At 38.9% G+C, this 72,089-nt stretch overlaps 1 protein-coding gene across 1 annotated transcript; it reads right to left on the bottom strand.

Annotated features, from left to right (window-relative positions):
* Window positions 1-35,850: 35,850 nt before the first annotated feature.
* On the bottom strand, window positions 35,851-55,473 carry LOC104228275 (uncharacterized). Its single transcript, XM_070159871.1, has 32 exons — window positions 55,463-55,473; window positions 55,317-55,425; window positions 54,227-54,398; window positions 53,893-54,008; window positions 53,630-53,716; window positions 53,434-53,550; window positions 53,282-53,345; window positions 53,005-53,147; window positions 52,625-52,672; window positions 52,468-52,536; window positions 44,889-44,964; window positions 42,985-43,115; window positions 41,921-41,980; window positions 41,708-41,777; window positions 41,492-41,556; window positions 41,336-41,397; window positions 41,130-41,253; window positions 40,986-41,043; window positions 40,732-40,844; window positions 39,919-39,996; window positions 39,774-39,836; window positions 39,554-39,649; window positions 39,331-39,440; window positions 38,300-38,489; window positions 37,681-37,795; window positions 37,371-37,483; window positions 37,217-37,294; window positions 36,824-36,889; window positions 36,616-36,747; window positions 36,455-36,511; window positions 36,286-36,366; window positions 35,851-36,190 (listed from the first exon to the last, which is right to left on the bottom strand). The coding sequence occupies exons 1-32, from the start codon at window positions 55,471-55,473 to the stop codon at window positions 36,140-36,142; spliced, it is 2,925 nt and encodes a 974-aa protein (XP_070015972.1). The 3' UTR covers window positions 35,851-36,139.
* Between the last annotated feature and the right edge of the window lie 16,616 nt (window positions 55,474-72,089).

The raw sequence follows: 72,089 nt of genomic DNA, 5'->3' as shown, positions 1-72,089 counted from the left end.
ATACATATCTCAGTCTAATCCTAGTCAGTATTCCTGTATTATGTAACTCAGTGTGATCCAGTATTCCAGTATCATGTAACTCAGTGTGATTCAGTATTTCGTTATCATGTGTTGCATTATGATTCTCAGTTCCTGATTAAAAATCCCTGAATGTTGAACACCTGTATTTGGGCTCGAGGCCGCAGTTTATGCTTTATGCATCTTTGGGCTTGAGGCCGCAGTTATGTATACGTATACTTGGGCCCGAGGCCACAGTTGTGCACATATATATATTGGGAGGCCACAGTTTAATACTCAGATAAATAGGTTGTTCATCATTCAGAAGAGGGAGTATCCATATCCTTACTTCCTATGTTCTGTTCAGTTATTAGTTATCATTTCATTTTTTGTTTCAATAGATATCATTTCAGTTATCGATTACCAATTCTCAATTATCAGCTTAGTTATAGTTTCAGCATTTATAATTCTTTCTTTTAGTTACTTTACATGCCAGTACAATTCAAATGTACTGACGGCCCCTTTTGCCCGGGCTTGCATATCACGATGCAGGTAATGATTTACAGGTTGACGATTTAGAGCGCTAGGATTCTCGTACCAGCTATTTGGTGATCCCTAGTTCTTTCGGGGCATTATCATTACCTTACAGTCTTCGGTATTTTCAGACAGTCATTGTTTTTTCAGTACTTCATTAGCGGCTTCATATACTAGAGTAACAGTTAGACAGAGTCACATGCATTTAAGGTTAAGCAATGCTGCTACATATATGTTTCAGGCCTATATTAGTGTTTTCGCATTTGATTTATATCATTTAGACTTTCAGTTTATCAGCATGTGTTAGTTTATCTTCCGCATTCAGTATGTTATGATATCACATGTTGATTTAGCCAGCCAGTTGGTTCACTCGGTCACATGTAGTCAGGCACCGAGTGTCGTGTTACGTCCAGGCCTAGGTTCGGGATTGTCTCATTTCTTTCTACTCTAGATCATTCCATGAAGCTTAGAGAAATAAACCTTCTCTTCCTATCTAATTCCAAACGTATTGGATGCCCAAGCAACGCACAGGAGAAACCTAAGGTCCTAGAGAGGATAATTGCCAATTGGGGTACAATTATGGAGTATAGGTTGGTAAATATGAGACTTGAGAGGATGTTAAAAGTGGGATGCAGTGGATAGTAGTACAGATTAGAGCATAACCTTATCAGAAAGTACAAAAGCAGTTATCATGTCTTATGGTTATCAGTTTACCTCAGTTACGAATTATACAGTCTTTCTATTAGCAAGTTTATGGTTATTTAGTACGCCAGTATTCAATTATATGTTTACCAAATATCCAATTTTCAGTGTATCAAAATTTCTGGTGACTTGTGAGTATACAGTGATGCATATGGGTTATCAAAGAAAATGTAAGTAACAGTGATTATAGAGAAACCTTCACATATTTTAGGTATGGATTAAGACCAAGACTCATCGGATGGCGCAGAAAGTGATTTATCAGATAATGGTATACTTTAAAGGATAAGTTTGTGCATGGTAGTGTATTCGTATGTGTTTTACCTCCTAGAACAACTTCATTTAATTTTTGGAAATGGAGCCACAAGTTGGATGATGATAGTTTAGATGCCAGACCCTAACATTGGTCACTATCGTTTTGGACAGAAAAGAGTCTAAGGGTAAAATATCTAGGAGTCAGAAACATTTGTCATTACCAAAGATGTAATTTTGTACAACTCATGCAAATGACTAGAAGATATGATGTATGCAATGAGAACCAAGAGCAGCCAATAGTGAATTTTAGGGAATGATTTTAAGTTGTTCATATTTATTCAAATCAAAACTAGAAGTACCATGTTCGTAGGCTACTATAAGAAGCAGCTATTGATATAAGATAAAAGATATGGCAGTTTCCCCTTAGGTTATGTGACTAAGTGATTACCGCGAATGTTTATAGTATGATATGATTTTGTATTATATAGAAAGTTTATGGTTAGATATTCTAATTTTGTTTAAGACAGATGAATTTTCCCTAAGTGTGATCCATGTACATGGTCCAAAAAAACAAGAAGTATGCAACCGTAGAACAGGGACGGATGGTGAGGGAAGTTAGAAATAACCTTATGCCTCACTTTAGTTATCCAAAGTAGAACAAGAAAATGTGGTGTGAGCACGTGATTTTTGCCCTACGAGAACTACTCCCAAAAATTCAAAATAAAAATGGTTTTGTGTTGTTTGTGATTTATTTGTGCATGTTTTAAGGAAAATACAAAATATGTGCTGCATGTGCATTTAGGATTTAATTTTATAATTTAGGAATTAATTAAACAATCAAGTTTGTTTTACAAAATGGAAAAATCACAAAAATATGTACTTTGCATTTTTTGCATTTAATGTCCGAATTGTGTGATTTTATCTTTATTGATGTTTAATTTTGTGTGATAGTTATTATTAAGAGTCAATATATTTAGTTAATTGTCGATTTTATGATTTAACTAGGATTTTTAGTTTTATTGTTAAAAAGGAAAATTGAAAAGGAAAAGAGAATAAGAAGAGGAAAATTCAGTTGGGCCAATTTGGCCAAGCCCAAATCCAAAACACATCCAAACCTGGCCAAAAACCAGCCCATACCCGCCCCAAATCCAGTCCACCTGCGACTAATCCAAACGACGTCATTTTAAGTCAGTCAATCTCAAATTCGTTTGATTGGATCGAATGGTCCAGATCAACTCCTCCAATACGCGACCCATTCCCATCCAAGACCGATCCGGTCTCGAGGTAAGTGAAGCGACGTCGTTCCCATTAATGAATGGATCCAAGCCATTGATCTTATCAGATCGAGCGGCCTGGATTCATTCCGCCCCTTCATATATATACACTTCAAACCATACCCCTCCCCCCCAAGCCAACCCCCCCCCCCCTCACCTCTTCGTCTCTGAGCTTCAAAGACCAAACAGATCCTTCGCCTCTTACCACCGTGCTCCGCCCACCGGAAATCACCTCACGGCAGTTCCGGTGGTCCAAACGACCCCATCTTTACACCACTGATTCCCCTCGACCTACCCAATCAGAACCCCTAACCCTTATCCCTCGAATCCCAGCCGTTTGCTTCGAATATTAGATCGAAAGTAAGGCCGGAACCCTAGTTCGTCCAATGACCCCCAATTTCACACCACAGCTCCGCCCTGACCTCTTCTCTCCAAATCCACCCTCCTCTTCCTTTGAATCTAGTCCCAGCTGCTCGAATATTGATTTTTGAGCCAAGAACCCTAGCGTCGCCACAAGATCCCCTGGTGGCGGCGCCTAACCTAAACCCTCCCAAACTCACACCCACTGAACCACCTAGCTACCCCTGTCCCAAATTTCACCAGGTTCTGCCCAAATCTTGTCAAAGCCTTTCGAATTTCAAATCGAAGGCAAACCCTAGAGGAACCAGCTTCAGGCTGTGTGCGAAGCTAAGGCTTTGAGGTCTTAACCGACTTTAGTCGAGTGTTCTCAGTCGAGAACACTCAATTAAAGTCCGTTTTTACCCCCAAAAGGCTCAAGTTGGAGTTACGAGCAGAGCGAGTGAGAGATAGGTCTGAGTTCGGAGGTATTTTTTCTGTTTTTCTATTTGTTTTTCATGTTTTGTTGGTTGTTTGTTTAAGATGAGTTCAAATTCGTCTTTTATCAATTACTATTTTCTTTCTCCCTCGGACCTTTTATTTGGTCCAATTTTATCATTGCTTCTGTTTGTTGTCGGTTGTTATATGCTATAATTTGTGTAATCGATTGAATAAGTGTCGTCGATTAGTCTGTTATGCTTGAATGTTAGATTAGCATGATAATAGTTTAATTTTTGGTTCATTCCCGTAGGTTTACCCTCATGTTTATTCTTTGTTCTAATTTTGTGTTGAAGTGAGCCTGTTGGTATCATTTGTTTCAAATTGTTCCAATTTCCCTTTCTCATTGTTATTCACTATGTTTTTCATACGAGTTCAGTTTGTTTCATTCAGTGTTCATTTGTTCTTGTTTAGGTTAGAATTGTGTTAGCTTAATCCCTGTATCAACGCGATGTTTGATTCAGTTTCAGTTTCAGCTTCAATGATTCTGTTAGGGTCTGTGTGGTGTTAATATGATTTTGATTCAAGTTCAATCTGTTGGTTCCAATTAGAATTCAGCTTTAGTCATTTAGTTGTTAGGAATTTAATAGGCTGGATTGGTTATAGCTGAGGTGTTTAGAGTTTAAATTCAGTTCATTTAGATAATTGAATCAGTGTAGCAAATGGCTTAGTTGAATATTCTGACAGTAGGGTACTAAAGTACCATTAAACTAATGAAATAGTTTAAAACAGTAGTGGGGGGGTTGATGGCTGTGTAAGGGATCATGGGAACCATTTCACAAGGTTTAAGGGATTTGAATAGAAAAATAGGTTGCACATACCCGCGTGGGATTAATAAATAAAAAGAAGTTTAGTGGGGAACAAAACATATTCTAGTGGAATTGAAAAAGAGATCATGGGCAGAATTAGTTTAAAAAATTCTGCCTAAGTGCTCTTGAGAGCTGGCAAGATCAGTGTTGGGTATAAATGGGGGTCTTGGTTGTTCTTTTGGGCAGAGATTCTAGAAATCTTAAGGGTCTTTGAATCTGAAAAAAGGTCAGAGTTATAGTAAGGTTAGATTGGATTTTTGACACTAAGAATTCAGAATTAAAAAGCAAAAAAACAGGCTGGATTTTGACATCAGAAATGCAGAGTTTAAGAGCGAAATACAAACTGAGTTTTTACCCTAAAGAGTTCAATAGGTTGAGAGCTAAATACTGAAAAAGTGAGGTCTTCTTTACTACTGAAAATCAGAATCAATTTGTTACTGTTTAATTGAGGTTCTGAGTGTCTTTATTTGAGAATCTGAAGAACAGAAATCAGAAAATCTGCTCTCATGTCTCATTTTTGAATACATTATGTTCTTGTTTGTGAATTGCTTGGTATTTTCTGGTTTCACTCCTGGGTTTTGGACTGCTTGTGCTGGGTGTTATTTCTGCCGGTTGTTGCTCTGCTCTTTGCTGTGGTGTTGTTGTATTGTATACTACTGCTGTTGTTAACCTGCCTTTCTTCTTCTGCTGCTGCTATTCTCGATTCCAGGCACACTACTTTGAATCATCTTGGTGTATGCTCATTGAAGCTGAAATGAAATGGCCAGAGGATTTATTGTTCAAACTATAGAATGTTTGTATTCTATTTGATATTAGTTATGTGTTTCCTGTTATATGAATGGTAGATATATGTATAATTAGGACTACTTTTAAATCACTGATTGGCAATTAGGTGATGTATGATGTCGGACTACTGAACTGAATCCTTCAAATGGCAGTTCAGTTCAGTGCGTGTGTTTAATTGGAACAAACTGTTAGATTGCTAAACTATTAGGTGTGTGTCTGTATGAATTTCATAGTTAAATAATTTCAGTTTTGTTAGTTCATATTATCAGAATAAGGTAGTTCAAAATCACATTCAACTGGAGTTGGGTTATGTATTAGATCTTGACCACAGCATATAATAATTTGCAAATTAGCACTCACTGTTTAGTTCACATAAATCAAAATAAGTCACTAGATATTGAACCAGCTTGGACTACACTTAGGACTATTTTAGACAGTCTTGAATAGTTTTCCTCATACCTGTAGCCATTTGAATTGGTAAATAGTTATTATTGAGAATCATTTTGATTTAGTTGATTGGTAAAGTATAACTTTGAACTCACGAGAATAGAAATAAATTGAAGTTTGTGATTTTGAGTCCTGTTAGTAACAAAGATCCGCAAGTATTAGGCAAACATAATTAGCCAGTAATTTCGTAGAGTCAGTAGGTCTGCCATATTTGAAGTTTAATTCGATGTAGTAAAGCTAAGGTCATTAATTCAATAGGCATGAGTTGAGTTCGAACAAGGCGTGTTAGAGTTCCTTTAAATGTAATAGATTTCTCCAAGTGTCGATCAAGTTTTAACAAACTTTCGCAAGCATTAGTAATTAAGGTTGGTTTTAATTTCAAATAGTTGTAAACAATTAATTATGGCGGTTCAATTCATCTAGAAAGGTGGGTCTAAATTGGTAGAGAGTAATTAGTTTCGTTTTGATATTATTGTTTGTCAATTCTGTATTCTATTTATAATTTCAATTTTTTTGTAATGTTCACTTATAGAATAAGATACGAAACAATCTCTCTTTGTACAAGCTCGATTGCATTTTTCCATTTGCATTTGTCTTAAACTAATAACTAATAAGTTACGTCTTTTTTTTAAGCATGTAATTAATTTAGAAATTTTCTTTTATTTTAGAGACGAACTTAATAGAAAAATGTGGTCACTTTAGGGTTGTCCATTTAAAATAAATGAGATGATCCTCGCCAAATAAAACGCACAAATTGCGGGGCCTTTAATAGATGGTTATCTTAAATGTTTAGATTTCGAGATAGGCCGTATAGCGAATTTCACGGCTTTTTCTCAAAAATAATAACGCGTTAGCATCTTTAGCCGTGTATTTAATAATGTTATCTCCCTAAACTCGGCTACACATTTATGTGACCCAAATCCAAATCTCAACGAAGTCGAAATGTGTCAATAACCACGGGTGCATTGATGTGACGTGGTTCAAGACCCGTTTTCACGACGTTGCAAGTCTTTTTAAAAATAATAATAATAAAAGCGGCTAAAAGTTAAAATTTGCACATAAGTTCATAATTGTATAAAATCAGATAATTAAGCCAGATATGATAGTTGAGCGACCGTGCCAGAACCACGGAACTCGGGAATGCCGAACACCTTCTCCCGGGTTAACAGAATTCCTTATCCGGATTTCTGGTTCGCGGACTGTAATACAGAGTCAATATTCTCCTCGATTCAGGATTCAACCGGTGACTTGGGACACCATAAATCTCCCAAGTGGCAACTCTGAATTAAATAATAAATCCCGTCTCGATTGTCCTTTAATTGGAAAAACTCCCCTAATCCCTCTGCGCCCCTACCAGGCGCGGGTAAAAAGGAGGTGTGACAGCTCTGGCAACTCTGCTGGGGATATAACCCAGAATCTCTGGTTCAGGGTTTAGAATTCGAGCTTAGATAAATTGTTATATTTGGCTTTATCTGATTTTGTTACATGTTTGGGCCTAATGTGCTAAATCATGCTTTTACTGTTTTGATATTATCTGAACTGTATATAAACTGTGCTGAAACCCTTCTCTTCTTGCCTCCGGGGATGTGCTTACTGGTTGAGACTCCCTATTCTGTTAGTGTCATACCCTGAAATAAGAAAGAGGCCGGACAAGTTACTAAGCCGGATGGCCTTTTGGTTCCCGGTACGTAGCCCCCTCCTCGACTCGAGTTATCCGCTCGGGTACACAGTCTAAAACAAACACCCAGGTTATAAACCTAGAATAACTCAATTTCATGTCGGATCCCTAGTAGGAACGTTTGTTTGCATCACGTGCATTTGACTTTGGAGGCTCAACACAGGGGTTGGGTCTGTCTAGGACAGGTGTACCAAAATGACAAAAGACCATCCTGATGCATCTTACTTGTTACTTGTGCATTTGTTTGCTTCGGACTTGCATGCCAACCGGGTTTTGAATATTTTGAGGAAAGAGAGATAGTGGTACGAGGGTTAAAGAGAGTTAATCGCCTGTTTGAAAAAAACCAATGTCCAAATAGTGTCGAAACTCTGTCGAATTTTTGAGAAAATGAAAAAAAGAAAAGAAAAAAAAAGAGAAAAAAAATAGTTTTATTTGCCAATGGAAAGAGTCTTGTTTTCAAAAGAATTTTGTTTTATCGGCTCGAACTACGCCAGTTTGATTCCCACAGGGTGTGAGATACATAGGCAACCCCCCTCGGGTCCAACTTCACTTTTTGCGAAAATAGCCAAAAGAACTAAAATTTTATTTGAAAATAATTAGGGAGACGCCATTTTTGCTAGAAATAGCCGAATGTCCCTAAAAGAGCGCCGGAAGGCTGTTTTTGCAAGAACAGCCGCTTGAGGTCATTTTTTAGGTTTTCGCCGGTTAACCTACGCAGCCTTAAAATCTTTGACACCGAGGTGCTTAAAGGCCGTATTGGCAAAATCGGGTTTTATTTTTAAAAAAAAAAAGAAAGAGAAAAGTGTCCATGTTATCTTTGAGTCAATTGAATCATGATTTTTGCCTAACCACCCTAATAAATATGCAAAATGAGCACAAGTCAGAATTTACACGTAACAATTGTGAACAAGATCCCTTTGGAGTTGCACATGTGGTGGGATGAATTGGGCGAATCAGGGCGTGACACAGTCAATCTATACCTGGGAGGCCTCACTAGGTTGCTGAAGATCAATCCTAGGGGGGATGTCATAAAGGCCTTGGTCGCATTCTGGGACCCGGCTCACAACGTATTTCACTTCTTGGATTTTGAACTTACCCCAACATTGGAAGAAATAGCCGGATACATCGGGGGTCCCAAGGTTCCTCTGAGACACCAGTACCTGATCGTTCCAAGGGCCGTAACCGTACATAGGTTCCTAGACTCTTTGAAAATAAGCAGGGGGTCCACAATCCAGACTTGGCAACTGGTTTTTGTACTCTACAGTTTATATACAACAGATATGGCCACATAGGGGGGTTCAACAAGTCGGAAAACAAAATCTGTAGCAAAGGAAACCGCCTTAAGTGGGAAGAACATAGGTGTTTTGCATTCATGGTAGCCTTTCTGGGGCTCCTGGTGTTTCCTATAAAAGACGGGAACATTGACATACGAGTATCTGGGGTTGTCAGCACTTTACTCACTCAGGACAACAGCACCCTCGCACCCATGATAGTAGCTGAAATCTTCCGCGCTCTCATAGCCTGCAAAGCCGGGGGAAACTTTTTTTAGGGGTGCAATGTGTTGCTGCAGATGTGGATGATTGAACACCTATGTCGTCGTCCTCAATTTATGAGTTATGGGTCGACAGAGAAAACATGCATAGAGGAATTTTCTACGAGGATTGACGGAATCAGCTTACCAGAAGGGGTCACAGAATGGATATCACGCCTCCGTTCTGTCACTGCGGGCCAAATAGAATGGACATTTGGATGGTTGCATATGGATGAAATCATATATATGCCAGCCACTGGACCCCATTTCCTTTTGATGGGACTCCGGAGTATTCAGCCCTATGCCCCATATTGAGTCTTGAGACAGTTGGGGAGATGCCAAATAGTTCCGAAAGATGAAGATCTTAGTGGCCAAGTAGTCGAGATCGGGCCCAACGGACAGTTTCCTGAAGCAGCAGTCCGACAAATTTGGAGCGAGTATCAATACTTAACAGCAAATACATGTGTGCGTGATCGGTCCAAAGGTGAAGTTTCGCCTGGATACCTTGCTTGGTTTAGGAAAGAAATCGGGTTTGGGAGACCGGCCAAAAGACCCCATCTCCAGGAGTTCGTCAAGGCATCGCAAGAACAGTGGGATTGGTTGGCTAAAGAAGAGAGTTACAGGGCAGAAATAGGCAAGCTGAAGCAATAGATTAAAAACCTGGGATTTGAAAGTAGTCTGCAAGTTGACGCTGATCAGGGAGAAAGGAACAAATTGGCCCAAGAAAATGAGGCGCTGAAAGCCCAAATCCGATAAATGAGGATAGACGCTGACAACCAACAAAGGAGTTGATCGGATAAGCGGTTAATAAAAGGGTTAAAAAAGGAAATCGGTGAGTGCTGGGATGATTTGAAGAAATCTGAGGATACCATAGCACAACTCCAGGCACAATGGGCTAAGAGAACGAAAGAGCGCACACAGTACTTACAGCAAGCGAGGAAAGATTATGAAAAGACCATTGTCAGTCTAAAAATGAAGGTGACCACCCTAGAGAGCAAGGCGGCTAAACAAGCCAAGGCTTTTGAAACCGAGAGTAAACATTGCTATAATCTGATGGCTTCGATGGAAGATGAAATACAACAGTTACGGAAACAATATCTGCATGATTCTCGGGTTTTGAAGGCTAGAGGGGATCAGATAGAACGCCTACTCCTAGAGAAAGACCGAACCAGGAACAAGATTCTGACTATTGCTCACGCTATTACCAGGAAATGTCAGGAGTGTGAAAACATGACCCGCACTACCTTCTTCTCGGCGGTGATGGTATTTGTAAAGCAAATCATGTATGAATTGGAACAGCTGGAAAGGAACCTTACACCTAAACCCGCGGCGAGGCCGAATAACGCCCCGCGGGCACCCAAATTTAAAACTTTAATATGTTCATAGTTTGAATCTGCATTTTTCTTTTTCCTGGAGTCTGTTGTCTGTTAGAGTCTGTCTTTCTTTCGCGTCAGAGTCTGTCAGTAGTTATTGAGTTCGTACTTGGTTTGGTTTCGAGTGTGTTATTTTCCTTTCCAAAAAAGCGTCTGGTTTGTAATAGAATGTCTATTAATGAAAAATCAAAATTTTCCAAAAAATTATCTCCTTGCTTTTCGCACTTATAAGGCAGAACTACGCGCGGTCTGATTCATGCGGGGACATGATACGTAGGCAATCCACATAAGATTCGACCACCACTAAAAAGAAAAAGAGAAAAGGCAAAGTGAATAAAAGAAAGGAAAAGAAAGAAATAAAAAGAGAGATAAAGAAAGTTTCAGAAACACTTAAACGAGGCACAAACAAAGTAAGCCGGAATGACGCATGCGGTCGAAGCAAAGACATGTTAGAAATGGTTAAACTGCCTAGGAACATTGCATCCCCCAACGTGAAATTGCGATATGTGTTAAACTCTAACGCTAACAAGTTTGTTGTCCTTCCAGAGATTTCAAACCAGATTAGTTTGTTAGAACGTTCTGGCAGATTACCATTACCAAACAAGATCCAAAGGGCCCATACTAAAAAGCATGACTAGTTCAGACCAAAATATCGAGGATTAAAGGACGGAGAATCAAATGCTGAAGGAGGAAATGGATAAGATGACACAAGAGATGAAAGAAATGCAGCTGGCCTTAGCTAGGGTACAAAAAGTGTCTGACCCTCCCGTTGCTCCCACTCTCCCACCAGGACACATGCCGGAATACCCTCCACCCGGACCTTCGACAAGCTTCCCCAGTCACCAATACTATCAGGGAAGAAATGCCTATGATCCCCAAGCTTCATAACCCAATCAGAACCCTCATCCACCAAACGTTCCTGTTTTCGTGGCACCCCCACCAGCCACGCTGCAAAGATCATCCAGCGAGCCGTTGTTTCAGGCTCATGATAACCAATATTACCTCCCTGAACCAACCTTCAAAGCACCCGAGCCTCATACTTATAATACTCACTTCGAGATCCCGGTAGAGACTGAAAAGCCGGCTAAGAGCCTAGAGTAAGACGAAGTGCTTCGAAAGTTTAAAAGCCTGGAGTAGTCCTTCAGGAATATCCATGGGTTAGGCAACCAAGTTAGTGTGGCCTACAAAGATATGTGCCCATTCCCCGACATTCAATTGCCGACAGGGTTCAAGATGCCAAAGTTTGATCTATACGAGGGGCACGGTGATCCAATAGCACATCTGTGGGGTTTTTGCAGTAAGATAAGAGGGGTCGGGGGAAAAGACGAGTTGTTGATAGCTCATTTTGGTCAAAGTCTAAGCGGGTCTGCACTGGAAAGGTACACAAGACAGGATCCTAGCATGTGATACACCTGGGACGATCTGGCACAAGCCTTTGCAGGCCACTTCCAGTACAACCTTAAGATCGTCCCTGACCGTCTCACATTGCTGAAACTTGAGAAGAAGCCCGGGGAAAGCTGCCGAGAATTTGGGTTCCGCTGGAGAGAGCAGGCGGCAAGAGTTGATCCTCCGATGAGAGAGGGGGAGATGGTGGACTACTTTCTGCAGACTCTGGAGCCAACTTACTTCGGTTACCTGGTGACGTCAGTTGGCAAATCTTTCAACAAAGTAGTAAAAATGGGCGGTATGATTGAAGAGAGACTTAAGTCCAACAAAATCCTGAGCTATTCGGCGATTAAAGCAACCACTCAAGCCATCCAGAGCGGCACTGGAGGTGCGCTCGGAAAGAAGAAAAGGGAAGATGTCGTAACAGTCGAGGCAGGTACTTGGTCCAGATCCAGAGGTCCCCCCCCCATCACTACCAACCTATACCCCATCACTCAAATTACCCATACATTCCATACGGCTCTCCACAGCCCTACTACCCACTACAAGAGCCTCATTTCTCTTTCCATCACGCCCAAACTTACACCCAGCCGCCGGCTCGCCCGCAATGGTGTGCGTTGGTTCCCCAGAATACATATCCACCTCCACAAAATACATATCCACCTCCACAAAACACATATCCACCTCCACAAAACACATATCCACCACCAAGGGCCTATAGGAATCCTTCGGGACCAGGTTTCCGTGGGAATCAGACTTTCAGGAATGAAAGGGTGCAGAGGCAGAGAACATTCACTCCGCTGGGAGAAACTTATACTACTCTGTTCCACAAATTGAGGCAGTTAGGCCTATTGAATCCTGTGGAACCCAAATTGCCAAATCCCCTTCCCAAAAATCTGGACCACTCGGTAAGCTGTGAATATTGTTCGGGGGCTCCCGGGCATGATACTAAGAAGTGTTGGAAGTTGAAAACTGCCGTACAAGATCTTATTGACACAAATAAGATCGAGGTCTAGGAGCCAGAGGCACCTAACATCAATCAAAACCCGTTGCCGGCATACCATGAAGCCCACATGATCGAACTAGTGCACGAAGGAGGGGAGCTCAAGAAGCCCTCACAAACGGTAATGATTATCCGTGCCAGTCCGAAAGAAAAGTCGATCAGTGGAAAAGTGGTAGTACAGTCAAAAAGGGTAGAAGGCTAGCCAGTGGTGGTGATGGGGAAGAGTTCGTCTGATGTTGCCAAGAATCTAGAGCCGGTCAATATAACGGTGCATGGTATGTCAAGCAAGCCCGTAGCCGTGAAGGGGGAATGCGTAGTTGTTATCAGTCCAGTAATGTAGTTGCCGATAATCAGCGAGAAAGTTGTTCCATGGAGCTACAGTCAAGTAATGGTAATGCATAAGGGGAAGGAAGTTGTGGAGAAAATATGTGAGGCACAGGGGTTAACTCGTTCGGGAAGGTGTTTTGCTCCCACAGAGTTAAGAAGGGTCAATCCAGTAGTGACAAAGAATCCAGTTACCAAGGAAGAGGCGGAAGAATTTTTAAAGAAAATGAAGGCGCAAGATTACTCCATCGTGGAGCAGTTGAGGAAGACCCCGGCACAGATCTCATTGTTATCGTTGTTGATCCATTCAGACGAGCACCACTGGATATTGATGAAAATTCTGAACGAAGCCCATGTTCCGGATAAGATCTCTGTGAACCATCTGGAGAAAATAGCAAACAAGATTTTCGAGGTCAACAGGGTCACTTTTTCAGATGACGAGCTACCCGTGGAGGGTACAGAACATAATAGAGCCCTTTATTTGACCGTGAAGTGCGAAGACTCGGTAGTCACACGAGTACTAATTGATAATGGGTCCAGTGCCAATATCTGTCTTTTGACCACGTTGAACAAAATGAAGGTCGATGGTGACAGGATTCACAAGAACAACATCTATGTTCGAGGGTTTGATGGTGGTGGTACAGACACAGTGGGTGACATCATACTTGAATTAACAATTGGTCCAGTCGAGTTCACCATGGAGTTTCAAGTGTTAGACGTGGCAGTGTCATATAATCTTCTGTTGGGGCAACCCTGGATCCACGCCGCCAAAGCAGTACCTTATACATTACATCAGACGGTCAAATTCAAGTGGGATAGGCAAGACATCGTAGTACATGGGGAAGACAATGCAAGCACCGTAAGTGATGCCATTGTACCCTTTATAGAGACTAATGATGATAAGGGACTGTGGGTTTACCAAGTTTTCGATACGGTTTTAGTGGACAAAGTTCCCGAAGGTGAAAGCATCCCACTTCCCAAAGTAGCAGCTGCAACTGTCATGGTAGCCTCGGAGATGTTGAAGAACGGGTTTGTGCCAGGCAAAGGTTTAGGGGCTGATCTTCAGGGTATTGTTCAGCCAGTTTCTTTGCCCAAAAATCTGGATACCTTTGGGTTGGGGTTCAGGCCTACAGCGGCGGATGTGAGACGGGCCCACAAGTTGAAGAAAAGAGTCTGGGTCCTTCCCAAGCCAATCCCGTGCCTATCCAAATCATTTGTCAGAGCAGGTATTAGAAAGTTGTCGATCCCGAAAGTTCTCAGACCACTGATTGGGCCAGATGGAGATTTGAATGAGGGCTTTGAAAGGCTGTCCGCCGATGTCAACATGATAGAAGCTGGAGAAGGGTCCAGTAGGTTAGATGTACAGTTTGTGGGGCCTAGGTCAAATATCAACAATTGGATGGCCACTCCCCTTCCTACCTGGAGGGAGTCTTGGTAGTGGGCTCTGATTTTTCTTTCTTGTTTTTTTTTGGATTATTCTAGGGTTGTAATCCAGTTTTGTTTTGTATTCGGCAAAGTGTGAAACTCTGTTATCCCGTATTTTAAAAAAAAAAAGTAAAAGCTTTTCTCTTCTTATTTTGTTTTAATTTTGTTTTCTTCTTTTCTCTTTCTGAACAGTTCTCTTTATATTGGTTCTAATGACATGGCATGCACAACGGATCTTCAACCTAGTCTAAAAAATCAATGTGATTCCGAACTAATTGTACAAGAGGTCGATTATGATGATGAATCGGAATACGATGAGGATGAAGCCTTCGAAGAGATAAACAGAGAGTTAAGCCAGTTTGAAGAGAAATCCAAGCCCAACTTAAATGACACAGAAGCCATCAATTTAGGGGATGCAGATGATATCAGGGAAACTAAAATAAGCATCCACATTGCACCGAATATCAGGGAAGAACTAATCAAAGCACTTATTGAGTTCAAAGACGTTTTTGCATGGTCGTATGATGACATGCCGGGGTTAAGCACGGATTTAGTGGTTCACAAATTGCCCATTAACCCGGCATGCCCTCTCGTCAAGTAGAAATTGAGGAAGTTCAAAACAGATATGAGTGTGAAGATTAAAGAAGAAGTAACCAAGCAACTGCAAGCAAAGGTTATTCGGGTCACTCGATATCCTGATTGGTTGGCTAATGTGGTGCCAGTGCCAAAGAAAGATGGGAAGATCAGGGTGTGTGTCGATTACCGTAATCTGAACAGGGCAAGCCCAAAGGATAACTTTCCATTACCCAACATCCATATCTTGATCGATAATTGTGTCGGATGTGACATCGGTTCTTTTGTGGATTAATATGTTGGGTATCATCAGATTCTGATGGATGAAGAAGATGCGGAAAAGACGGCTTTCATTACGTCGTGGGGGACTTATTGCTACCGCATAATGCCATTTGGTTTGAAGAATGTTGGGGCGACGTACATGAGAGCAATGACTACTGTGTTTCATGACATGATACACAAAGATATTGAGGTATACGTGGACGATGTGATCATAAAATCCAAGCATCAGGAAGACCACATAGCAGACCTAAGGAAGTTTTTCCAAAGACTTCGAAGGTACGATATTAAGCTCAACCCGGCCAAATGTGCATTTGGTGTTCCATCTGGAAAGTTGTTGGGATTCATCGTTAGTCGGCGAGGCATTGAGTTAGACCCGTCAAAGATCAAATCCATCCAAGATTTGCCACCGCCGAAGAACAAGACTGAAGTAATGAGTCTGTTGGGAAGGTTGAATTATATCAGTAGGTTTATTGCTCAACTCACAGCAACTTGTGAACCCATTTTTCGGCTACTGAAGAAAGATGATGCGGTAGAATGGACGGCGGAATGTCAGGAAGCATTTGACCAAATCAAAGGATATTTATCAAATCCACCTGTGTTGGTTCCACCTGAGCGGGGAAGACCATTAATTCTTTATCTAATGGTCCTGGAGAATTCGTTTGGATGCGTACTGGGGCAACACGACATTACAGGAAGGAAGGAGCAAGCCATATATTATCTCAGCAAGAAGTTTACAGACTATGAGGTTAAGTACACTCAACTCGAGAAGACATGTTGCGCCCTAACTTGGGTGGCCCAGAAATTGAAGCATTATCTGTCATCATATACTACTTATCTCATTTCACGCTTGGATCCACTGAAGTATATTTTCCAGAAGCCTATGCCCATAGGGAGATTGGTGAAATGGCAGATATTACTCATAGAATTCAACATCGTCTACGTGACGAGGACGGCCATGAAGGCCCAAGCATTGGCTGATCACTTGGCTGAGAATCCTGTTGATGAAGAATACGAGCCATTGAGGACGTATTTTCCTGATGAAGAAGTGATGCATATAGATGAGTTGGAAATGACCAAGGAACCAAGATGGAAGCTTTTTTTCGATGGAGCCGCAAATGCGAAGGGAGTTGGAATAGGAGCGGTACTTATTTCTGAAATAGGACATCATTATCCTGTTACGGCTCAGCTGCGTTTCTATTGTACCAACAACATGGCTGAGTATGAGGCATGAATTTTGGGTCTACGGCTAGCTGCAGACATGGATGTCCAGGACGTCTTGGTCTTGGGAGACTCGGACCTCCTGGTGCATCAGATTCAGGGTGAATGGGAAACAAAGGATTTGAAGCTCATACCATATCGACAATGTTTGCACGATCTGAGCAAGCGATTTCGATCAGTGGAGTTCAGATATATCCCAAGAGTTCATAATGAGATTGCCGATGCTTTGGCCACCTTAGCATCAATGTTGCACCACCCAGACAAAATTCATGTTGACCAAGCATATTCAGGTTCGTGATCAGCATGTTTATTACAACATGTTAGAGGAAGAACTAGATGGCGAACCATGGTTCTATGATGTCAAGGAATACCTCAGGATGGGGATATACCCGGAGCAGGCCACCGGAGATCAAAAGAGAGTCATTCGGCGACTGGAAAATGGATTTTTCCTCAGTGGAGGAGTGTTGTACAAAAGAACACCAGATTTGGGATTGCTGAGATGTATAGATGCTAGTCAAGCCACGACAGTTATGACAGAGGTACATGCTGGAGTTTGTGGGCCACATATGAGCGGATATGTATTGGCGAAGAAGATTCTTCGAGCAGGGTACTATTGGCTCACTATGGAGCGTGATTGTATCAGTTTCGTGCGGAAATGCCATCAGTGTCAGATACACGGAGATCTGATTCATTCTCCGCCGACAGAATTGCATACAATGTCAGCACCTTGGCCATTTGTTGCCTGAGGCATGGATATCATAGGACCAATTGAGCCAGCAGCATCCAACGGGCATAGGTTCATCCTGGTAGCCATTGATTATTTCACCAAATGGGTTGAGGCCAAAACTTTCAAGTCTGTGACCAAGAAAGCAGTGGTCGATTTTGTTCACTCAAATGTCATCTGTCGATTTGGAATCCCAAAGGTGATCATCACGGATAATGGTGCTAATCTTAACAGCAATTTGATGAAAGAGGTATGTCAACAGTTTAAGATTACAAACCGTAATTCCACCCCATATCGTCCCAAGGCGAATGGAGCAGTTGAGGCAGCCAACAAAAACATAAAGAAGATACTTCGGAAGATGGTAAAAGGTTCGAGACAATGGCATGAGAAGTTACCATTGGCATTGTTGGGTTATCGCACTACTGTTCGTACTTCAGTAGGTGCAACTCCTTATTTGTTGGTATACGGAACTAAAGCAGTGATACCGGCAGAAGTTGAAATTCTATCCCTTCGGATTGTCGCTGAGGCTGAGATTGATGATGACGAGTGGGTCAAAACCCGTTTGGAGCAGTTGAACTTGATTGATGAAAAGAAATTGGCAACTGTGTGTCATGGCCAGTTATATCAAAAGAGAATGGAAAGAACATACAACAAAAAGGTGTGTCCCCGAAAGTTTGAAGTGGGCCAGCAAGTGCTGAAACGCATCCTCCCATATCAGGCTAAGGCAAAGGGCAAGTTCGCCCCGAATTGGCAAGGGCCATTCATTGTAACCAGAGTGTTGTCCAATGGCGCTTTATGTTTAACAGATATCGAAGGAAAATGCATAGACATGGCTATCAATTCTGATGCAGTAAAAAGATATTATGTATGATTTCTTTAATTGTAATTGTTGTTTGTTTGCATTTGGCATGGTATCGGATAATGAAATGACGGAGGTAATTTGTTCTTCCATCCAAACACTTCAACCTTTGCTTCCCCTTTTGAGCCTTATTTATTCTTTCATACCCCTCTTTTGGAATCAGTAATGAAAATGAAAGAAAAAGAGAAGAGAAAAATAATGATAATAAAGACAAAAGAAAAGTCACAAGAAAAACAAAGGAATTGGGAACTACGTTTGACCTGATTCCTCAAAAAGGATACGTAGGCGCCTCACGGCTCGGTCATAGTGTAACAAAAATAAAAATCCCCAAGCAAGAAACTGGGGCAGAAGGTGCGTTCGTAATTTTGGGAAGGAAGTTTGATTCCAAGAGTTGTAATATTTTACCCATCAAAATTATTTTGAACCTTTTGATACCCCTTTTATTTTAGCCGAACACAAAAACCCATATTGATGTCCAAAAAAGACCTCCCGATCAGTATCCGAGAAGTTCCAAGTCATGCAAATGGAAGGCGGTAATAACACTCTGATCCCCAGTAGAGAAGAGGATCATAAGCGGGAAATGAATTGATAGCCGAAAGAATCCCCAGCAGAGAGAGTCATATTGATAACACTCCAATCCCCAGCTAAAAAATAAAATAAAATGAGAGAGTCTTATCGGTGAAAACCTCCACAGGCACCATAAGGGGACGGAAGTTGAGAGAAATAAAACGATAGAGTCTTATCGGTGAAAACCTTCACAGGCACCATAAGGCGACGGGAGTTGAGGGAAATGAGAGAGTCTTATAAGTGAAAACCCCTTGAAGGGCACTATGAGGCGACAAGGGGTCAAAAGAGGCAAACAAGATTGACGGAAAGGATCCGTCGAGGTATCAAGCAGTGCAAAGATGTTGAGTCGACAAAAGAATTGGGTGCTTACATATCCCCAACAAAGTAAGGCCATCAGAAAGATTGATTGATATAAATAGACTGGGTTGGTTAATCCAAAATGCACGACGTGATCATTGGGATCGGTTGTACCATTCAGAAAACTATTCTTCTCTTATTTTCTTGAATTCATCATTTTTATTTTTAAAGACTTTATCTCCCCAGCAGTTTGTTTTTGAAAAGGATTTTCAGAGCTTATTACCAGTTGCCAAGATGGTGCAAAAACGCAATGTGGATAGGACGGGCCAAAGATAATGCAATGGAACGAGAAAGACGTTCGTTGTAAGACCAAATAATGGATTGATCTAGGATTTCGGGGAGAGTATGGAGAAAAGTGGGAAGCAACAATTGGTGAATAAAGAATCGTTAAGAAACAAGAGCATCCCTGGCAGATTATCGACCAAGTTCCAAGAGGGTCGGACAACACGGCGCAGGGAAAGAAGAGGGGGAAGACCATCCCCAACAGGAATATGATCGCCAGCAGGAAATCATCCCCAACAAATAATCTCATCCTCAGCAAGCTTTGGTAATGTAATGGAACACAAAGCTGGGAAAGAAGAAAGAGAAAACCATCCCCAGCAGGAGTGGCACGACCATTCGCCACGTTTTAAACTAACAAAAAATATTTCTTTGATTTGAAGCAGGGACAGGAAATGTTATAGATGATGAAAAGACATCATGATACAAGAAAGATTGTCAAACTTGGGCAGAAAATTTTCTTTCATTTTGAAAATTTTCTGGAAGTCCGGTACCTACTTGGGGAAGAAGCAAGATAACACAAGTTTGGGGAAAAATGGTATCCCCAGCAGTTTTCGGAAGAAGGCCAAACAAGTTTTAAAGGAAGCAATTTCAGAAGGAGGATAACACAAGTCTTAAGGGAAGTAGTTCCAGTGGAAGGAAAGCACCAGCTTTAAGGGAAGTAGTCTTTGAAGGAGGAAAATAACATATTTTTGAATAAAACACCAGTGTTATCCCCAGCAGTTTTCAGAGGAATGAAACACCAGTTTTGAGGGAAGCAGTTCTGAAAGAAAATAATTTCAAGTTAGAAGGAAAATGGTTCAGGAGGCAGGAAGGAGCAATAGCAATAAAACGCATTTCTTAGAAGGATGAAGTCAGGAGCCCGCCTGGAGAATGGAGGTGTTATGTTTTTAAGAAATTGTTGAGGTAAGGAACCCGCCTGGAGAATGGAGGTGTTATATTTTTGAGTTGTAGTCGAAGTCAGGAACCCGCCTGGAGGATGGAGGTGTTATATTTTTGAGTTGTAGTCGAAGTCAGGAGCCCGCCTGGAGAATAGAGGTGTTATATTTCGAAGTCAGGAGCCCTCCTGGAGAATGGAGGTGTTATGTTTTAAGAAATAGTCGAAGTCAGGAGCCCGCCTGAAAAATAGAGGTGTTATATTTTTGAGTTGTAGTCGAAGTCAGGAGCCCGCCTGAAAAATGGAGGTGTTATATTTTTAAGAAGTTGTTAAAGTCAGGATCCCGCCTGGAGAATGGAGGTGTTATGTTTTTAAGAAATAGTCGAAGTCAGGAGCCCGCCTGAAAAATGGAGGTGTTATATTTTTGAGTTGTAGTCGAAGTCAGGAGCCCGCCTGAAAAATAGAGGTGTTATATTTTTAAGAAGTTGTTGAAGTCAGGTGCCCGCCTGGAGAATGGAGGTGTTATGTTTTTAAGAAATTATTGAGGTCAGGAGCCCGCCCGGAGAATGAAAGTGTTATATTCTGGAGAAATAGTTGTTGTTGAAGTCAGGAGCCCTCCTGGATTATGGAGGCTGCATTATCTTTAAATTGTTGTTGAAGTCAGGAGCCCGCCTGGAGAATGGAGGTCGTATTATCTTTTAAAGTCAAGTTGAAGTCAGGAACCCGCCTGTAGAACAGAGGAATAAATTTCAAGTTTGAAGTCAGGAGCCCGCCTGTAGCACAGAGGACTACACTCAATTTCGAGTCAAGAGTCAGTAAAGCGGAGGGTTACAACAAAATATCCCCAGCATAAATTCCGCTACAGAAATCAGAAGGAAGGCTACAAGAGCAAGTTTGAAGATAGATAAGATGTTGTAATCCCTAGTTTAGTCTAGCTTCTTGTCTTCTTTTAGCACAGTGTAATAAGGAGGTCGGAAAGCAGTAGTAACAGCATGCAGCAGCAGTAACAGCAAAATTACAGCTCCAGGGTATTCCCAGCTACCAAAACTTCCCGAACAACATTGACCTGATTCCCTTTTAGCCAGGGATATGTAGGAAACCTTTGAAGTAGAGGTTCGGTCAAATCTTTCGAAAAAATGCTTCACACGGAGTAGCCTAAGGGCAAAAATCACTCGTATCCGCTCACTTTATCTTTGCACGAAAACTCTCCGTGTTTCCAGACAAAGAGGGGCAGCTGTGAGCACGTGATTTTTGCCCTACAAGAACTACTCCCAAAAATTCAAAATAAAAATAGTTTTGTGTTGTTTGTGATTTATTTGTGCATGTTTTAAGGAAAATACAAAATATTTGTTGCATGTGCATTTAGAATATAATTTTACAATTTAGGAATTAATTAAACAATCAAGTTTGTTTTACAAAATGGAAAATTCACAAAAATATGTATTTTGCATTTTTGCATTTAATGTCCGAATTGTGTGATTTTATCTTTATTGATGTTTAATTTCGTGTGATAGTTATTATTAAGAGTCAATATTTTTAGTTAATTGTCGATTTTATAATTTAATTAGGATTTTTAGTTTTATTGTTGAAAAGGAAAATTGAAAAGGAAAAGAGAATAAGAAGAGGAAAATTCAGTTGGGCCAATTTGGCTAAACCCAAATCCAAAACACAGCCAAACCTGGCCAAAAACGAGCCCATACCCGCCCCAAATCCAGTCCACCTGCGACTAATCCAAAGACGTCGTTTTAAGTCAGTCAATCTCAACCATTCGTTTGATTGGATCGAATGGTCCAGATCAACTCCTCCAATACCCGACCCATTCCCATTCAAGACCGATCCGGCCTCGAGGTAAGTGAAGCGACGTCGTTCCCATTAATGAATGGATCCAAGCCGTTTATCTTATCAGATCGAGCGGCCTGGATTCATTCGCCCCTTCATATATATACACTTCAAACCATACCCTTCCCCCCAAGCCAACCCCCTCCCCCCCCTCACCTCTTCGTTTTTGAGCTTCAGAGACCAAACAGATCCTCCGCCTCTTACCACCGTGCTCCGCCCACCGAAAATCGCCTCACGGCGGTTCTGGTGGTCCAAACAACCCCATCTTTACAACACTGATTCCCCTAGACCTACCCAATCAGAACCCCTAACCCTTATCCCTCGAATCCCAGCCGTTTGCTTCGAATATTAGATCGAAAGTAAGGCCGGAACCCTAGATCGTCCAATGACCCCCAATTTCACACCACAGCTCCGCCCTGACCTCTTCTCTCCAAATCCATCTTCCCCTTCCTTCGAATCTAGTCCCAGCCGCTCGAATATTGATTTTTGAGCCAAGAACCCTAGCGCCGCCACAAGATCCCCTGGTGGCGGCGCCTAACCTAAACCCTCCCAAACTCACACCCACTGAACCACCTAGCTACCCCCGTCCCAAATTTCACCTAGGTTCTGCCCAAATCTTGTCAAAGCCTTTCGAATTTCAAATCGAAGGCAAACCCTAGAGGAACCAGCTTCAGGATGTGTGCGAAGCTAAGGGTTAGAGATCCTAACCGACTTTAGTCGAGTGTTCTCAGTCGAGAACACTCGATTAAAGTCCGTTTTTACCCTAAAAGGCTCAAGTCAGAGTTACGAGCAGAGCGAGTGAGAGATAGGTCTGAGTTCGGAGGTATTTTTTCTGTTTTTTTGTTTGTTTTTTATGTTTTGTTGTTTGCTTGTTTAAGATGAGTTCAAATTCGTCTTATATCAATTACTCTTTTCTTTTTCCCTGAGACCTTTTATTTGGTCCAATTTTATCATTGCTTCTGTTTGTTGTCGGTTGTTATATGCTATAATTTGTGTAATCGATTGAATAAGTATCGTCGATTAGTCTGTTATGCTTGAATGTTAGATTAGCATGATAATAGTTTAATTTTTGGTTCATTCCCATAGGTTTACCCTCCTGTTTCTTCTCTATTCTAATTTTGTGTTGAAGTGAGCCTGTTGGTATCATTTCTTTCAAATTGTTCCAATTTCCCTTTCTCATTGTTATTCACCATGTTTTTCATACGAGTTCAGCTTGTTTCGTTCAGTGTTCATTTGTTCTTGTTTAGGTTAGAATTGTGTTAGCTTAATCCCTATATCAACGCGATGTTTGATTTAGTTTCAGTTTCAGCTTCAATGATTCTGTTGGGGTCTGTGTGGTGTTAATATAGTTTTGATTCAATTTCAGTCTGTTGGTTCCAATTAGAATTCAGCTTTAGTCATTTAGTTGTTAGGAATTTGATAGGCTGGATTGGTTATAGCTGAGGTGTTTAGAGTTTAAATTCAGTTCATTTAGATAATTGAATCAGTGTAAATGGCTTAGTTGAATATTCTGACAGTAGGGTACTAAAGTACCATTAAAATAATGAATTAGTTTAAAACAGTAGTGCGGGGGTTGATGGTTGTGCAAGGGATCATGGGCACCATTTCACAAGGTTTAAGGGATTTGAATAGAAAAATAGGTTGCCCATACCCGCGTGGGATTAATAAATAAAAAGAAGTTTAGTGGGGAACAAAACATATTCTAGTGGAATTGAAAAAGAGATCATGGGCAGAATTAGTTTAAAAAATTCTGCCTAAGTGCTCTTGAGAGCTGGCAAGGTCAGTGTTGGGTATAAATGGGGGTCTTGGTTTTTCTTTTGGGCAGAGATTCTGGAAATCTTAAGGGGCTTTGAATCTGAAAAAAGGTCAGAGTTATAGAGTAAGGTTAGACTGGATTTTTGACACTAAGAATTCAGAATTAAAAAGCAAAAAACAGGCTGGATTTTGACATCAGAAATGCAGAGTTTAAGAGTGAAATACAAGCTGAGTTTTTACCCTAAAGAGTTCAATAGGTTGAGAGCTAAATACTGAAAAAGTGAGGTCTTCTTTACTACTGAAATCAGAATCAGTTTGTTACTGTTTAATTGAGGTTCTGAGTGTCTTTATTTGAGAATCTGAAGAACAGAAATCAGAAAATCTACTCTCCTGTCTCATTTCTGAATACATTCTATTCCTGTCTGTGAATTGCTTGGTATTTTCTGTTTCACTCCTGGGTTTTGGACTGCTTGTGCTGGGTGTTATTTCTGCTGGTTGTTGCTCTGCTCTTTGCTGTGGTGTTGTTGTATTTTATACTACTGTCACTGCTGACCTGCCTTTCTTCTTCTTCTGCTGCTATTCTCGATTCCAGGTACACTATTTTGAATCATCTTGGTGTATGCTCATTGAAGCTGAAATGAAATGGCCAGAGGATTTATTGTTCAAACTATAGAATGCTTGTATTCTATTTGATATTAGTTATGTGTTTCCTGTTATATGAATGGTAGATATATGTATAATTAGGACTGCTTTTAAATCACTAATTGGCAATTAGGTGATGTATGATGTCGGACTACTGAACTGAACTGCCATTTGAGGCAGTTCAGTTCAGTACGTGTGTTTAATTGGAACAAATTGTTAGATTGCTAAACTATTAGGTGTGTGTCTGTATGAATTTCATAGTTAAATAATTTCAGTTTTGTTAGTTCATATTATCAGAATAAGGTAGTTCAAAATCACATTCAACTTGAGTTGGGTTATGTATTAGATATTGACCACAGCATATAATAATTTGGAAATTAGCACTCACTGTTTAGTTCACATAAATCAAAATAAGTCACTAGATATTGAACCATCTTGGACTACACTTAGGACTATCTTAGGTAGTCTTGAACAGTTTTCCTCATACCTGTAGCCATTTGAATTGGTAAATAGTTAATATTGAGAATCGTTTCGATTTAGTTGATTGGTAAAGTATAACTTTGAACTCACGAAAACGGGAATATAAATAAATTGATGTTTGTGATTTTGAGTCCTGTTAGTAACAAAGATCCGCAAGTATTAGGCAAACATAATTAGCCAGTAATTTCGTAGAGTCAGTAGGTCTGCCATATTAGAAGTTTGATTCGATGTAGTAAAGCTAAGGTAATTAATTCAATAGGCATGAGTTGAGTTCGAACAAGGCGTGTTAGAGTTCCTTTAAATGTAATAGATTTCTCCAAGTGTCGATCAAGTTTTAACAAACTTTCGCAAGCATTAGTAATTAAGGTTGGTTTTAATTTCAAATAATTGTAAACAATTAATTCTGGCGGTTCAATTTATCTAGTAAGGTGGGTATAAATTGGTAGAGAGTAATTAGTTTCGTTTTGATATTATTGTTTGTCAATTCTGTATTCTATTTATAATTTCAATTTTTTTGTAATGTTCACTTATAGAATAAGATACGAAACAATCTCCCTTTGTACAAGCTCGATTGCAATTTTCCATTTGCATTTGTCTTAAACTAATAACTAATAAGTTACGTCTTTTTTTAAGCATGTAATTAATTTGGAGATTTTCTTTTATTTTAGAGACGAACTTAATAGAAAAATGTAGTCACTTTAGGGTTGTCCTTTTAAAATAAACGAGATGAGCCTCGCCAAATAAAACGCACAAATTGCGGGGCCTTTAATAGATGGTTATCTTAAATGTTTAGATTTTGAGATAGGCCGTGTAGCGAATTTCACGGCTTTTTCTCAAAAATAATAACGCGTTAGCATTTTTAGGTGTGTATTTAATAATGTTATCTCCCTAAACTCGGGTACACATTTATGTGACCCAAATCTAAATCTCAATGAAGTCAAAATGTGTCAATAACCACGGGTGCATTGATGTGACGTGGTTCAAGACCCGTTTTCACGACGTTGCAAGTCTTTTTAAAAATAATAATAATAAAAGCGGCTAAAAGTTAAAATTTGCACATAAGTTCATAATTGTATAAAATCGGATAATTAAGCCAGATATGACAGTAGAGCGATCGTGCTAGAACCACGGAACTCAGGAATGCCTAACACCTTCTCCCGGGTTAACAGAATTTCTTATCTGGATTTCTGGTTCGCGGACTGTAATACAGAGTCAATATTCTCCTTGATTCGGGATTCAACCGGTGACTTCGGACACCATAAATCTCCCAAGTGGCGACTTTGAATTAAATAATAAATCCCGTCTCGATTGTCCTTTAATTGGAAAAACTCCCCTAATCCCTCTACGCCCCTGCCAGGCGCGGGTAAAAAGGAGGTGTGACACGTGGTTCTAGCATGTGTTTAGCAAAAGAATAATAAGTAAGTTTTGAATGATACAATGAATTAGCATTTTCAGCAGAGCTAGTAGAGGTACAATTTGATTCACTTAGCCAGGTTAACTCTAGTGAGTGGATGACAGTTTGAAATACCGAACACGTGTTAGAACTCAAAGAGTTTAAGTTAAATCCAAAGATCAGTGATAGTGGAAAAAACAATCATCTATCAATAAGAGAGCAAACTATAGAAGAATATCCCTTTAGGAATTATTGAAATGTGGTTTCTCCAAGATTGACAGGGTAAGAAAAGTTAAATTATTAAGATTATGTATGATAGTTGTGAATACATTAGCTTTCTATTATGTGAATAATTTAATTTTTTCTAGTAAAGAAAAATTCTCAGAAGTGAGTTGGCAGAGGGGTCGTCAATGACGTAGAGTGCAAAGAATTGCAGAAAATAAGGAAAGTTATTTGGATCCCAACAAAAAAAAAGGATCCGCAAGTATAAGACCTTTGGTCTAAAGGGTGATGTGAAAACCATCAGTAAATCCAAATGGATATTTGAAACTCGAATAGTTAGCATGGGATATGAAAAAGAAAATCAGTTTGGTAATGAGAAAAAATTGTATAATTACCACGGGGATTATGTCTAGCATGTGTAAGAGACACAAAGTGGGTAGAATGATCACCGAGCTTAGTTATTAATGATAAAGTGATCACAGAAAAGCGATAAAATCATGCCTATTTATGTATTATGAGGGTAGTGCCATTGCACGGGACTCTAAAATTTAGAGTGCATGTCAAAGACTTAGTTCACAATAATACTATAAGTGTTTTCAGGAAGTGATTAAGAAGATAAAGTGCGAAAGTATAACTCATGATTGAGGTAGATAAGAGAACTCTGGTGAAAGAAGTTCACCAGCCAAGATAGGAGTTCGACTTCGGACTCCGAAATTGACGGAGTTGTTGTCTAAAACAGGACTTGTTCCCCCTTAGTAGCCGAAGAGAAGGAGAAATGATTTGACGATCCCTACGTGTTGAAGTTGAGAGAGGAGATTCACAAGTATAAGCGGGTGGCTTTTGAATAAGGGGAGATGACGGTACTTTGAGGTGCGGATTGTGTGTTCCAGACATAGATGGACTTAAAGAGGGAAGATCATGTTAGAAGCCCATAATTTCAGGTAATCTTTCCATCCAGGTTCCCCAAATATGCATCATGACCAAGGGGATTTATTGGTTGAACGACATGAAAAAGAACGTCGCAGACTTTGTGGCCAATTGTCCGAATTGTCAGCAAGTGAAAGTCGAGCAGCAGAAAGCCTAGTGTTTTATCACAAAATACACATATTTTGAGTGGAGATGGTAAATATGAAATTTATAACATGATTATCTTGCTCATTTTAAAAGCATGATTTAATCGGATGATTGTAAATCGACTTACCAAGTCAGCGCACTTCTTGCCAGTAAAAACTACAGATTCAGTAGAAGATTATACCAAGTTGTACATTCTGTAAATTGTTTGATTGAATGGGACTCCATTGTCCGTCATTTTGGACTGCGGTGCTCAGTTCACATTGAACTTTTACAAGTCCTTTAAGAAAAGATTGGGCATAAGAGTAAACCTCAACATAGCTTTTCATCCTTAGAAAGATGGCCAGTCAGAGTGCACTATTCAGACACTTGATGATATCCTTGATTTTAAAAGTAATTGGGATGATCACATACCTCTTATTGAGTTTTCTAATAATAAAATATACCATTCTAGTATCAAGATGGCACCGTGCGAGACTCTGAATGGGTGAAGGTGTAGATCGCCAATTGGTTAGTTCAAAGTTGGTGAAGAGGAGTTGTTGGGACCAAATGTGGTCTATCAAGCTATGGAGAAAGTTAAGTTGATTCAAGAGCATTTAAAGACGGCTCAGAGCCGCCAAAAGTTCTATTCAGACGCGCGGCATAGAGACCTAGAGTTTCAAGTTGATGATTGGGTGTTTCTTAAAGTTTCGCCTATGGAAGGCGTTATGAGATTTGGGAAGAAGGAGAAGCTTAGTCACTGCTATATTGGTCCATATAGAATCTTGCGAATGATCGATCAATTAGCTTATGAGTTGGAGTTACCACCAGAATTAGCGGTGGTACAGTCAGTATTTCACGTCATGTTATAACATTCAAGTTTCCAGTACTCAGATACTCTTGTTAATTCAGTACTCAGATACTCATGTCAGTTCAATACTCAGCTACTCATATCAGTCCAATACTTAGATATTCATGCCAGTTTAGTGTTTTGATATTGATGTTAGTTCAATACTCAAATATTCATGCCAGTTCAATAATCATATATCTCGTTCAATAGTTTAGTATTCATGTATCTATGGTAGAACAATATTCAGTCAATGCAGCAGTTTAGTATCTCAACAGTTCAATAATCATGTATTCATTTAGTTTAGTATGTAAGTGTTAATGAAAGTTCATGTTCCCACCAGACCGGTTTAAGGTCCGGAGTTAGCAGAAGTTACAATCAGGACAATCATTCGAGGACGAATGATCCCAAGGGGGAGATAATGTAACACCCTGTACATTTGGAATAGGTGTGGATATGTTAATGGGTATTAATCTGATATTTTAGACATATGAAGTCCTAGCAGGACGAGTATGGGTGAAAATAGTTACTTTAGAATCAAGACGAAGAGTGAGGTGTACAAGATTCGATAAAATCTACTAAGTTTACAAAAGGTTAATCTTGCATCAGGATTTAGTGAAAATGTGTAAGGTATTTAGGAAAACTCAAAATGCGAAAGTTGTAGACCTTGGAAATAGCTTTCCAACGATATATTGTGGCCCAAACGGATCTCTATGCAAAGAGTTATGTGTATTTTACAGAACAGTGCGCGCCTCCAGCCGCACACTTGTGGTAGTGTTACTGCCATTTGCATCAGGTGTGCGGTCAGGCCTTCAGGTGCACGGGGCCGTACTTGGGGAGTCATTTTAAAGACCTACTCCATCCCCTATACCCCCAAAACACAAAAACTAGCTCTAGAAAGGGGAGCTCTCAAAAACCTAACTCCTTAAGGGTCCCTCCACCATCCAAGGTAAGTTCTAATGGTGATTCTAAGTTAATTTCAATTTTCCAACATCTTATTAACATGGGTAAACCCTTCATATTATTAGATATTCGATTGGGACATCATTGTTGAGAGAAGGAACCCTAGAACTCGAATTCAAGGGGATTGAACTTCAAAAAGGTAATATCTTCACCCTATAATTGATTCTAGCATTGGATTAATGATTATAGACTCTAGTTCATGAGATATGAGTTGATGAGTTTGATAGAAAATCATGAACGATTATAGGTTTGGGGTGTTGATTGTTGATTATTGGTTAAGGGTGTTGTTTACCTTATGAGTGACAAAGAGTGATGTTGATTATAACCATTTGAGACTTAGAACTATCTAGGAGCAAGAGAATGGGTTATTGGGTGTAGAGACAAGGACTATGAATCTTTATGCCACCAAGTGTTTGAGAAAATGCCTAAGTAACCAAAATATGAGTATTATTGCTAATATGGAATCTTTTTGACTTGTATTGATATAGATTAAAGTTGAAAAGGTTGGAAAATGTTGTATTACGCTCAAGAACAAGAAGTTAAGGTATGTGAGGCTAACTCTCTATATTAGGGAATGTTAATGATTCTCCTTACACTATGTTTCTTTTACCACATTATTAATTGCCTCAAAAATATAGTTTAGTCTAGTTCCTTGAATAGTTGTAGAACTTTTATTCTCTAGCTTCATAACCCGTTCATGACTTCATTCTGAACGTTGTGAGCTCGGTGCGTATTCAATATAGACTTGGGTTTGATGCCCCCCGAGTCTTAGTATAGATTACTCAGTATGCCATAAACAGTTGAAGTTTTAGTATTCATAATCAGACATCAGTTCAAGAATACATATTTCAGTCTAGTCCTAATCAATATTCAAGTGTTATGTAACTCAGTGTAATCCAGTATTCCAGTATCATGTAACTCAGTGTGATTCAGTATTTCACTATCATGTAGTGCATTATGATTCTTAGTTACTGATTTTAAATCCCTGAATGTTGAACACATGTATTTGGGCTTGAGGCCGCATTTTATGTTTTATGCATCTTTACACCTAAGGCCGCAGTTATGTATACGTATACTAGGGCCCGAGGTCGCAGTTGTGCACATATATATATATATATATTAGTCCTGAGGCTGCAGTTTAATATTCATATAAATAGGTTGTTCATTATTCAGAAGAGGGAGTATCCATATCCTTACTTCCTATGTTTTGTTCAGTTATCAGTTATCATTTCAGTTTTTGTTTCAATAGTTATCATTTCAGTTATTGATTACCAATTCCTAGTTATCAGTTTAGTTTTAGTTTCAGCATTTATAATTCTTTCTTTCAGTTGCTTTACATACCAGTGCAATTCAAATGTACTGATGTCCCTTTTTCCCGGGGTCTGCATCTCACGATGCAAATGATTTACAGGTTGACGATGCAGAGCGCTAGGATTCTTATACCAGCTATTTGGTGATCCCCAGTTCTTTTGGAGCATTATCATTACCTTATAGTCTTCAGTATTTTCATACAGTCAATGTTTTTAGTACTTCATTAGAGGCTTCATAGACTAGAGTAATAATTAGACAGAGTCACATGCATTTAAGGTTAAGCAATGTTGCTACATATATGTTTCAGGCCTATATTAGTATTTCCGCATTTGATTTATATCATTTATATTTTCCATATATCAGTATGTGTTAGTTTATCTTTCGCATTCAGTATGTTATGATATCACATGTTGATTCAGCCAGCCAGTTGGTTCGCTCGGTCACATGTAGTCAGGCACCAAGTGTCGTGTTACGTACAGGCCCAGGTTCGGGGAGTGACAGTTTTATTATCATATGTTGTGTTCGATAAAACATATATTTGAGGAAGAATAGCATCATGTTATGAGTTCTATATGAGAATTGAAAAAGAAATATTTGAGTAGTTGGATCTATCATTTGGTTTTAACTTAAGTCGGAGAGTCTTACTATTGGAATGATCTATCAGATATATATGGATATGGTTCAGAGTTGTGATACACTTACAAACTTGTGATAACTTAGCATGGTTCACTTGAGGTCATCTTGGGCTTGGATTAGTCGACTTTGTGATTCCCTACACTTACTTGCCACGAAAGATTGTCAAATTTTCTATTTCAATTGAGCCTAGTATAGAGGATTCACTTGGTATGCCTCTAGACAAAGCTACCTCGTCAATAAAGGGTCTAGACATGATAATCAAGGTTATGTGTTTATTTAACTATAACTTGGAGTACCACAGTAGAGTAATCGACTATTGAATTAGTCTTTGTGATTAATGAATTTCCAAATATATTTTCAGAAGACTTATCGAGGGAACACTTATTAAGGGGATGGACTTGAATACTAATATATTTTTAGAAACTTAGTATACTCAAGTTCTCTATTATAGAATGGCTTTGTGGAGTCAAGGGATACAATAAATGCAAGGCTTTAGGGATTAAGAGGTAACTAGACCAAATATATCATTTTGAGGTGCTTAAGTTATGTTCATTGAGAAGAACAATGGATTTATGCTTATTATCGATAATAGACAAATGAAGGAGAGTGTCATAAAAAGCAAGATCTTTTGTCATACTCAGATGATTTATACCTCCACTTATAGGGTGTTACCTCATATTCTAAGATAAGACTTATGATCGGAACATCATGAATGGAAAATAGTATTTGATATTTTGAATACATGTTCCTAAACCTGTTATGGTTAATAATTTTGATGGTCTAGATAAACTAGATATTCAAATAGACCCTTAACATCTTTTTATTGTATTCATTAATTATACATGTGAATATTTTCGTAGTGGAGAAGACCATGTGCAGTAATTGAGGAGGGTCCTATAGGCATTGAAAAAATATTGATTAATACAGGGGCTATAGTTGTAAAATTTTAATTCTTATATTATGATATTTTGGGCCTTATGATGTCTAGTAAAATGGTGATAGATCGATGGTATTATGCTTTCTAAGGCTAGAACACATGTGAAATCATATGTCTTGATTTGAGCAGTCAAAGTTTATCGATGTGAGACTCCTGACTTTATTGGAGGGGTTAGGCATCAGCTATTAGAGGCGAAATTGAAAGTGAATAACTATAGAACACTTTGGCTAAAGAGTTGAATGTATATACGATTGTAGGGGTTGACTTGAGGAGATTAGTACTCCAAGAGATGCAATGTTTATAAAATTTAGTAACTCCAAGATCCACAAATATAGTTTGGAATAAAAGAATGAGAGCTAACAATGACAATGGGTGATACGAGATATCAAAAATATTTTTCTTTGTTATTTGAATTGTTCTTATATTAAATACGAATGTTAGAGACTCAAATTACCGTAAAGATGGTTAACTCTGAAAGAAAGTGAAAATATACCGTTGTGGACTCCATAGGTTAGTATATCATATTAGTTGAGAAAGTTATTGTCCTAGTTACGATGATTGTGGTAGGCTCGTCGAGCACGCCTAAATTCAGTCTAAATTACTTTTACATCATTTTATCTTATAAAGTGATATATTAGAGATATTATGCAATATCACGAGATGCTCGTATCGTCACGGTGACAAGATTAACATTGCATGAAATTTTTACATAAGGGTGTTTGGATGTGTTCCATCACTACCATACGCGAGGGTATTATGTAGGAGTGTTTGGATGTGTTCTAACACTGATGTATATAAAATTTGTGGATGTATTCCACTATAGAACTATGGTTATGACGCTTGGATATGCTCTAACATAATATAGGCATAAGAAAATAGGGGTTCAGTCCTAACACCAGGAAAATCGATATTATATGCTGAGTTGTTCATGATCAGTTGCTTTTGATCGAATTCGTGCATGATAGTAGTTTTACTAATTAGATATGCATATCTTATCATTTTAGGCTTTATATGAATGTGGCTGTCTTGTTCTATCTAGTTGGTTGAAACGTTAAGTCACAATTACTAGATCCAAATTTGATTTAGAAGCCTTGGATGATGTTGCACTAAATACCTATGTGGTCTTGCACATTATAGAGTAAAAAAAAAATTATTGTGTCAAGAAACGATATTGGGATTTGGAGTTCATGAAAGGTGGGTAAAAAAGTCTTAGAAGATTTTTTTCATAAAAGGAGTTATGAGATTTTGAATGAGATTGGGTTAGTGGCATATAGACTTGCCTTGCCCTCAGAACTTCAGTTGTACATCTTGTGTTTTATGTGTTTACGACGAGCGTCATATAAAACTCAGTCCAAAGAAAGGGAACTAGATGAAAATTTTGATATGATGGAGGTCTCGCAGCTATTGTTGATAGGCGAGTGTGATAATTGAGCTCGAAGAAAGTTGCTTAAGCGAAAGTGTTATAGCGCTACCATCCAATTGAGAAAGCTACGTTGGAGTCGGGGATAGACATGTAGATCAAGTATCTACAGTTGCTTGAGATGTCATGTACACTTTCTAAATCATTCGAGGACTAATGTGTGTTTAAGTGGGGGAGAATGTAATAACCGAAATTTGTATGCATACGTATTAATTTACGAGTTATAATAAATGGTTAATGAACCTAATTAACTAGTATACATATTAAGTTGGATAATAAAATAACTAAGACAATGATTAATGGTAAAGAAATGGGCTAAACCCGTATATTTTTCTTATTGGCCCATGTATAAAGGCCTAAGGTGTAGGAAAAGGAGTAATTTAGGTCTTATAAATAATTTTAAAATAAATAAATTAGAACAAAAGGAAGCAACGTTCTGGGAGGCATCGATCACAATTGCAGAAAAAAAAAGTTTGGGGAAGAATTCATAACTAGAGTGAGGCCATTGGAGGCCGTTTGGTTGGTATTCTAGGCGTTACAAAATTTAAAAACTTCCCGTTAGCGAGGTAAGTGAGATTTTAGGCTTTGATGCTTGATTTTCTAAAACCCGTTTTGAAAATGTATTTTCTCTGCCTGGTCCATGTGTTGGGACAAGTGTGCGCTTAGTAGAATCGGTGGTCTTAGACTAGCCGCAAATATATTATTTAATGAAAAATACTATATATATATATATATATATAAGTTGTTTGATGGCATGATACAGCTGTGAGTCATGGTGTTGAGTTTGATACGACTGTGAGCCATGATATTTGGGGCATTGTGTATGCCGACGCAATATATTTGGGGCATTATGTATGCCGCCGTGATAGATTTGGGCATTGTATATGCCACCCTGATATGTTTGGGGCATTATTTATGCAGCTGTGATATATTTAGGGCATTGTGTGTGTCGTCGTGACAGAGTTGGGGCAGTATGTATGCCGCCGTGATATATTTGGGGCATTATGTATGCCGCCGTAATACTTTTGGGGCATTATGTATGCCATCGTGGACTCAATGGGGTGTTTGGTTAATTTTTTTACACTACCGTTAATGACAAGTCCTTATTGTAGATTGTGGTGAGATATACAGTGTTATTGAATAATTGTTTTGACCTTGTAGAGTAATTATGTGGTAAAAGAATCTCGGTGCACATTATTTTTGTGCTCGCTGTGTGTTTGTATTTTCTAACAATTGTTCTAGAGGTATTCAGAGTGGCGGGTCGAGGATCTTACTGGGTTATATTTACGTATAACTCACTCCTTACATGCATGTCTATGCAGATACTATTGGTGAAATGGAGCTAGTAGCCGATGAGTTTGCTAGAGTTGATTCAGTTATTGAGGTTAGCCACCACATTGTTCGTGGAGGCAGCCAAAATAGTCTTTATCATTTATTTATATGAGGTCTTTTGTAATTCTCTTAGATGCTCTATGCTCTAGTGTGGGAGTTGGGCTAGAGTCTCAATTTAATATTTTGATATTAATTGTTCGTAATTAATTATCAGATTATTTAGATTACTTATTTAATTAATCAAATGTTGCAAATTGATGGCTAAGGTATAAAAGTATGGTTCACTTGGCGAGTGGTGTTAGCTAGGTTCCAGTCACGTCTAGGGGTAGTTTGGGATGTGACATCATACTAAAGTTCCAGTATATTTGTGCCGGAGTATTTTTCGAATTTTGATTATTTTAAATGAAAAATGGCTAAATTTCTATTACTTTTGAAACGGTAGCTATATTTTAATGACCACTTGTAAATCTGGCTATTTTTTAATTTCTCCCAAGTCTTAATTTGGACTGGAAAATGGAAATTAGAAACTTGGGCTAGGAAATGGTGGGAACACCCTCAACGACCTACTAACCTTCAACTTAATCCTTACCTCCACACCTTCCTATCGAGGGTCATATCTACAGCCGGCAAACACTCTAACAACACACTAAATGTTTGTTAAGAAAATTAGAGAGACAATGTGTTGAACTCATTCCTCTGCAATCATGTCAATTAAAATTATACTAGTAGTACAAAATATAGTCTGATTAGTACCTATTATACTTTCACTTAATTGGAATGCTACATTAGTTCACCGGTTCACCCAATCAATAATTTGTCAGAAGAGAAGTAAAACACAAAAGGCTGCAGCTTTCACAATATCACATACTAATCAATTGCTACAGAACTAGCTGTATACAACCAGAACTTTTTCTACCAAATAAGACTGAAAATAATGGGGAAATTTGAAGCAAGGGAAATGTTATCTGGAATAAAAGAATGAATCACATCATGTAGTTTCACGATTGACACAGATATGAAGCTACAAACTGCTACATTATATTACGCGTTTTAATAAAAGGAAAACAATACATAAAAAAACATATGAAATTTCGCGCTTTACAAACTCACAGCCACTCTCACCAGAGCCAATTTTGGGGAAAAGAATAAAAAATTTGTAGGCCAAACCAGAAACTTTCACAAATGAACATTGTCCTCACCTTTTGTACAACAAAAGAATCCTCATTGCTTCAGCACCATTTGAATTGCATCTTGTTGAGCTTTCGTCAAACTCTGGAAAAAACAGATGTTAAAACCATAATATAGGTTCAATATATAATATTTTACTTATATATTCGATTGAGTCACTTATAAGAGTTGGAATGGACCTGTAAAAGATGACTAAAAATTGCTCCATCACTATGAGCGAACTTCTTGAGAAAATCTACTATATAATTCACCAGATTAATCTGCCGACGCAATTGAATTGATGGTCAGTTTATACTCCATGAAGGAATGATAGCATTCAGATATGATGTATTTGTTCTAAACAAATACCTCATTAAGGGGGTCGGCACCACTAAGAAGGTCATCATCGTCTCCATCATCCCCGTCCTAGTAAAGCATATTAAGGATTAAAATATGATGACCAAATTTTTAAGGAAATTGATGGATGGACAGATGGAGATAGAGAAAGAATAGCAGCATTTGACAAAAACCTCATCGAAAGCCTTGGCCATCGCGTCAAGGTAATCATAGGATGGTCTACCACGGGGTATGACACTACTTGATAAAACCACAGCTTCATCTGTCTCGACATCTCCCTCTTGAACTTCTTCCCAATCACTATCCTGGCGCCAATGATTTTGTGCAAGATTTAGAAAACCTATAGACTTGTCTTAACAGTGTTTTAAGGACTATAATTACCTCGTCGCCACCAACTAAAACTTGCTCTTGAATTTCAATTAAGGTGTCCGCTAATGAAGCAAGAATCTATTAAGTCCATAAACATAAGTTCTGTTAAAAAAAAAGATGATGCTACTACTCAATAATGTTAAATTACATATCAGCCGATAAAACACACTTCGATTAAAAAAAGTGCATTAAAAAAGTCTCGAACAAATGCTGAAACACAGATGAAAACACAAAGACTCTGGTAACGAGGTCAATTTATCATGCACTGGTGAGCAAGAACTGTCAACCCAAGAACGAGTTTGTTGGCATATATTTCATGCCCTGTGCGCTATAAAATACGAAAAAAATACACAGGCTGACATCAATTTTGAAACCAACTATCATATATGGGAACGGTAAAAATACCTTTCCAGGAAGAGGCACCAACGTCCATTGATCTGGAGCTGTCTTAGCTTTTGAGCGTGTCGTTATCCCTGCAGTAGACTTCGAAATACCCACAAAATAGATTTTAGGTCATTGGTGGACTCTGCTTGCGGAAGAATCAACAAGTATAACCAACCTGAATTAGATGGCCTTGAACATTCAGTTTCCCCAACTCAACATGCTTTGTAGATAACAGTAAAGCCAAAGCGGTTGTGGTAACTTTAATTTGGTAAGCCCCCTGAATTTCCCCTGAATATTAGTATGTTCTTTTAGTACAGAGTAAATATACAAGCAGCTGTCAAGATGTAGCTCATGATGCATAATTCCCTAAGCAAACTACAAGACAGATGAAGCAAGTAGAACAAAAGATCAATAATTTGCTCAAAACAATGCAGTTACATGTTCCAACATAATGAGCTGAAGGACCAACAAGCCTGTCTACTTACCTTGCTGCTTTGTCCACTCAAACATGATGTAAGCGAAGGAGTTAGGATGACCTTCCGCTGGAATTGAGATCAGCAACTCAATAAATTGCTCAACGTGAGGAGCACTCATGTGGACCTACATAGACATAGGGAAGCAACAAGTTCAATGAGAAAAGGCAATTAAAACACCAAGATCTACAAATTCATTACTGAAAAACTTACAGATAGTTATGTAAAGGAAAGATCTTTTACATCTTGTTTATCAAATCACTAATTTAAAAGCAAAGCAACAGCAGAGACATCATAATATGTGATTGTTGTCAGTAGATATGCAGGCAAACGATTACTTAAATTTCAGTTTCTAGAAAAAATGAAAAGAAAATAACAATTCTGATCCTAAAGCATCCCAAAATATTGTGAATTAAAGGCTACCCTGGAAAAAGACCCTTTTGTCTGTGTAGAGTCAGCAACTGCGTTTCGTGTCTACTCCTTACTTCCTTTAACATTTACCACCAAAAAGTGGCATGTCTATATATGCAAATTTAGTTCATTGTGCGACACGAAACGAGACTACATAAATCAGCAGTTACCAGCCAAAAATGTAAAGACAGATCCTCAAATAAGGACGAGAAAACCATACCAATCTGGCAAAAATAACCAACAAAGAGCTTCTTAACCCAGAAATTTTACAAGATTGCATGCGCCTCACAAGTGCAGCAACCAGGTCTCTGATATGTTGAGCCATTTGTGAAGGGAGATGCAGAATAAGTTGAAGGATATAGCTCCCAACAAAAAGTGCTCCGGAACTTTCTAGATCAGGATCCAGAAGCCTGCATGCAAGATCATAAACAATCAATCAGTTAAGCCACATCGTAGATATGTCTGATTCTGCAGCCCTCATTTTTCAATTTTTTAACTTGAGAATCAAGCCTAAAGCAACATATTCAGACCACAGGCAATTTCTTCAAGTTAATCATGAATAAACAGAGGAGAAGTTAAAGCTGGACAAGCTTAATATGATCCCTTCTAGCTGATCTTCAAACTTATGTAGCAATCGTAGACTATGTTGCGCGGACTCTCCAAAATGTTGCCACCCGTGTCGGATTCTCCAAAAATACACTACTTTTGGAGTATCCGACACGCACCCGGCGACATTTTCGGAGAGTTCGAGCAACATAGATCGTAGATGCCTCAGGTTCCCAATACCTGAAGAAACTAATACTCAAGAGCAGTATAAATGTGGTTTTCTTACCATCAGGTTGTACCCCTCTCAGAGCCACACCCCCACCCCCCAGAAGAAAGAAAGAGCACATGAGAAGCATAAAGCTCCTATAGATTTAAACGTCTACGGTAAAAGTAGTACAGCAATCTAAACGATTTCAGCTTTCACCTTATAATCTTTTTTTTCATTCTTATCCTTTGGGAATTCCAATTATAACAGCAAAGTCGCACAGTCCTAAGCAGATTAATCAACTTATGTTATGTATGTACCTTGATATAACATCTATGCATCATGTTAAAGAGGAAAATCGAAGAGATTCATTGAGCCAAAAAAATTATGGGTCGATGAGCTCAACCAGCCCCATATTACAAAATGAAGCATGATAACCAGACAACTTGAAATTCAACGGTTCAATAAGGCTCATGAAAAGGGAAGAATAAGAACCCCACCTTGAAGCCACATCAAGCAAACTTCTCATCGCGAATGCTGTATCACCTCCCCAAGCAAGCAATTCTTCTTTCCCTCCAGATATAAGAGCAGCTAAGCACTGTGTTGCATTCTGGACTCAAACCAACACCAATAGGTTACTTCTAACTTCTGAGCATAGTAAGTGATCCTAACAAAAGGTTATGTAGCGATTGTCAAGTAGAAAACAAAGTCCACAAATTTAACCTGCATTTCACTATGATCATCACTTTGAAGGACTATACGAACAACAGGATCAAAAGAGACTTCATACACCGCCTTTACAATGTGAGTTGGGGCATTCTAAAATAAAACACAATTGATATATTAGAAACTTTATAACAGAATATCTTCCGGTCAAAAAGGAAATATAGAAGTTACATAAAGATGGTATTCACAGAGATCCTTATTTTACGTGGAACATCACCTTCAACAACATCGTCACGAGATCTAGTGAACCAGCAACTAAACCCTCTGGCTGCTGATGTGGCTGAAAGATGCCGACAACAATCAGACACTACAACTAATATAAACGTTCTGTAATAATCTAATTCCTAAAAATACATGCATACTTTATTTAGAATGGGCCCAATATAAGGTAAAACTCGAGAAACCAGTGGGTGCATACAACCGGGAGCATTTTTTATTGCCTGCAAGCAAAAGGGAAATTGGAGGTCAATTTACATTATAACAGAAGGTAATATAACTAAAAGTATGTGAGCAAACTACGTCACAGAGCAGAAATCTTTAAATTCAATAAGATAACTGTATGAAAAGTGAGAATTCATCTGAAAGGAAAACATTATATATAACATGATCACACACACACACACATAAAAAGGCTCATTACGGATGTCCAGTTACTTCGAACCACAAACATATGTTGCTCATTAACCTGAGACCAAGGAAAGGAGATAGGTTCAAAAACAGAAATAACTTTTACAAATGCAGTTAATAGTCCAAGTTCTCCTGGTTTTGGTGCGACATTGCATCATAGTTTGATTTGCTTACACCTGCCCATCAAAATCATAAGGAAGCAGAAACAGGAACATACTACTTGTCGACCTTCCGTTTTGATCGAACATCAATCCACTACCAATCCAATTTTTGGCTAAATTTGAGAGGAGACTTTGCTAGAGCAAGCAATACCAAAGATGGTCAAATAACTAAATCATGAACAGTAAAAAGGATTTAACGAGCACACTAAGACGTTGGGTGATTTTAACAGTTCAGCCTGTCATCTAAAATTAACCTAGTTGACAGTGAACTTCCATCTATAGACTGTATCACGCATACAGTACATGCCAATTCAATTTTCTGGTGAAGTACATATAACATTGTTACATTAGATTTTTGTGATCACAGAAAAGCCTTTCAATTACTACCTCCAGAACCTCAAGAGCATCAATGCTGACGAAAGGGTCCGCAACATTCGAAGCCCACATATTGAGGATAATAGGAGAGAGAACTGGCTCAGTAGATACTGCGAACTCAGGGCCTACAAAAGCAAAAATATGTTAGAAACTCCAAACAAAGAGAGCTTCGAAAATTTTAGGAGGATACTCCACTAGAAAGCTTTGAAACTCCAAAGCAGTACTGCATGCTAAGTTGAACTCATACTGTCTTATATTCTTCTAACCTGCTTTTACAGTCTCCTGCAGTGTTTCAAGCACTAGATGCATGGTTTCATCAGAAGCCTGTGGAGCAGACACTCAACCTTAGCTTCAACAACAGTGAAAAAAAATAGACAGTAAGGAGGAAGTTTACTTTCATAGTTACTTACATGCTTAAGAAGATCTGTGAGTGATGAAAATAAATCCAAGAAATGAGGACGGAGAATCTCTTTATTTGTATCAGGTAAAAGTTGAGAAAGTGCTCTACATGCCCCTACTTTTACAGGTGGAGGCCTATATGTAGTTAATCATCATTAATAACCAAGTTCTTTATTTTTCTTTGATAGAAGAATTAAGTACTAAATTAGGTTCTCACATATCCACGCTAAGTGCCTTGATAGCTGTATATAGGAAGTGTTCAATTAGACCCTGGCTGACCTGAACAAACAAGTTAACTGTGAGCCATATAGTTGCATAGCAAAAGAAAAGATAAAGTCTTAACTGCGTTGATGGGAATTACAGAGATAATTACCATGGAGGAGAACTTAGCAATAGAAGAGAACATACGGGCATATAAGAAGGGATATTCATTTACCCCTGCAAAATCCACGAGAGCACTAATTTATTAGAGATATCTCAATATCTACCTTAGTGCCCGTCAATACTATATCCAATACAGTAAACCTCACACATGTATCTCCATACCATGTAACATAAAATCCAATTTGATCTACAAAACCAGATTTACCTGTTGCCATGTCTTCTGAAAGAATTTGTTCTAAAGTATTTCCTAAACTGACTTTAGTCATTTCAGGGACCTGAGAGGAAAATCCAACAAATAAGTAATTACTGCAATAGACACAGCAACATGAATCTTTCAGCCACTGAACTCTTTTATTTTTTAAGTTAACAAGAAGAAAGTCAGGAAATCGCCATTTAAAGTATTACAAGTAACACGAACCTCAGCTTCAAGTAATTGTTCAGACACCGAAGCCAAAGCAAAGAGTGTGGCCTCCCTCATCTGCCAAAAGTAAAGAGTATCAGGGGGCATGGTGCAAGAGTGTTACTCGTAAAATGCTTATATTGGTTTAGCAGGAGGAGGAATATGGAGCATTAAAAAACAATATTTCCATATTGTGTGCAGTATGGAATGCAATTCTTAATGCTGACAATCTTAGGGAATTAAGAAAGATTGTGGTGAGACTGTGCCATTGATGTGTAATAAGAGTGGCGAGGATACTGATCATCTCTCACTACAATGCAGGATTCCTACTCTCTCTACCCTGTTCTCTCATTAGTTGGGTATGCATGAGGACAATGTTGCCAATTGTATGCTGAAGCGTACAGAGAATAGGAGATCATAGGAAAAGAGTTTGGGAGACAGCACGCGTGTCTTTTCTAGATATTACACAATGAGAGTATTAGGAAATGTTGTATTGAGAAGGATAGGGGAAGTAAAGAAAGGTCATTTTTCTTGAATCACATATCTGGTGTAAAGACATTTTTCATTTTGTAACAGTTGAATAGGTCTGATAGAATAAAACCCCACACACCCATATTTTAATATACTCCTTGAGACTATCTTGGTGTACTATGGATGAAATCATTTGACTTTACTAAACAAGATCAACCAATAGATTATAAGACTTACAAACTTTTCGCTCATAAAATGCAAATAATATGACAAATGCTGAAATTAAAAGTAGATCACAATGCAAAACAAAACTACGAGCAGATAGCCGAGCAAGTTAGAGTACTATTCACAGTTCGACAAAAGGTTGCTGATCCAAAATTGCTTGTGAGATTACTTCTTTACATTATTACTCCTCAACTAGACTCTTCAATTACCTAAAGTTATTTACGATGGATCTTTCAAAATTCAGGCTGGAATTTGAGCATACTCATGCTAGATGCATTCACATATATAATACCCATACCAAAGACCATGTATAGCATAGAGCATTGAGAAGAGAGTTGAATAAGCTAATTAGCATCAAAGCTGTCAACACAGTCTTTTCCACTTACTTTCCACCAGCTCGAAGCACCAGATGCTTTTTCTTGCTGAGACTCGCTAAATCGCGTCTTCGCTGAGTCAATGATAGCATGAATTCCATGCGTACCACAAGAACTAATGACTTCTTCCAGCAAAAGGGCACCTGGAATGAGTGTTTCATATCAAGTAAAGTACAGAATAGAGCAATCCGGTTGCATAGATACATCATGCGCAGTGTTTTTGAGAGCGCGAAGCGCAAAAAAGCGACAAGGGCTCGCCTCGCTTCAAAAGCGAAGCGCAAAGCGAAGCGCAAAGCGAAGCGCACGCTTTATTAAAGTGAAGCGCAATTCTTAAAACACATAATGTAAAATTATAAATAATCAAAAACTTCAATTTAAATACTTAAAAGTAGGTACTAGGTAACACCAAATCATCCACAAACCATAGGACAAGTAAAATCAAAGCTACTAAATTACTAGAATCAACATCTTATTCTTCTACTCTTCTTCTTCTTCAAGATTGTCAAAATCTTGAATTCCTCTATTATCTTCATATTGCTCGTCATCTTCTTCTTCCCCCTCCTCTTCATGATCACTTTCATCTTCATCAATTAGGGATAGGGATCGACTTGTAGTAGCCAAAAGAAGCAAGAAGCAGAAGAAGCAGAAGAAGAAGAAGAAGAAGAAGAAGAAGTAGAAGTAGAAGAAGAAGAAGAAGAAGAAGAAGAAGAAGAAACAGACGCAGAAGAAGAAGCAACAGAAGAAGCAGAAGCAGAAGCAACAGTGGTCTGTTTCTTGCTTGAGAGAGAAGGGGTCAACCCTAGCCCTTTGTCGATGTCTCTGTTTTGACGGGAGAAGCAGTGGTCTGTTGTGACTATTTAGGGGTCTTTTTTGTATAAATTAAAACAGACCCCAAGTTTTTTTTTTTTAAAAAGGGCCAGTGCGCTTTTGTAAAAGAAGCGATCGCTTCGTCGATTTTCTTGCTTCGTCGCTTCAGCTAGTGAAGCGCGCGCTTTTCAAGATCGCATCGCTTCGAGCAGCCAGAAGCGATACACTGTCGCTTCGCGCTTTAAGCGACGAAGCGATCGCTTTTCTAAACACTGATCATGCGCAGAGTTGGCATGAGAGGCCTGAAACTCAACAATCAAATTGTCGCTAGATCAAAACCAAGAAGAAAGAAAGCACAGCCAGCAGTTAAGGTGCCCAAAACTGAGAAAACAACCCCCAAAAATCCTTTTTTTATTTGTTAGCATGAGCTTAAGTTTTCTAACTTTAATACAAGAAAACAACTTAAATCTGAATATCTGATGCAAACAGGCGACATTGAAATGAGAAAACTCCTCTTCGAGGAAAGTGAAACTGGCCTGCTTTACATCACTAGCATAAATTTGGTATTGAGGGTAGGAAAAGTCAAACCCTCAACCACTTAAATATTGTCATATACTCGTATATTAGTCAGTAAATTAGCATCATAATATTCAACCTTGCGTACCAGACCACTGAAACACTAGGAGAGATAAACCAGTCTCTCATGGGGAAGCAGCTGCTAGAGTTCATGAATTAAATAAGTTCGCATTGTACATCCATGTACTTCTTTGTTAACTGTGCTTTGCATGAAGCTGTGAACTGATGACATTATTTAACCTTTAACAGAGTACAAGAATATGATGGCAAAAAATACCATTCAAAGATGAAACGTAAACGATTTTTGGATAACATAAAACACAATTACCTACACAAACACATTAAAACACTAAACCTTCTAAATAATATCTCATGTCTGATAATAGTTACCCTGGATGCAATACTATGTTAATGATCCTAAGTGTGAAATAACTTGTACTTCCTATCCACTGAGAGATTGCTCGCTGAGAGAGAAAGAAACAGAGAGACCTCAGGGTGTAAAAGGGGAAAGTTAGCACCTAGAAACCACTTACCAGAAGCACGACAGCTGTAAGTATTATCATCCTCATCAGCAACATATTGATTGGCATCAATAGACCAGGTGTGAACCTGCGATCCAAATTGAAAGACAAGATAGACACAGAAGGCATATGGAAACTTTTTTTATACCTATAATTAAATTAGGCATATAAAAACAAGTAAAAAGTTGTGATCAAATAGCAAACATAGAAGTAGATGCATTGATTCCATAGAAAGGGAGATTAGTAGAAATAAAAATACTGCAGACTTAAAAGATGCCGATCTCCTATAATGCTCCCAGGCACATTTCCCTAGATACTCTTCTCCTACTTCCTAGGAGGTTAGAGCCACCTTTCCGGTGGGATCCTTCACCGGATTCCATTCTTCCATATCCCTTCCTCTCCTCCATATTCCTTTCCTTTCTCTCTTTCTTTCCTTCTCAGATTTTCCCTTCAAAGTCAGATAAGTTTACTTCATCATTTAAATATGGACAGTGATAGAATGTATTACAATGCTGGCTTCAAGTCTTTTGATATCACAAAAATTAGTTCTAAGTCTGGAACATGGTTTGAATGGGTAGAACGTAGCAGAAAATTGATGAGAACAGCAAATGTTAGCATTAAAGTCATGAAATGAGTGACAGAGATATTTAATGTGGCGTCAAAGGAACATAGCAGGGCAATAAGAAGATGGAGCATGAAAGAACATTATACATAATACTTTTGCAACCTTAAATTCAATGAATAAGGTAGGTACATCAGTTTTATTGCTGTACAAGGGGAAAGTAGGTCTATCATTATTACACCGAAAATCTCATTAAATGCTGGGTGGGGAGACATAGCTAAAAAAATTATAACATTCATTAACTCTTCAGAGAAAGAGAAGCAGCCCTAGACTGTGAGAATCTCAAAGATGGAGTCCTCATACACTGAAGCGGTCAGAACCAATAGATGGTCCACAGAAAGCACAAAATCATCTCCAATAAAAATCAACAGCTCCAAAATTATGGTCCCAGGAGGTTAAGAATTATCAGAGAAGGATGTGTTGAGTAGATGCATAGTAGGCAAGGTGATGATTTCCTTGAAGGAATCTCCAACTTTGAACAATATCAGAAGATGGGCAAACAACACGTGCAATTCCACCATCAACATAAATATACATGAGATGAATGATTCCCAATTTCTGTTCGAATTTCCCACAAGAAAGGAGGCAGAACATGTACTCAGGGGAGAATGGCGGTGGCAGAAGTCCAAAGTAAGCCTTGACTGGTGGAAACCTACCACTGGTTGCTGGCCGGAAAAGGTGAAACAAGACTGGGTATGGGTTAGACTATTGGGTTTACCTGTTAATCTATGGCCAGATAAAGTTTTCAGAACCATAGGAGACCAATGTGGGGGATGGCTAGAAACAGAGGAGGAAACAAACCTCAAAAACCATCTCTGATGGGCAAGAATAAAAGTGAAGGGAGATGGGAGTAGAGTGCTGAGAGAGATACAGATGGAAGTGACGGATTTTTATACAAAATCCCCATCTGGTGTGAAATTCCGGCGCTGTAACAGCGATGACAGCGGCGAGGTTTCCAAGGGAGGAAGATGATGAAGGACAAGGACTGCAGGGTAATAGGGGGACAAAAAAAGAGCTGATGGTCTATAGTGGTATCCACCTGGGGAATGAGATTGTAACGGCTCCACTGTACTATGGTCACGTGGGTACATTGAACAATGGGGAGGCTTTTAAAAATTCTGCACGTGTGCCAGTCTCACGTGACAAAGGACCAAGTTCAATTTCTGATGATTTGGGCCCAAATAAAATGTCTCTGGGCCCAAGATTGATAGACCAGTTTATAACCCTCTGTAATAAAAGGCCAAAACTCCTAGCCCAGTTGGAGGAGTTAAAAGACCCCATCCTAATAGAGGTCCAGGCCAATACAGTGAACCTCCCTTTGAAAAAAAGGTCGAAGAAAGCAGAAAAGGCCGTTGAGATCGACAATTCAGATGATACACTCGAGGAGGAAGCTCAGACCGAAGAGAACAAGGAAAAGGCCTTGGTATTAATCAAAAACAAGGAACAATCAACCTCTGACATACAGCAAAAGGAACACATGCAACCGGAAGAGGAGAGAACATTTGGAGAGTGGACAATCGAAGAAGTTCTCCCCTTAAATTCTCTAGATAATGAAAAAGAAGAGGACCCAGAGTTTGAGGCATCAATTTGGGTGCACCAAAATATCATTAGGTTGAGCAAAGAGTTTGGGGTGGAATTCAAAGGGTGCGAAAAGGAAGCATTCCAATTATTCATGAAAAATGATGGAAAGAGGAGGAATTCAATGGAGTCAACATCATTGATGATGGAGACTGTCACACCAAAGAAGAAAGGAAGCAAAGAATTGAAAAACTTAGATCTTGGAAGCAGTTTCAAAAGCAATGGCACAAGAAGCAGGGGAGGGTATATTGTCATCGATAGTCAATGATGATTAAAATAGTATCTTGGAATGTTAGGGGACTTAACAGGGTTAGGAAGAGGCAGTTGATAAAAAAATATGGTGAGTAGCTGGAAGGCAGAAGTCTATTGCTTTCAGGAAACCAAGTTAGAAGGGGAAATCAGGGAGATAGTTAGAGAATTACGGGCAAATAGATGGGTGAAATATGCTCAGTTGGAAGCAAGTGGAACTATAGGGGGTATTCTCATCATGCGGGACAGTAAGGCATGGGAAAGGGAAGTCAGTAGTGTGGATAGATATTCCATCACATGTAAGTTCAAGGGCAAAGCACAAGAATTTGTTTGGCATTTAACCAGTATTTATGTTTCTAATGATAGGGTTGAAAGAAAAGAAGTATGGTGGGAGATAGGTGCTGCTAGGGGTTTATTCATTGCGTCTTGGGTAGTGTATAGGGATTTCAACACGGTTAGATACCCTTCAGAGAAGAAGAACTGTGTTAGGTATACCAGATCAATGGCAGACTTCTCAGATTTCATTGAGGATATGGGTTTAGTTGATTTGCAACTACTAGGAGGCAAGTTCACATGGAAGAAAGGAACAAATTTCACATGCTGCTAGGCTGGACAGGTTTCTAGTCTCTAAGGAATGGAATGAAGGATTTAGAAACATTAAACAGTCAATCCTTCACAGGGTTACCTCCAACCATTCACCTGTGATGATTCAGTGTGGGAATTGGGAACCAGTGAAATCTTTTTTCAAATTAGAGAATTGGTGGCCGTTGACGGAAGGTTTCAAGGATAGAATTAAAACATGGTGGGAGTCCTTTTCATGTGCTGGCAGACCTGATTATATCCTGGCTTTCAAGCTGAAAGCTTTGAAGGAAAAACTCAAAGAATGGAGCAAGACAATTCAAGGCAATCTGAAGATATAGAAATAGCATATACTGGACCAACTTGCTGAAATTGAGGATATACAAGAACTGAGGAGCTTGAATGAGGAAGAGACACACAAAAAACCCTCTCTACTGCTAGAATTTGAGGAAAATGCTCGGAAGGAGGAGATAGCATGGAGGCAAAGGTCCAGGGCCTTATGGTTGAAAGAAGGTGACAGAAATACTAAGTTCTTTCATAAAACAGCAGATGCCCATAAAAGATATAACAACATTGACAAACTACAAGTCAATGGGGAAACTGTGGAAAATCCTGAAGATATCAAGAGGGAGATAATTTCTTTCTACCAAAACTTATACACAGAAGCTGAGGAGTGGAGACCACAATGCAGCCTAAGGGACTGCCAACTATCAGCTCAGAGGATAATCAGATGCCATTGAGCCATTTTGAACCTCAGGAAATCTGGGAGAATGTCAAAGCATGTGCAGGGGACAAAGCTCCTGGTTCAGATGGGTATACTATGGCTTTATACATTCAATGCTGGAAAGTGATCAGTCAAGATATGATAGTTGCAGTCCAGAATTTTCAATTTACTGGGGTCTTTGAAAAAGCTTCAATGCTACCTTGGTGGCTTTGATTCCTAAGAAAGTTGGAGCTAAAGAACTGAAAGATTTTAGACCTAGCAGTCTGATAGGTAGTGTCTACAAGATAATCTCAAAAATCCTAACAGAGAGAATCAAGAAAGTAATGGGCAAGCTGGTGGACAATCAACAGATGGCCTTCATTAAAGATAGGCAAATAATGGATGTTATTCTCATTGTTAATGAAAGTGCAGATGCTAGAATGAAGAGCAAAGAACCTGGTATCCTGTGCAAGCTGGACATACAAAAGGCATATGATCACCTTAACTGGAAGTTTTTGTTGGGAATACTTTTGAAGATGGGCTTTGATGAAGGAAGGATTAGTTGGATCAAATTCTGCATTAGTACTGTTAAATTCTCTATCTTAGTCAATGGTTCACTTGTTGGTTTCTTTTCCTCTCAGAGAGGCTTGAGACAGGGAGACCCAATCTCCCTTTTCCTGTTTATTCTGGCTATGGAAGGTTTAAACAATCTGTTTAAAACTGCCAAAGCAAATAATAGGATCAGGGGGTTCAGGGTAGACTCTAAGGAGTCAACCAACTTGGAAATCACCCATCTACAATATGCAGATGATACTTTGGTGTTTTGTGATGCTAGCAGAGAACAGTTGCTCTTTCTGAGGATGGTATTCATTCTTTTTGAAGCTATATCTGGACTACACATTAACTGGAACAAGAGTTTCATTTACCCGGTTAATGAAGTAATGGAGATGCATAGTTTGGCTAGAATACTGGGAGGGAAGATTGGAGCCCTACCAACAGTGTATCTGGGAATGCCACTTGGAGCAAAAAGCAAATCAAAAGGAATATGGAATGGAGTAATTGAGAAATGTGAAAAGAAACTAGTTAGTTGGAAGAGTCAATACCTATCCTTGGGAGGTAGACTAATCCTCATCAATAGTGTATTGGATGTCATGCCTACTTACATGATGTCTTTATTTCCAGTTCCGGCCAGTGTAGAAAAGAATAGATGCACTGAGAAGAAATTTTCTATGGTAAGGCACTTGAAAAGAGTAAGTTACATCTGGTCAGGTGGGAAGTACTTATGACCAGCAAGAAGGAAGGGGGAATGGGGATCAGAAATTTGAAAACTCAGAACCAAGCATTGATGATGAAGTGGTTACGGAGGTTTGCCACAACAGAGCAATCTTTGTGGAAGAAGGTAACTAAGGCAAGGTATGGGATGGAAGATAGTTGGACAATAAAAATAGTATGTACGAAGGTAATTAAGGCAAGGTATGGGATGGAAGATAGTTGGACAACAAAAACAGTATGTACTCCTTATGGGGTGAGTCTGTGGAGGTCTATCAGAAACATATGGCCAATGTTCAGAAACAACTCCAGTCTCAGAGTTGGAAATGGAATGAAAACATCCTTCTGGGAAGATAAATGGCTTGGACAAAGTACTTTAAAGCAACTATTCCCGGACATCTACAATTTGAATCAACAACAAAGAGCTTCTGTTGGAGAACTTTGGACAAGTCAAGGATGGAACCTTACATATAGAAGATTTCTATATGACTGGGAAATTGAGAGGCTGACAGATTTCTATAACACTCTAGAACAGTTTAGAGGGACCACCAACAATGAAGATAGGTTGTTCTGGTAAGGGGGAAAGAAGGAATTTTCTCTGTTAGATCAGCTTACAAGGAGTACAACCATTCTAATAATCAGATTGGTTGTTGGCCTTGGAAAATGATCAGGAAAGTTAAAATACCTTACAAAGTGGCATGTTTTGTTTGGCTTCTAGCAAGAGAAGTTGTCCTAACCCAAGATAATCTCACTAAGAGAGGATATCAGTTGGGGTCCAAATGTTACTTATGTAAAGCTCAGGAGGAGACAGTCAACCATCTTTTTTTGCACTACAGTGTCACAGATCAAATTTGGAAGATATTCATCAACCTGAGGGGAATTCAATGGGTTATGCCAGGGAGAATCAGGGAAGTTTTACCAAGTTGGAAAAGAGATGGAATGCAGTCTGGCCAGAAGGAGAGATGGAAGATTGCCCCTGCATGTATATGGTGGACAATTTGGAAAGAAAGGAATTTAAGATGTTTTGAAGATACACATAGTACAATACAAAAGTTGAAAATGAGCTACCTTACGCTCTCTTATTTTTGGTGTAAACAGGAGTGCTTAGAAGAGAGTGAATGTATTTTTGATGTTTTACACCTCTTATGAGCTTTATAGAGACTTAGTCTATCTCTCTTTGTACTCCCTTTTGTAATTATGGATGGCTACACTGAATTAGTGTAGTCATGTTTATAATTAATACAAAAACGTTACCAATTTCAAAAAAAAATACTGCAGACTTGAAAGCAGACACAAAATCCTGCTATTAATAATCAGCACGACTGAAAAACAAGCTGCCATCTATACTGAACCTAATATATATCTCCTGCAGTTTGGCAGACATGGAGCCTGTTCCTTAATCTCTCTGAAGGTGCAGTGGGTAATACCAAAAACCCTGAGGAATAATGTCACTATCTAGAGAGGCAGAGAATGAAGAAGCAGCTCACAAATCTTGGAACAGATCAGACTAGAATCGGTTAAATTTAGATGTTTACAATCTTTAACATTTTGGTGTAACCTGAATAATATAAATCACTTCGACACACTGATGACTTCCTTAACTCCACACACTTTGGAAAGACAACCATATCACCAGCACTCAGTGTTGTCTAAGTGAATACTGAATAGAGTATACTTACCAAATATACATACATATATATACATACATATACATACATACATACATACATACATACATATACATACATATACATATACATACATATATACATACATACATACATAAATATATATATATATATATATATATATATATATATATAATATATATATAGTTGGTCATCTAAAATAAAACAAGAACTTCATTACATGCATAACATATGAAATGCAAACACAATTTTTTTTTAATGATAGCATGACGAGGATAAGAAAGAAGACAACCAAGAAACTGGTAATCGTGACGTCTTAAAACCTAATTCAACCTAGGTAAGGAAAAAAGAACTTTTATAAGTGCTCTGTTAGCAACCCCTCACTTAGACATCCACTGTCTACTGGTGAACTCATACCAATACTTTCTCCCCTCTAATTGCTGTTAAATAGTTTTCCATAATCAATGTAGACAAAGCATGAAATCAAGTCAAACCCCAAGTTTTAAATAATCAGTAAAACAAAGAAATTGCATCTTTAAGTCAAAGCATAAGATACCAAGAGGATCACAAGGGAAATACTCTAAGATGCACAGGCACCATGACCACACTGTTCTGGGGTGAGTGACACAACATCTCCACCGCCACCCCCGGTTTGGAAATTAGTAGCCAAAAGGGCACAAAACCCACAGTAAGCAGCGTCTACCTCCATAACAAGCAAAAGCTCCAAAACTTAGCATGTTTAAAAATCAGATACACTTGTTAAAAGGTTAATCATCTAATTTGTTAAGGTTATCCAAGCACTCTTTGATCAGAGGTTTTGACTGATGATTATGTCTTTTTTAGCAGGCCGAGATAACTTAAATTTAAGTGTTTTCTCGTTCTTTTAAGCCATTATAAACCAGATCTGCACAATCATAGCTTGAAAAAGGAAACTATTATTACCTGTTGATCTGTTGTCTGCATAAAGGCAATAGTATAGTAAACCAACTCCTTTACATTGCTCCCGACTACCTACAATGATATCTCCAACTGTGTACCATCATCAACCATTATTATAAATAAGAAGGCACAGACAACTAAAGAAAGTTATGCAACACACCTTTACAAATTTGGGGCTGCCCAAAATAGTCAATAGAAACTCAAATAACTGCAAGACCACAAGAAAAAATGTTTTACTCATATAGCCAAAGCTAAAACAAAAGAAAACATAAGATAAGAATCACCAATTTAAGAATCAAACAAATAATTTGAAGATCAAATTACGATTCTGCTTACATATGAAAGAGGAAAAGGAAGATTTAATTTTCCATAGTAAAAGAACATAACCTTAACAATTCCAAATGTTGCAACAGATACAAGTTGCGCCTGAAATCTAAAAGTCTGAACGTCTGAAACTTTTGTTTTTACTGAAGCCAGAAATCATTTAAATGAGCTTTGACTAGTGATTATTGGATTACAACAGAGCTCGGTCTCTTTTACCTGGATGATGAATGATTCAAGACTTTGTTCTGCACCATCAGAATCATATCTCCCATCATAAGGATCTTCTATTCCTTCGATCGATGATCGTGTATACACTCCTAGAGATGATACAAATGTCTGCCACAATGGCCCCATAAAAACTGAAATGAAGTAGGATAACAAAAAATAATAGCCAGAAATGTCAGCATATTTTACCATCTATGCTTGACAATATCACTTTAACATAGAATATAAAGGAGTAACCTAGTCCTGGAGAATAGATGAGGATACTGACCCCTAAATTGACTCTCCATGAGGCTTGGGAAGTTCTGGAGGAACTGATTCAAGCACTTTATAACCTATACGTAACGAGGGGAAGTTATAATCTATGACACAAAGTATGAAATACAGCATCATATAATTTTGACAAAAACAAAGAAAATCAACCTCCATCCTGATGCTCCAATCATCAGGGTCTTCAGATTGCACTGGATGTTCTAGAATTAAAGAGAATTGTTTGATCCAAGATGGAAGCATAGGTGCCATCATTCCAGTCGTCTCCGCCTTAACACAAAGGATAACCATTGATGATATAATAACTCAATGTTGTAAGCTTCAAATATTTTTCACAGAACGAAAATACCTTATACACACCACTCATAGCCCCCAGCATTGAGGTACAAGCATAAACTATTGAAAGGGCCTTCATGCGCAGAGGTTTCTCATAGATCTGCACAAAAATAGAGGAACCTGAAGAGCAGTGCTTTCTGGGTGACACAAGAGAAGCAAAGAATAAAATAAATTACTAACCCCTACCATTTGTCAGAGAGTTAAGATATCTACTTCCACAAATTCAAGTTAACTTCAAAGAACAGCCAGCGGAAAGCCACAGTAAACTAAATTAACCTGAGGTGATGAAACAATAGTGTGCAAGCAGGGAAACAAAACAGGAACAAGTTTTGGAACCATCATATCATCCAAATCCGCCGATACAAGAGCTAAGCACCTCAAAGCTCCATGAACTGCACAATTTGAAAACCACGTCTAAATTAGTTTTGAACAGTCAGCAAAACAAGAGTACCAACCAGTAAGTTGCATGACAATTCAGATGACTAAAACAAGGTTATTACAATCAGCAAAGAAAAGGGTGCCAACCAGTAAGTTGCATGACAATTCAGATGACCAAAACAAGTTGATTACAATCCCTTAACTTCATGATAAAGTGAAGCAAATGACTCACCAGCATTCATGTTTGTTTGGTCAGAGATACACTTCATTAGTGACGGTAAAAGGTCAGGCCAGTCTTCTGGCCAATCACAATGGGCAATAGATGCCACAGCCATACCAATGGCCGTGCAGATCTTTCTATGAGGATCATCGAGCAACGGCAACAGCAGGCCACGTATAGCTACCTGATAAAACTCACAGAATTACACCAGGGATCTGTACAGAGAGTGAAAAAAACAGAGCTTCCCTAAACACCAGAGATGTAATCCCAAAGATACTATACGATCTAGATCCTCATAAAGCATGTAATGCAGGAAGGAAGTTTGATTTACTGCGATCCTGAATATCACCAAATCAATATTGTCAATACATTTTAGGTTCGCGCATGAACCCTATCTCTTGTTCAATCTTGCTAGAGGTTTCTTCCTTTTTTGAATCGATAACTTTTATAAACAAGATGACACTGAGTAAATATCCTACTGTTATATCGATCTAAACTTTGATTTTTTCACACTCCAACCATAAGTTGTTATTACATTGATTACCAATCTTTATCTTTCTACCAAAAAAATAGTAAGATACCCAAGCCGAATTTTCTCAAAGGTTAAAACTGCATTGCACAATATACATGCCTTTTAAGAAGGAAGAAAAAGCGATTTTTGGAGGTCAATTAACCTGAAAGATACCTACAAAGGCTACAGTCGCCTCTCAATTATTGGTGTCTACAAGAATCAGAAGGGAGCGCAATCAGTGCAAATATGCAAAAACATCTACGGCATCCGAAGGGGGTGTAGTCAGTGCAAACTAACGGAAAACACTCTGTCTTTACTGCCCTGATCTTCTTATTCTAAACCCCAAACTGCCTATACAGAAAATTAGAGAATATATCACGATGATCCAGAACAAACTAATCAGTGGTTCTACATTTAATAGCACAAACTGACCAAAAGAACAAAAGGTTAATAACAGTAACATTAAGTTAATCCCACATATTAAAGATCCGCAATTAAAACTTTTATCTCAAAGAAGCGATAATATTGTTAAGAAAACTGTAAAAAATTTAGGAGATGAAACAGAGATACAAGGGAAACAGGAAGAGAGACCTTTTCATCGCTTGAAACAACAGGATGCTCAAAACCCTCCTCATCTTCCTGCCAGTGTTTCTTTATAAACTGCTTTAGAATAACAGCAGCTAGGTAAAGGCAAGTTAAGCTTACAACGCCGAAAGGAAGCAAAAAAGACAATCAACGAAATCGACATGCATAAGCCTAGTCCATCATGGATTATCACATTGGTACAACTTGAAAGGAATGAAAAGAAGCTAATATATAGTTTCTGCAATAAGAACAGGATATTTGACGTAATCCCAACGATAGCTCTCTCATTGCCGCAATTCTACACAATGCGCTTCCGAAACCTTCAAGAGAAGACAAAATTAACAACAATTAAAGTTTCTCCTGTCTTTGGAAAATTTGTCAAAGAAATTGAATAAATTCATGAAGAATCCTTCAATATCTAAACCCAACCACGTTTATAGATCAGCAAAGTTCACACACATGACAGAAGCTTAGTTCTGGACATGTAATCTTTGGCAGTAATCAAGACTTAATGGATTGTTATACATGTTCGCAGATAAGCAATACTTCATGCTTTGATGATTTCTCTTCTCTTTTTTTCTCACTTGGAAATATGGAATACGCTATCAAGAAAGATAAGTTCACTCATCCAAGCTGTAAAGAGAAAAATGATATTACTAGTTACTAGGTTAAAAAACAATCGCCAGATTTGATGAAAACGTATTAATAGTGTACAAACAAGATATTTGACCAAGTTCCTCACAATGCAATAACCAGCACATCAACACATTCTTTTTGCTCTTTCTTTAAAAACACTCTGAACTTCAGTCTTGACATTTGAACCTTGTAACTGCTCCTATCTTTCTTCAAGTTTCTAAATTCCGACAAAAGCCATATATGTCATGTTAAATGTCCATATCCACTATGGATCTTGACGGTCTGCAAGTAGCAAAATACTGTAATATTGAAACTGTCCAAACCTTGACATGCATAGATTTTGAAAATTACAACAAAGGAATTTTGGAAAGAAAATCTTTATAAAACGAGGGGCCCATGGCGCCTAAATCTATAAGTAGTTCCATCTTGGTGACCTCCATTATCCAACAAATCTGTCATAGAGAAGTTGTAGCATAATTAAAGTAGGGAAGAATAACGAAATCAGTATAAACTATAAAGAGAGTAGCACCGTTCCCTCTAACACTAGAAATTGGCCAATCACATTCAAACTAACATTAGGAGCATATCTCCCTAGACCAAATATATCTCCAACACTGCATACACGAACCCCTCCTTTCAAAATACACTATACAGCAGCTTCTCTCCTCCAAACACTGGTAGCACCTCTTCATTCCTGCACCCGATGCCGGTTCCTAGTAAGTCCTACATGCCGCAGTTCATATCTTTAACAAGAAGCAAAAAGTACCATCCCTCTGATGTATCATTTTCAGTTACAATCTAACTTGCTGGAAGGTGGGAAAGTATGTTTCTTGTACTGCTCCAGATTCAGACAGAAAAGAAAAATCATGAAAGAATTTCCAAGTGCATTTCAACTGTCTGGACATTGAAATATCGTTAACCATCTCAAAATCACCCAATAAACGGAGCCAATCGAATAGCAAAAGTAGCCATCTCTGACTTCAGTTTCACCTTTTAGGATCTCTAAGACAAGGTTTAATTTTGATTGACCATAAGAGTACCTTAACTTTGACATCAGCAGTTAATTTCTACTTGAACTTAGTATTTGACACTTTTTTACACTATTCAAACAACACATTATCCAAAATCAAAACTTTTAAGAGAATAAAGCCCTATAAACATCTCCGTAGCAACTCAAACACAAAAGGGTACCTCAAATCTTTGACATGAACAGTTAGCTTCTAAACTTTTTTTTCTGTTTTGATAACCAAGAAACCTCTAAGGTCCAGTAGCGCACGGTTCGAAAGTTGGTGTATAATGGTCTGCCCTTCTAGTCTTCTCTGCTTAAATACCAGGCTTTTGTTTGCGACACAGCTCAAACCCCATGACGTGTCCCCTATCCACACATCACGTATTACACTCTTACCACCAGACCAAAACCTTGCCGTCCAGTAAGTTTCCAAACTTGAAGTCAAGAATTTGTACTTAAACACCATCCCAACTAACACATTCTCCAGTAACTTCCAAATAGAAACTCACAGAAACTACTCCACGATCAAAACTTTCCATAAATAAGAGACATTTAAGCATCTTCCAAGCAACTCAAACACAAAATTTAACCACCACTGCTAAGTTTTTAGAACGGCTGCACCCAGCACATCTATTTATCGAAATAAAACACAACAGAACAAATATAAAGAGTTCATATGGCTGACGCCAAATCGTTCTATTAAACAGCTCCATGATCAAAACTTCACATAAATAAGAGACCTTTAAGCATCTTCCAAGCAACTTAACACAAAAATTAACAATGCCCAGTAATGGAGTAGGATCACACGTCGATTTATCAAATAAACATAACATTTAAAGAATTCATATAGCTGATGCCAACTAACTTGTGGTAATTTCTATTACATATAACCGTTACAGTAAATTGAAGGGGGTAAAAAAATATCCAACCTTTACATAAATTGCAGACCTTTAAGCACAACTTCCAAGCAACTCAAACACAAGAATTAACCAAACCCACTAACTTTTTAGCAATATAAAGAATTCATATAGCTGACGCCAACTAAATTGTGATCAATTCTACATTAAAATCAGTTGAAGTAAAATTGAAGGGGGTAAGAAAAGATTGATTACCAGGTTGAAGGGCGGCTTGTTGAAGAGAAGTTTCAGCAAAAGAACGGACTTGTTGATTTGGGTCAAGAGTTGCACTTAAACAGTTGATAAGCCATTGTTGATCTTGATCCATTGAAATTATATCACACTTAATTCTCTGCTGTTTGAAGCGTTTTTGCTGTGCGTGTGTTGGAAATGAAGAATGAGACACTTCACACTTTGTTGGGGCAAATGGGAGGGAATTTGGGTTTTTGTAATGTGGGGATGTTTATATGTCTCGTTAGGGTTTTGCCCGGTTTATTTTCGCATCACTTCTTGACCGACCGGGTTCACCGTGTCCAGCGGCTTTTATTCTCGAGCCGGCGAGCCCCAGCGGCTTTTCAATATTAATAAATTTTACAATTGACAGCAATGAAAAGTGGCCAAATGTTATAAAATAAAGACTGTGAAGTAAAGACAAGTATAGAGAGAAACTGTTATATTATTCGAATTTAAACTAATGTACATAATTGTCACACCTCCTTTTTCCATACCCGCGAGGGTACAAGGGAGTTTTTTCCAATTAAAGGACAATCGAAACGGGATTTGTTTAATTATTTCAGAGTCGCCACTTGGGAGGTTTTAGGGTGTCCCAAGTCACCAATTTTAATCCTGAATCGAGGAAAAGAATGACTCCATATTACAGTCTGCGTACCAGAAATCCGGATAAGGAATTCTGTTAACCCGGGAGAAGGTGTTAGGCATTCCCGAGTTCCGTGGTTCTAGCACGGTCGCTCAACTGTTATATTCGGCTTGATTATCTGATTTTATACAAATGTGAACTTATGTGCCAATTTTATCTTTTAACCGCTTTTATCATTCACTGTTATTTTTATAGGACTTGCAACGTCGTGAAAACATATCTCGAACCACGTTACATCAATGCACCCGTGGTTATTGATATATCTCGACTCGGTTGAGATTTGGATTTGGGTCACATAAATGTGCACCCGAATTTAGGAAGATAACATTATTAAATACGCGCCTAAAGCAACTAGCGTATTGTTATTTTGGGAAAGGCCGTGAAATTCGCTAAACGGCATGTCCCGAATTCTAAGTATTTTAATATATACATTTAGAGGGCCCCGCAGCTTGTGCATTTTTTGTTTGTCGAGGCTCGTCTCATTCATTATTTTAAAAGGAATTTGCAACGTCATGGAAATGCATCTCACACCACGCCACAATCAATATACCCGTGAGTAGAGACACATTTCGATTCCGTTGAGATTTGGATTTGGGTCACATAAATGTGCACCCGAGTTTAAGGAGATAACATTATTAAATGCGCGCCTAAAGCAACTAGCGTATTGTTATTTTGGGAAGGCCGTAAAATTCGCTAAAACGGCCAGTCCCGAATTCTAAGAATTTTAATAAGGCTCCTATTAGTCCCAATTTTGCTAACGTGTTGTTATTGTTATTAAACCCAACTTCTATTACTAAAAATGAGAAATAAGGCTTAAACGCTAGTAGTCATGATTTTTCATTCAGACGTTCACATACTTATTACAATGAGAGTACATAATATACGCGAGTACATATGTTCGCAACAATTCACTGGATGTCAAATTGTTCCCTTAATAAACACAAATATATGCATAGAAGTAAACATTCTCGTAAAAAACTTAAGCTCGCGATATGTTCTCACATTTACTTTAAGCATATGCAGTAACTAACCATAAGATAAACATTCTTAACAAAAACGACAAAAAATTGCATTGCTGACATTCATCTTGAACCATAATATGCGAAACGAACGAAATGGAACAAAGGATGAAGAACAATAACCTTCGAACCTCGACAACCTCAGAACGACAAACACGACCCCGACGGAAGTCAAGCCGGACCTCACTGAACAGGGAGCAACGACGAAACCTCGGACAACAAACTCGATGTACCGGACTTCGACGAACAACGACGACCTCGATGGAAGCAGAAAACTCGGACCAAGTCTGTCAACGACCTGAGATTGTTGGTTGCTGCTGTATTTTTCTTTTCGACGCAACAGATTGATACGTGAATATGAAGCAAAAGGGGTCGTTTGGATGTGAGGAAGGAGCAGCTATGGAGGGTCGTTTGGGGCTGTGGTCGACGCGGCTAATGGTTGCAAGGACTACGAGGGGTCGTTTGGGCAGTGGTTAATGGCTGGAGGCGTCGCTGGACTGGGGACGGCGAACAGCAGTGGTCGTCGGGGTTGCAGCGATGGAGGGAGCTGGTAGCGGGCAGCAATGGTGGAGTTCAGTGGTGGTGTTTGGACGTGAGGCTGGTGGGTTGTTGATGAAGAAGAACGTGAAGCAGTCGCTGTTGCTCGACGGGGGTCCGGCGGTTCAGGCGTTGGGGGAAGCTGGTTGGAGGTGGTGGTCGTGAGGCTGGTGGGTTGTTGATGGTGGTTTGGGCAGTATGGTTGAGGGTGGTTTTGGGTAGGGCCCGTTAGGGTTTTCTTTGTTCATTCTTCTTTAGGAAGAAAATGAACAGTGCTAAGCATTTTTCCAAAAATCCAATCTCCCCGTCTGTTTTTCCTCCTAGCTTGTCCGTGTATTATTGTAGCTTTTGCCAAGAAAATGGACCCCACGCGTGTAGGGGTCCAAGACATGTGTTCCCCATGCGTGGTGGGGTTCCCCGTGTGTGGGATTCCGTCCGTGTTCCCCACGCGTGTCCCCCATGTGTGGTGGGCTCGGATTATTATGGGCTAGGCCCGAAAATTAGGCCTAAAAACGGGTAGTTTGAACCCGAATATTATTCTTTTGCCCGGACCCGAGATTAAGAACACGACGTTGTTCAACTAATCCTATGTAAGCAAAATAGCTACCAAAACAAGATTAATATTTAAAAAAACTATATCTTTTTTAATATTTTTTCAAGATTAAAATAGCTACAAAATATTAATAAAACTATTTTTTGTAATTTTCGTTTTTATATAAAGATAAAATATAAAGTAATATTTTTGTATTTTTTCAAAAATTAAAATGACTACAAAACATTAATAGAACTATATTTTTTTGGTAATTTTCGAAATTATATAAAGTACAAAAATAAAGTACAATTTTTTTGTATTTTTTCAAGTTTATGAGAAATACATAAACTAAAATTTATATATATATATATTTGTAATTTTTTTCTTTTGCGACGAAATAAAGTAAAAATAGTCAAAATAGCTATATTAGACCTAAATTAAATATTTACGCTAAAAATGTGGAAATTCCCGGGGAGGGTCAAAAATCACGCGTCTACAACTGCCCCTCTTTGACTGGAAACACGAAGAGTTTTCCGACAAAGAACGACTAGACATGTTTTTGACCCGACCATTATTTGGAGGGACTACACTAAGGAAAGGAAGGGAATGTGACCGAGCTCTGGTATCTGAGCTGCCTACATATCCTTGGTTATACAAGAATCAGGCCACGTGTAGTTCGGAAATGAGAGAGATGGTAGAGTGTACCGAGGTGAAGAGCCGATCGAGGTGCCGTTCCGTTGAGGTTCCGGTCCGCGGTCCTGTCATTACATCAAAAATGAAAATTGAAAAAGACTAACTAAGCCTATCAACTACTAGTTACAATGATTCATATCTTTAAGTCTTCTGAAACTTGGTCTTGAGTCTTGAATGGTGCTTCATACAGACTTTGGATTTGAACCTTGATACTTGCTAGTTGTATGTGCTAGTTCTTGAGCAGACCACATATGTTCTCCACTTCCGTACTTTGGATTCATTTTTTCTTTTTCTTTTTTTTGACCAGCTTTTGTTGACCATCTCAGACTGTTGACTCGCATTCTTAAGGCCAGCTTCTGCTATTTATAACTTGGTTGAATGCTGGGGATTTTTGTTGTAGCCTTCTGCTTCTCGGTGCTGGGGATTTTTATTGTTTCCTGCTGGGGATTTCTGTTGTAACCTTCTACATTCCGGTGGGGTTACTGATTTCCAAATTTTGCAGTATAAGACTAAAAAGTATTCCTCTTGTTATACAGGTGGGTGCCTGAAACATGACATGTAAAGACTGAAAAGTATTCCTCTCGTTATACAGGTGGGCGCCTGACATGAAATGTAAAGACTGAAAAGTATTCCTCTCGTTATACAGGTGGGCGCTTGGCATGAAATGTAAAGACTGAAAAGTATTCCTCTCGTTATACAAGTGGGCGCCTGGTATGAAATTTAAACACTGAAAAGTATTCCTTTCGTTATACATGTGGGCGTCTGGCTTCAACATTTGTAATGAAAAGACTGAAATGTATGCCTCTGTTCTATGGGTGGGCGCCCAACTTCAACACTTGAAATGAAAAGACTGAAATGTATGCCTCTCGTTATACAGGTGGGCGCCTGGCAAGAAATTTAAAGACTGGAAGTATTCCTCTCGTTATACAGGTGGGCGCCTGGTAAGAAATTTAAAGACTGAAAGTATTCCTCTCGTTATACAGGTGGGGCGCCTGGTAAGAAATTTAAAGACTGAAAGTATTCCTCTCGTTATACAGGTGGACGCCTGGTTTTAGGAAAACTAAACATTGATAATCTTAAGAAAACTAAAAATGACTCTCTCTTTTTTTCAAATTCAAACGTTGTTTTTTTTTTTTCAAATTATCCTAGGAGAAAATTCGTCAGACTAGGTTTTTTTTTGGTATCTTAGGAGAAAGATTCATCAGACTAAGATTTTGATCCTAGGAGAAGGTTCATCAGACTAGGTCTCTATCTTAGGAGAAAAATTCATCAGACTAAGATTTTGATCCTAGGAGAAGGTTCATCAGACTAGGTCTCTATCTTAGGAGAAAAATTCATCAGACTAAGATTTTGATCCTAGGAGAAGGTTCATCAGACTAGGTCTCTATCTTAGGAGAAAAATTCATCAGACTAAGATTTTGATCCTAGGAGAAGGTTCATCGGACTAGGTCTCTATCTTAGGAGAAAAATTCATCAGACTAAGATTTTGATCCTAGGAGAAGGTTCATCAGACTAGGTCTTTTTTTTTGGTATCTTAGGAGAAAGATTCATCAGGCTAAGATTTTGATCCTATTATCTTAGGAGAAAGATTCATCAGACTAAGATTTTGATCCTAGGAGAAGGTTCATCAGACTAGGTCTCTATCTTAGGAGAAAAATTCATGAGACTAAGATTTTGATCCTAGGAGAAGGTTCATCAGACTAGGTCTTTTTTATTTTTTTGGTATCTTAGGAGAAAGATTCATCAGACTAAGATTTTGATCCTAGGAGAAGGTTCATCAGACTAGGTCTTTTTTTTGGTATCTTAGGAGAAAGATTCATCAGACTAAGATTTTGATCCTAGGAGAAGGTTCATCAGACTAGGTCTTTTTTTTGGTATCTTAGGAGAAAGATTCATCAGACTAAGATTTTGATTGGGAGGAAAATCTATCAGACTAGGACTTTTTATCCTATGAGGTAATATGTGAAGATCAATGGCAAGCTTTTATGCACAATAGCAAGACAAATAAAGGCAAAGATTTGAGAAACTTCCCTTTGTCGGCTCTTCTCGTCTTTTCTCCTTCTTCTTTTTTTTTTTCTTCATATTTTTTTTCTTTTTTTTTTTGAATCACTTTCCATGCACCACTTTGTTCCTGTTTCATACAAAGAAATTTGTCAGTTTTAAAAATGGTGGTTGGTTTGTGGCCTTGAGTCTTGGGCAGCTTGGCTTCTGCTCAATCAGCTTGAGTCGGCTTCAAGAGACTTTTGCTCTGAATCAACCCTAATTGTTTCACACCCGGTACCATTGTATTTCTGGCTCAATCAGCATTATCCCAACTGGAGATATTTTCTTAGATGACCTTTCCTGATATCTTGAATGACTTCCTACTTTTGAGAAATTTGTCTCTCAAAGAGAATCACAAGTTATCTTTGTTTGCGCCAAGCAAGCTAACAAGAGTCTTTTGGGGGAGCCTTTGTATGAATCCTCAAGGCATCTTGACATTAACAACTGAGTTTGCTAGCCAAATTTACTTTGTACAACTGAAAAGCTGGTAGCAGATTTTGAAATCTTTTCTTTCTTGTTTTGAGAAGGACTAACTCAGGGTGAAGGACACAATGACGCAAAGAAACAAATATTAACAAAAAATGCTCCTGTCAGAAGGACAGAAGGAAGAATTTTTTTTTCAATAACTAGCCTTAATGATCATGACATGCATTTTGGACTCAATGGCCTGATCTATCAAACTAATACAATCCTCTCTTTTACCATTCTTATGATCTTTGAAGTCGGGCATATCTGTGTCAATTCTTTGCATCAACTTCGCGACTCACTTTCGACTAGTGGTGCCCCGAGGGGTTTTCACCAACAAGTCTCTCTCATTTATTCATCTCTGTTTACCGTCATCTTACAATGTCTGTGAGGGTTTTCACTAATAAGACTCTCTCATTTTTCTTTTCTTTTTCTTTCCCTTTTTGTGAGAAACTCGACGGTGTTCTACGTCATACGACAACCGTTGCTCATTGCATGCTTCTCTTGGCATTCTTGAAGGCATATCGGGAGGTCTTTATTTGGAAGGATTTTGGATAGGGTTGGGAAAAAAAGGACGTCATGAAGGCTCAAAATAAACTCAAAGAAAAGGGGGTTGTGGACTTACAACTCTTGGAATCGACTCTTTCAAACGTGAAATAAAATCTCTGCCCCAGTTTTAGATGCCGGGGATTTTTTGGATTTTTCAATTTTTTTTCTCTTTTTGTTTTTTCCTAAATTCTTATTTGGTTGGACCGAACCGTGAGGCTTCCTGCGTATCCCTTTTTAAGGAATCAGGTCGAACGTAGTTCAAACATCTGACCTAAACTATTTTCATCATTCTTTCTCTTTTTTTCTTATTTTTTTCTCTTTTTTTCTTCTTTTTTTTTTCTTCTTTTTTTTGTTTGCCCCAGCTTCTATTTTTTGAGGGCATGGACCTTTGACAAAACTCTTTTTTTTTTCTAAACTTTCTAAGAATTGCCCCATTTTGTACTCTTGGGACATGGATTTTTTCTGACAAAACTCTTTGTTTCCTTTTTTTTTCTTTTTTTTTCTAATCTTGATTCCAAAAGAGGGTAGTCAAAGAAAAATAACACAGGCTCAAAAGGGGTAGCAAATGGTATAAAGTGTTTGGGTAGCAGAAAAAGGGCCTCCTAGCCTCGAGAATGCCAATCATGCTATCTTCTTGGTGTGTCGTGGTCACAAGACACTTTCCATCTCTTAATGTCAAACCTTCCAACAAACTTCAATTGATCCTTCCTCAAGCCCGATCTTCACAATGATTGGAAGGTGAATTTTACTTTAACTTAGTTCCGAAGTACTTCGACTATTTATTCATCCTAAAAAGTGTTTTTTTTTATTATTTATTTTGTTTTTTTTTGTTTTTTTTTTGTTTTTTTTGTTATCCTATTCAAGATTAACCAGTTTCTGAGATCTGGCCAAAATTTTCGCATGCATGTCATGTCATTAGAACTAGAATGACACAATAGGACAAACTGTATTTTGTTGAATAAGGATGGAAGGGTTTTACAACTAAACAAGCAACCTAAAATCCGAGTACAACCCTAAAATAACCCGGCTAATGAAAATAGCCACAGAACAGACAAACAAGACTCATACAAACATAATGGAGGGATAGAATGGCTTGACTCAATAAAACAAATAAAATCTGGATCACAAAACAAGCTAGGCTTGACATTTAGACACAAATTTGTTCATCAAATCAGTAGAGCCTTCTCCAATTTCGGCATCATTATCTCCGGTTAGCAAGCTCCCGGGATGACTCTCAAACTCCATGTCACCAGGCATCCTCCCCATAAAGTGTGCATCATGATGTGCAGGTAAAGGATTCTGCGCGATATTCTGGGTGTCACTATCTTGGATCACAATCAGATTTTCCTGGATCATCCTTTCTATTTCTCTTTTCAAATCCCGACAACTTTCAACATTGTGCCCCTGGGCATTGGAATGGTATTCACACCTTTTAGAAGGGTAAAAGCTTCTTGCACGTGGGTCCACATGATTTGGAGGAATAGGTGCAATCATGTCATGATACTTTAACTTCTCAAATAAGCTTTCATAGGACTCTCCTATTGGTGTAAAATTATCTTTCAACTTTTGTTCCCCTTTATACCTCTGGCTTGGATGTGGGTTATAGGGCACCTGAAAATTTTGTGGAGACTTCTGGAGATTTTGTGATGCTCGTGCTCGCCTCCTGGGGTGTTTTGGTGGCTGGACAACATACTGAGGTGGAGCGACAGAGTATTGAGGGTTCTGAGGTGGATAATACTGCTCAGGGAGCCATGGAAAACCTGAGGAGGCTGCTCATACCTTCGAGATGTTCTCCTGGGACCTCTTCTCGACCCTGATGTCATCATGATTTCTTTAATCTCCTAATTTGTGTCGCTAAGATTATCAGACTCAGCCCGGACAGCCTGAATCGCGGCTTTAAAAACTGCTTGACTTATAATTTTGCCTGTCTTAAAACCATTCTCTACCATTTCTCCCATTTTGATTGCTTCCGAGAAGGATTTGCCAACTGCGGGCACCATGTTTTGAAAGTAATCTAGCTCTTGCACTTGAAGGAAGACAGTTATTAGCTCGTGGTCATCCATGGGTGGCTTAACTCGAGCTGCTTGTTCTCTCCATTTAATGGCATATTCCCTGAAACTTTCACTTGGTTCCTTCTTCAGACGGGAAATGCGGTCTGGGGCAATGTCGATGCTGTATTGGAACTGCTTGACAAAGGCCTGTGCCATGTCATCCCAGACATACCAGCGAGACGTGTCTTGATCCATAAACCATTCGGAGGCTACTCCCGTAAGGCTTTCCACAAGATAAGCCATCAACAATTTTTCATTTCTTCCTGCACCCCTTAGTTGATTGCAATACCTTTTCAGGTGGGCTATGGGATCTCCATGTCCATCGTACTTTTCGAATTTGGGAGTCTTGAAACCAGGCAGCAAGTGGACATCGGGGAACATGCATAAATCTTTGAAGGCAACACTCTTTTGACCCGCCAACCCTTGCATGTTTTTCAACCATTGTTCTAAGTTTTTCACTCTTTGGGTCATTTCTTCCTGTACCATCCTTCGGGTAGGCTTCTCAATCTTTGCAGGAAGATCAAACGAGTACGAGTGGTACTCAGGAGAGTGGTACTGCTCTTGTTGTGTCGCAAATTGTGACTCATGACGAGGTTGTCCTTGACCACCGGCACATGCTTGACACATTTCGGTCATTTGCTGTTTCAATATTCTATTTTCCTCAACCATAGTAGACTCTTGTTGAACCCCCTAACCCTGAGTCTCTTGAGCGCTTGTAACAGCTTCGACGTCAGTTATCATTTTTCCTTGGATTTTGTGTTGGCCGCTTACCACAAACCGACCACCTCAACTTTTTTCACAATTCAAAACAAAACATGTTAGAATGGACTTAGTCGGTCCTTATTATTATCAATATATATTTTTTCTTTTTGTCGATTTTTTTTTTATTTTTTCTTCTTTTTTTCGATTTTTTTTCATTTTTTTTGTTGTGGTTGAATCTTATGGAGATTGCCCACGTATCATGACCCCGCATGAATCAGACCTTGCGTAGTTCAGACCAATAAAAGATAAACAATACTAAACATTTTTTTTTCAATTTTCATATTAAAACAAACTGGGTTTCAAAGGTTTGAAAATGACCTACAAACTCGAAAATCAAACAACCCACGTATTCTAATTAAAAGATTTACAAACTCCAAAAACAAATGGTGAGCTTCCTTTCTCCGTTTGACAAATGCAACCGAACGGTTATTTTTGCAAACGTGGCCCCTTCCAAATTTCACATGAATTTTGAGGCCGGGAGGATTATTTTATGACACTTTACAAACTTGTCCGTTCTTATACGAAAATAGCCTTTCGACAACTGAGAGATACTCTAAGGCTATTTCGGCAAGAACGGTTTAAGACGCGGCCGAAGCTGGCTCGGCTTATTTTTGACTAAAATTCAAACGGTATTCACTTGACCGCTGACTCTTTGTTTTTTTTTTCAAATTACAATGAAAACGTGGTGTTGCAAACACGGCCCTTCAGCGCCTCGGGGACGAAGATTTTTAAGGTTGCGTGGGTCAACTGGACCAAACTCCTAAACATGACCCAAAAGGTGGTTGTTTATGCAAAGTCAGCCTTCCGGCGTCTCTTTCGGGAACATTCAGCTATTTTTGACAAAAAACAGAATCACCCTGACTTATTTATGACTCTTTTTATCATTTTTTAAAAATAGAAAACTCAACATTGCAAACACGGCCTTTCAACGCCTCGGGGACGAAGATTTTTAAGGCTGTGTGGGTCAACTGAACCAAATCTTAACCTAACCCAAAAGTGGCCGTTTATGCAAAGTCAGCCTTCCGGCGTCCCTTTCGGGAACATTCGGCTATGTTTTGATAAAACAGCGTCACCCGACTTCTTAGAAATTTGACATATATATTTTTGCTATTTTTTGTAAAAGGGGAAGTTGTACATCACCCGACTTATTTATGACAAAATTAAAAATCTTGACATGTTTTTTTTTTGTTTTGGCTATTTTAGCAAAAGGTGGGGTTGGACCCGATGAGGGTTGCCTACGTATCTCACATCCGGTGAGAATCAAACCCGCGTAGTTCGGGCAAATAAACTATTTTTGAAAAGACCTTTTTCCATTTTCTATTTTTCTTTTTTACAACAAACAAACAAACAAGCTATTATTTTTTCATTCATAACAAACAAACAAACTATTATTTTTCATTCATAACAAACAAACAAACAAACTAACGTAAAACATGAAACATTCCTTCTTCTTTTTTCCAGAATTTCGGCAGAGTTTCGATACTACTCGGACGTTGTTTTTTTTTCTAAAAATAAGTAGCTATATCTCCACACTGTTATTTTCTCCTCTTTTTCACGATTTGTTTTTAATCTGTGAAAAATGATGACAACATACAAAATCTTTTGAATTTTCATGCTTTTTTATATATTTTATATCTATTATATTTATTATTATTTTTCAAAAATGTGGCATGGGAGACATAAGGATTTCCAAGACATCTTGGATTCCGCAAATGTTCCCCATGCGCTTTTCCCAAAATATGAAGCATGGGGGGACATAGGGAATTCCAAGACTTCTTGGATTCCACAAATGTTCCCCATGTGCTTTTCCCAAAAATGAAGTGTGGGGGACATATGGAATACCAAGGCTTCTTGAATTCCACAAATGTTCTCCATGTGCTTAATTAACATAATATCATGTTTAACTAAAAAAATCATGCAACTTTCTTATTTAACGTGATCAGCATGATAAGGAGTGACATTTGTCCTCAACTATCATTGGTCAACCAAATGACCCTTTTACCCTTGAATAAATACAACATGTAGCATATAGGATGCCTTAAGATGGTCTATTATTTTCAGGTTGCTTGTCCTAGACGGACCCAACCCCTGTGTTGAGTCCCCTAAGTCAAATGCACATGATGCAAATAAACGCTCCTACGAGGGATCCGACATGAAGCTGAGTTATTCTAAGTTCATAACCTGGGTATTTGTTCTAGACCTGGCATACCCGAGCGGATAACTCGAGCCGAGGATGGGAGCTGTGTACCGGTAACCAAAAGGCCATCCGGTTTTGCAACTCCTCCGAATACTCGTTCTATTTTGGTATATGACACTAACAGAAAGAAGTCACGACCAGCGTGCACTCCTCAAGAGAGAGAAGAGAGGGGTTTCGGCACATTTTATATATACAGTCCAAGTAATATCAAAGCGGTAAAACACATCATTTAGCACATTGAGCCCAAACATGTAACAAAATCAGATAAAGCCAAATATAACAATTCATCTAAGCTCGAATTTCTAACCCTGAACCAGTGGTTCTGGGTCAAATCCCCAACAGAGTCGCCAGAGCTGTCACACCTCCTTTTTCCATACCCGCGAGGGTACAAGGGAGTTTTTTCCAATTAAAGGGCAATCGAAACGGGATTTGTTTAATTATTTCAGAGTCGTCACTTGGGAGGTTTTAGGGTGTCCCAAGTCACCAATTTTAATCCCGAATCGAGGAAAAGAATGACTCCATATTACAGTCTGCGTACCAAAAATCCGGATAAGGAATTCTGTTAACCCGGGAGAAGGTGTTAGGCATTCCCGAGTTCCGTGGTTCTAGCACGGTCGCTCAACTGTTATATTCGGCTTGATTATCTGATTTTATACAAATATGAACTTATGTGTAAATTTTATATTTTACCGCTTTTATCATTTACTGTTATTTTTATCAAGAATTGCAACATCGTGGAAAACACGCCTCGAACCACGTTACAATCAATGTACCCGTGGTTAGAGCTACGTTTCAACTCTGTTGAGATTGGGATTTGGGTCACATAAATGTGCACCCGAGTTTAGGAAGATAACATTATTAAATACGCGCCTAAAGCAACTAGCGTATTGTTATTTTGGGAAAGGCCGTGAAATTCGCTAAACGGCATGTCCCGAATTCTAAGTATTTTAATATATACATTTAGAGGGCCCCGCAGCTTGTGCATTTTTTGTTTGTCGAGGCTCGTCTCATTCATTATTTTTAAAAGGAGTTTGCAACGTCATGAAAATGCATCTCAGACCACGCCACAATTAATATACCCGTGAGTAGAGACACATTTCGATTCCGTTGAGATTTGGATTTGGGTCACATAAATGTGCACCCGAGTTTAAGGAGATAACATTATTAAATGCGCGCCTAAAGCAACTAGCGTATTGTTATTTTGGGAAGGCCGTAAAATTCGCTAAAACGGCCAGTCCCGAATTCTAAGAATTTTAATAAGGCTCCTATTAGTCCCAACTTTGCTAACGTATTGTTATTGTTAATAAACCCAACTTCTATTACTAAAAAATGAGAAATAAGGCTTAAACGCTAGTAGTCATGATTTTTCATTCAGATGTTCACATACCTATTACAATGAGAGTACATAATATACGCGAGTACATATGTTCGCAACAATTCACTGGATGTCAAATTGTTCCCTTAATAAACACAAATATATGCATAAAAGTAAACATTCTCGTAAAAAACTTAAGCTCGCGATATGTTCTCACATTTACTTTAAGCATATGCAGTAACTAACCATAAGATAAACATTTTTAACAAAAACGACAAAAAATTGCATTGCTGGCATTCATCTTGAACCATAATATACGAAACGAACGAAATGAAACAAAGGATGAAGAACAATAATCTTCGAACCTCGACAACCTCAGAACGACAAACACGACCCCGACGGAAGTCAAGCTGAACCTCACTGAACGGGGAGCAACGACGAAACCTCGGACAACAAACTCGACGTACCGGACCTCGATGAACAACGACGACCTCGATGGAAGCAGAAAACTCGGACCAAGTCTGTCAACGACCTGAGATTGTTGGTTGCTGCTGTATTTTTCTTTTCGACGCAACAGATTGATAAGTGAATATGAAGCAAAAATGGTCATTTGGATGTGAGGAAGGAGCAGCTATGGAGGGTCGTTTGGGGCTGTGGTCGATGCGGCTACTGGTTGCAAGGACTACGAGGGGTCGTTTGGGCAGTGGTTAATTGCTGGAGGCGTTGCTGGATTGGGGACGGCGAACAACAGTGGTCGTCGGGGTTGCAGCGATGGAGGGAGCTGGTAGCGGGCAGCAATGGTGGAGTTCAGTGGTGGTGTTTGGACGTGAGGCTGGTGGGTTGTTGATGAAGAAGAACGTGAAGCAGTCGCTGCTGCTCGACGGGGGTCCGGCGGTTCAGGCGTTGAGGGAAGCTGGTCGGAGGTGGTGGTCGTGAGGCTGGTGGGTTGTTGATGGTGGTTTGGGCAGTAGGGTTGAGGGTGGTTTTGGGTAGGGCCCGTTAGGGTTTTCTTTGTTCACTCTTCTTTAGGAAGAAGATGAACAGTGCTAAGCATTTTTCCAAAAATCCAATCTCCCCGTCTGTTTTTCCTTCTAGCTTGTCCTTGTATTATTGTAGCTTTTGCCAAGAAAATGGACCCCACACGTGTAGGGGTCCAAGACATGTGTTCCCCATGCGTGGTGGGGTTCCCCGTGTGTGG

Source organism: Nicotiana sylvestris, chromosome 10 (genome assembly GCF_000393655.2).
Source record: "Nicotiana sylvestris chromosome 10, ASM39365v2, whole genome shotgun sequence".
Taxonomy (NCBI): Eukaryota; Viridiplantae; Streptophyta; class Magnoliopsida; order Solanales; family Solanaceae; genus Nicotiana; species Nicotiana sylvestris.
This window is presented reverse-complemented; position numbering and strand designations above follow the sequence as displayed.

Excerpts from the sequence above, each read along its gene's own strand:
- LOC104228275 (XM_070159871.1), bottom strand. Across the intron at positions 40,845-40,985 it reads GCAGGAGACTGTAAAAGCAG|GCCCTGAGTTCGCAGTATCT; the intron begins GTTAGAAGAATA and ends TTGCTTTTGTAG. Across the intron at positions 36,512-36,615 it reads TGGCCAAGGCTTTCGATGAG|GACGGGGATGATGGAGACGA; the intron begins GTTTTTGTCAAA and ends ATGCTTTACTAG.